Here is a 72089-nt window from a genome sequence, read left to right as displayed (position 1 = left end):
TAAAAGTTTCCCAGACAAACAAAAATTACAGGAATTCCTGCCCACTAAACCGGCCCTGCATGAAATTTTAAGAGGGATTCTCTGAGGGGGGAAAAGACAATAGATAAATACTTACATACCTACATACACACATACATACATACATACATACATACATACATACACAGCAACAAAGACCATAACGGACCAGAGAACACCACCAGACCCCCCAACTCTAGAAGAAACATAATGACAATAAGTTCATATCTTTCAGTACTCACTTTACACATCAATGGACTAAATGCTCCAATCAAAAGACATAGGGTAACAGAATGGATAATAAAATAAGATCCATTTATATGATGTTTACAAGAGACCCACTTTAGACCTAAAGACACCTTCAGATTGAGAGTAAGGGGATGGAGAACCATCTATCATGTTAATTGTCGACAAAAGAAAGCTGGAGTAGCCATACTTACATCAAACAATCTAGACTTTAAAATAAAGACTGTAACAACACATGAAGAAGGGCATTATATCATAATTAAGGGGGCTATCCACCAAGAAGACCTAACAATTGTAAACATTTATGCTCCAAATGTGAAAGCACCCAAATATGTAAACCAATTAATCACAAACATAGAGAAACTCATTGATAATAATACAATAATAGTAGGGGACTTCAACATCCCACTTACAGCAAAGGACAGATCATCTAATAAGAAAATCAACAAGAAAACAATGGCTTTGAATGACACACTGGACCAGATGGAATTAACAGATATATTCAGAACCTTTCATCCTAAAGCAGCAAAATATACATTCTTCTCTAGTGCACATGGAATGTTCTCCAGAATACGTCACATACTAGGACATAAATCAGCCCTCAACAAGTACTAAAAGATCGAGATCACACCATGCATATTTTCAGACCACATGCTATGAAACTTGAAATCAACCACAAGAAAAAATTTGGAAAGGTAACAAATACTTGGAGACTAAAGAACACCCTACTAAAGAATGAATGGGCTAAACAAGAAGTTAAAGAGGAAATTAAAAAGTACATGGAAGCCAATGAAAATGATAACACCACAGCCCAAAACCTCTGGGACGCAGCAAAGGAGGTCATAAGGGGAAAGTATATAGCAATCCAGTTCTTCCAAAAGAAGGAAGAAAGGTCTCAGATACACAACCTAACCTTACACTTTAAAGAGCTGGAAACAGAACAGCAAATAAAACTGCAAACCAGCAGAAGGTAGGAGATGATAAAGATTAGAGCAGAAATCAATACTATCAAAACCAAACCAAACCAAACAAAACAAAACAACAACAAGGGGCTCCTGGGTGGCGCAGTCGGTTAAGCGTCCGACTTCAGCCAGGTCACGATCTCGCGGTCCGTGAGTTCGAGCCCCGCGTCAGGCTCTGGGCTGATGGCTCGGAGCCTGGAGCCTGTTTCCGATTCTGTGTCTCCCTCTCTCTCTGCCCCTCCCCCGTTCATGCTCTGTCTCTCTCTGTCCCAAAAATAAATAAAAAACGTTGAAAAAAAATTAAAAAAAAAAACCAACAACAAAAAACACCAAAAGCAAAAACAAAACAAAACAACAACAAAAAAACAGTAGAACAGATCAATGAAACCAGAAGTTGGTTCTTTGAAAGAATTAAGAAAATTGATAAACCACTAGCCAGTTCGATCAAAAAGAAAAAGGAAAGGACCCAAATAAATAAAATCAAGAATGAAAGAGGAGAGATCACAACCAACACAGCAGAAATAAAAACAATAATAAGAGAATATTATGAGCAATTATATGCCAATAAAATGGGCAATCTGGAAGATATGGACAAATTCCTAGAAACACACAAACTACCAAAACTGAAACAGGAAGAAATAGAACATTTGAACAGACCCATAACCAGTAAAGAAATAGAATTAGTAATCAAAAATCTCCCAAAAAACAAGAGTCCAGGGCCAGATGGCTTTCCAGGGGAATTCTTCCAAACATTTAAGGAACAGTTGAAGTTGTTCCAAAAAATAGAAATGGAAGGAAAACTTCCAAACTCTTTCTATGAAGCCAGAATTACCTTGATTCGAAAACCAGAGACCCCACTAAAAAGGAGAACTATAGACCAATTTCTCTGATGAACATGGATGCAAAAATCCTCAACAAGATATTAGCCAACGAGACCCAACAATATGTTAAAAAAAATTATTCACCACAACCAAGTGGGATTTATACCTGGGATGAAGGGCTGGTTCAATATCTGTGAAACAATCAATGTGATTCATCACATCGCTAAAAGAAAGGACAAGAACCACATGATCCTCTCAATAGATGCAGAGAAAGCATTTGACAAAATACAGCATCCTTTCTTGATAAAAACCCTCAAGAAAGTAGGGATAGTAGGATCATACCTCGAGATCATAAAAGCCATATATGTAAGACCGAAAGCTAATATCATCCTCAATGGGGAAAACTGAGAGCTTTCCCCCTAAGGTCAGAAACAAGACAGGGATGTCCACTCTCACCATTGTTATTCAACATAGTATTGCAAGTCTTAGCCTCAGCAATCAGACAACACAAAGAAATAAAAGGCATCCAAATTGGCCAGGAGGAGGTCAAACTTTCACTCTTCGCAGATGACATGATACTCTGTATGGAAAACCCAAAAGAACTGGATTCTAGAACTGATCCATGAATTCAGCAAAGTAGCAGGATATAAAATCAATGCACAGAAATCGGTTGCATTCCTATATACCAACAATGAAGCAAGAGAAAGAGAAATCAAGGACTTGATCCCATTTATAATTGCATCAAAAACCGTGAAATACCTGGGAATAAATCTAACCAAAGAGGTGAAAAATCTATACATTGAAAACTATAGAAAGCTTATGAAAGAAATTGAAGAAGACACCAAAAAATGGAAAAATATTCCATGCTCCTGGATGGGAAGAATATTGTTAAAATGTCAATACTACCCAAAGCAATTTACATATTCAATGCAATACCTATAAAAATAACACCAGCATTCTTCACAGAGCTAGAACAAACAATCTTAAAATTTGTATGGAACCAGAAAAGACCCTAAATAGCCAAAGCAATCTTGAAAAAGAAAACCAAAGCAGGAGGCATCACAATCCTGGACTTCAAGCTGTATTACAAAGCTGTAATCATCTAGACAGTATGGTACTGGCACAAAACCGACACTCAGATCAATGGAACAGAATAGAACCCAGAAATGGACCCACAAACATATGGCCAACTAATCTTTGACAAAGCAGGAAAGAATATCCAATGAAATAAAGACAGTCTTTTTAGCAAGTGGTGCTGGGAAACCTGGACAGCAACATGCAGGAAAATAAACCTGGACCACTTTCTTACACCATACATAAAAATAAACTCAAAATGGATGAAAGACCTAAATATAAGACTGGAAACCATTAAAATCCTTGAGAAGAGAGCAGGCAAAAACGTCTTTGACCTTGGCCACAGCAATGTCTTACTCAACACGTCTCCAGAGGCAAGGGAAACAAAAGCAAAAATGAACTATTGGGACCTCATCAAAATAAAAAGCTTCTGCACAGAGAAGGAAACAATCAGCAAAACTAAAAGGCAACTGACGGAATGGGAGAAGATATTTGCAAATGACATATCAGATAAAGGGTTAGTATCCAAAATCTATAAAAAACTTATCAAACTCAACACCCAAAAAATAATCCAGTGAAGAAATGGGCAAAAGGCATGAATAGACACTTCTCCAAAGAAGACATCCAGATGGCCAGATGACACTTGAAAAATGCTCAACATCACTTATCAGCAGGGAAATACAAATCAAAACCACAATGAGATACCACCTCACACCTGTCAGAATGGCTAACATTAAGAACTCAGGCAACAACAGATATTGGCGCGGATGCGAAGAAAGAGGATCTCTTTGGCACTGCTGGTGGGAATGCAAACTGGTGCAGCCACACTGGAAAACAGTATGGAGCTTCCTTGAAAAATTAAAAATAGAATTATCCTACAACCCAGCAATTGCACTACTAGGTATTTATCCAAGGGATACAGGTAAGCTGTTTCGAAGGGGCACATGCACCCCAGTGTTTATAGCAGCATTATAAACAATAGCCAAAGTGTGGAAGGAGCCCAAATGTCCATGTATGGATGAATGGATAAAGAAGATGTGGTACATATATATATATACAATGGAGTATAACTTGGCAATCAAAAAGAATGAAATCTTGCCATTTGCACCTATGGATGGAACTACAGGGTATTATGCTAAGCAAAATTAGTCAGACAAAGACAAATATCATATGACTTCACTCATATGAGGACTTTAAGTCACAGAACAGATGAACACAAGGAAAGGGAAGCAAAAATAATATGAAAACAGGGAGGGGGACAAAACAGAAGAGACTCTTAAATATGGAGAACAAACAGAGGGTTACTGGAGGGTTTTTGGGAGGGGGGTGTGCTAAATGGGTAAGCGGTACTAAGGAATCTATTCCTGAAATCATTGCTGCACTGTATGTTAACTAACTTGGATGTAAATTAAAAAAATAAAAATTTTAAAAAAGATAAAAACACTGGATTGAAATTCAATGAATAAAATAAGAATCCATAAGTTCATGCTGATATAAATAAATATATAAATAAGCAAATGAAGGAAAAGAAGTAGCTCTTCCTCACAGTACAGTACCAACTATTATAAGTGCAAGTTTGATGAACAGCATATTGGTGTAATACTGGACTATCTCTCCACAAAATACTAATCGAATACAACGAATAGTGGTGATTTTGCAGTGGAGAACTTGACAGACATAAATTTGGCCAGATGATCAAGGTTAACATCACCAGTGTGGGACAGGCTATAGTGTAGCCTCCTAATATATGCATTGAGAAGAGCATAGCATCTCTTCTCCAATTTTTCTGCCAAGAATGCATGGCTTGACTATAAGGAAACATCTGACTGATCGAAGTTGAGGGTCATCCTAGTGAATGAGAAGTCTGTCTCTTTAAGACTATTCTCGAGGACACAGAATCCGTTCCAGAATGAAGGAGAACAATAAGCCAATGGGTGTTCTTGGAGAGGAATGTGAAAAAAAGAGACATTCAGACAGTTGGAGAAGTTTGAATGCGGTCAGTGGATTGGGAGTTGGTGTTGTGTTAATGTTGATTTTCAGATTGGGACAGTGGTCTGATGGTTCCAAACAAAGTGTTCTTGTTTTGTGGAAGTAGACATGGAGTCTTTAGGAGTCATGAGTCATAATATTGGAAAAAAGACAGACTTATTCTCCCCCTCTGTGTACACACACACACACACACATCTATATAAACTGATAAGCAAATAAAAAGGATGCATCTCTTATTAATAAATTTATAAATATACCTTACATATATATGTGTATGTGTGTGTGTGTTAGAGTTACTAAAATTAGCAGAAATACATAGAGCCCTAGGAGAATAATGGAGAAAAAAAATGGTAACCTCTAATATTTTCCCTACCTTTACTTGTCATCATTTGGATCAAATGCACACAAGACATCATGGGCCCATCTGACCTCCTCAGAGTTCATGAAATACCCCTTTGTAGTCATCATGTTAGAATAAAAGTCTATGACACTACACTAGTCATTAATTTATGCCAATTTAAAAAAAAACTTTTTAAGTTTAGGGGCACCTGGGTGGCTCAGTAGGTTAAGCATCCAACTTCAGCTCAAGTCATGATCTTGCGGTTTGTGACTTCGAGCTCCACATCAGGCTGTGCTGACAGCTCAGAGCCTGGAGCCTGCTTCAGATTTTGTGTCTCCCTCTCTCTCTGCCCCTCCCCTGCTCATGCTCTATCTCCCTCTCTCTCAAAAATAAACATTAAAAAATTTAAAAATATTTCTAAGTTTATTTTGAGAGACAGAGACAGCATGAGTGAGTGGGGGAGGGGCAGCAAGAGAGGGAGAGAGGGAATCCCAAGCAGGCTCTGTGCTGCTAGCACAGAGCCCAATGTGGGGTTTGAACACATGAAGCTGTGAGATCATGACCTGAGCCAAAACCAAGAGTCAGATCCTTAATCAACTGAGTCACCCAAGCACCCCTATGCCAATATTTTACTAATCCTTCAAAGCCACAAGTAGCCTTCATTCACACAGCAAGTATTTAATGAGCACTTACTATGCCCCAGGCCCTGTTCAGGTGCTTGGACTCATCGTGAACAAGAAGGAAGAACCCCCTGCCTTTGTGGCGCTTCTACATTACATGGTGATTCGTGTGTGTCGTCCATAACCCAAGGACAGGGGTCATCTGGTGGGTACCATCTCACCAAGTTGTGACCACATCATAGCAGTATTAGGACATGCTGTTTATTCTGACTGAAAATGGAAACCGTTCAGACTGCCTACTGGCAAAACCTTTCCATAATACCGGGAAACTGAGAAAAGCTCTTTTAGGACATAACCAGGTTTCCTTGGTGATCTGTGTGCACCGTACCTCTTCTCCCCCGGGCGGCGGGGCACACATGTGATCTTCAATACAGTCAAATGCTTCTCAGCACCAGCTCTCTCATGTGTCTGAGGAAAATATATGTTTTCTGGAAATCAGAGAGCTACGTCTTCATTACTTTAAATTCCAAATGTGTGGGCACGGAAGAGGTGAATACAAACCTTCTGTCTTAACCCGAGCGCAGCTCTGACAGGCTCTGCTGACTGGGGTTAATGTGTTACCAACTTAGGAGAAGCAGATATCTATGCCTCGGACCCCAGAGGAAGACTGGCAATGCCAAAATGCTTTCTCTTCTCTGGGTCAGCTTTGGTGGAAGCCCCAGCCTTGGCCTTGAGCCTGGCTTCCCCCTGGCTGCCCTGGCAATGACCCCAGCCTGACCTGGCTGAGCTAGCCTCCCTCTGCTAAGAAAAGCATGTCAGGGAGGCTGGGGCAGGGCAGAGGGGCGTTAGGAGAGAGACTCTGCTAAAGGTTTCTTTTACCACAGTGTAGACATTGTGGTTTTGTCAAAATCACATTTAGGTTTATGTGCATTTGGTTTTATGAAATGCCCAGGGCCATTTGCCCAGGAGTGAAATGAGTTGACCCAGCTCAGCCACAAATGACATTTTGGCTGGAGATAAGCTCCCATAGGGAAGGGGGAAACCTTCCTTCTCTAATGTTAAAGGTTCTCCAGGGGACAGTGTGGTGAGGGAGAAAGAATAGGGGGATGTGGGTTCTGCTGCTGCTCTCCAGCAATCAGCTGTGCGACTGAAGGCAGGCCATTTCTCCTCTCTGTGCCTCAGTTTCCTCATCTTTAAAATGCATGGAGGTGGAACTCATGACCTCTCAAATCCCTTCCAGCCCAAACATTCTATGATTCTGTTCAGGGCTGCCTACATCATTGCAGGGTCCAGAACAAAAGCGAAAATGCAGGGCCCCTTGTTAAAAAAAAAAGTATTAAGAATTTCACGGCAGCAACAGCAGACCATGAAGGGAAGCACGGGGCCGTCCGAGGGCGGGGCCCTGTGCACCTCGCTGAACACTGTGCCCATGAAGCTTTGATTCTCCGCATGTCCCCGTCACTACCCTTTACTGATTACATCTGATGGAGCATGTGCTTAACACAGTGGAAAGAATAGGAGCTTTGTGGTCAGAAGGACTTGGTCTTCCATGTTGGTCCTGTGTGCTAGCGCCTGATCTTGGGTTACTACCTAACCGCTCCTTGCGAGAGAAACAGACGGAGCGCCCCGCCTAGCAGGAACATTGTCAGGGATCAAGACAGACACGCTGAGCACGCGGTAAGGGTTCAGGAAGCAGCGGCGCCAGTGCACCACGTATTCACTTGAATGGAATCCCAGCTGAAAGATGGTTTCAGGGAGCGACTGCTTTTTAAAGCAAGGTGATGTGCTGCTAGAAAGATAGATTCAAAACAGACTTTATTTTTGACCAAAAAAAAAAAAAAAAAAAGAGTCACGAGTGGTTTTTTACAGTAAGTGCGTCCGCGCTGCCCTGCTTTCGGGACCACACACTCTATTATTTAGGAAGTCATACCATTCCCGATTGTAAATTCTCTCCTGGGCCTGTTACTTTTTCCACTCAATTTGCCATCCTCCCACTCTTTCCCCTGCTCTTCAGGACTGCATATGGCTTTTGAGAAAACCATTTGAGTTTCACATTTATTTCATGGCTATTATTCTTGTTTGCTTTACTTCATGTGCGTCCACATGTGCCCTTTTCCACTGTTCTTGTGTAGCCAGAGACAACTAGCCTCTCCCCAGGTCTTTCTCTGCTCTGCTTAGTACACCGAGCACAGGTCAGCTTCCATCAGGGAGGGAATTTCATTCATTCATTCATATGTTCCTTCCTTCCTTCCGTCCTTTCCTCCTTCCTTCCGTCCTTCCTTCCTTCCTTCCTTCCTTCCTTCCTTCCTTCCCTCCTCCTTTCCTTCTTTTCTTCCCTCCTCATTTTTTGAGCACTTAATATGTGCTGGCCATGGTGCCAGGTACTGGGAATATAGAGATGAATTATGACCTTTAAGAAGCTCCAGAACTAACTGGAGAGACAAATGAGTAAACATAAAACCTGAGCTACAACAAGGCAAATACCTTCATAAGGGTTGTGGGTAGGGTTGGGGAGGGAATGACTCCATGAGTTCAGTTTCCACCTGGCTGAGTCAGAGAAGGGGCCATTTTGAGTTGGGTCTTGAGGTAGAGGTAGGAGTTTTCCAGGAAAAGATGTATCCGTCTGAAAGGAACCCTGAAACCTCACTACTGCTTTGCCATCCTTTAAATCATCTCTTGTCATTTCCCTGAAACATCTGTCTGAGGATTATCCTTGTGGAACCGCAGGTCTGCACACTGGGCAGGCCTTGGCACACGCTCTACCATCTTGCCCTAGCAGAGGAGAATGTCTGGAGGTGAGGTCCCTCCACTCTCCTCTTTACCTCAGTGGTGTAAGTGCTTCACTCCTCCCCGTTTCTTTCCTTCTCTCTCAGAGGAAGAGGTCCTTTCTCCTCCCAGAGACAGCTGTTCCTAAAGGACTCCAAGCCAATTTTGACAGAGAGAAATGAGAATAGAACTTTCCAGGTGAGGGAAAACGATCTCAACAACTGTGTAAAGATGGGAAAGTACCATGCATGTTTGGAAAATAGCGAATAATCCAGATTTGCTAAAGCTATCTAGTCTAATTTAATCTACTTGGTGAGTATGAAAATCTACATATTCCTTTAGGAAGTAGAGAGTGAACGGCATAACTTAGGACTTTGGCTGATGCTTCAACAAAAACATTTGTTTGAGTCCTTTATATTTTTGTTAGTGCACGCATGTGTGTACACACACAAACACACACATATAAGACCATGCTGGGTAGTGTAGATACGCAGACCTTGCTCTTGAGGAACTCATAGTCTCTTAGGGAGGAGGGAATAACAACTTCATATGGTAAATACTATAAGTACTAGCAAAGATGTGTGCAGTGTCTCTGGCAGCCAGAGGAGGGAAAGGAAATTAAGTTGGCATGGATTGTGAGGAAAACAATATACATATTTACATTTTGATTTAGGCCTTCAAGAGTAAGTTTGTCAATGAAAAAGGGAAAAGTAGGGTGTTTCAGGCGAAAGGAATAGGAAGAAAGGTATGTGTGAGTGTATATATGGTGGGGGACAGTGTGTGAAAACATGTTCATAAAAGGGCATGTTGTCTCATGGGCTAGAGCTGTGGGTTCTCAATGGAGGCGAGGTGGTGATCCCTGGTGGTTCTCAATGGTAGTGATTTTATGCCCCAGGAAACATTTGGCAATGTCTTTGGATATTTTTTGATCATCATGACCTTGGGGTGGAGTGCTACTGGCATCTAGTAGGTAAAAGCCAGGATTGATGCTAAATGTTCTATAATGCACAAGACAGCCCTTTATAACCAAGAATTATCCCATTCAAAATGTCAACAGTGCTGTCTCAGAAACCTTGGGGTAGAGTATGGCAGTCACAGAAAGAAGTGGCAAGAGATGAGGTTGGGAAGATAGAATAGTGTTAATTTGTGAAAGTTCTTAAACGCCATATAATATAATATAATATAATGGAGGTTTCTAGAAAAGCAAGAGTTTTATTTTTATTCATTTGGTTGGTTTCATTTTACTCAATTTATAGTAGAGTTCAATTAAAGGTGGTAATGTTTACAACTGATAAAAGAGCATTTTCTGGATAAAATTCTAAAAGCTTTGAGATCATTTGAACAAAGATTTTCTTATGGAAAAGTGTTCATTTGTGTCCCCTCCCTCACTACTAGCTAGATTCCTTTGCCCCATGCCACTTCCTGCCACTATCTCCCCACCCCCACCTAAGGTGTCCAGGGTTATCTTCTGAACCTTCCTGTTAAGCTGACCCATTAAGTACAAGGGCTGAGCTCAGGGTAAAGGTGGACCTGGTCCCTTTGAGACTGTGAGTGAACTACTCACTTGTTTAGAATTACAGTTAGGTATGGGTTTTCAAGAATGATGGGCTCTGAACCAAGACTAATACTGGATGTTTGCGAACAGAAATCTGAGGGTCACTTTTTCTAAGCCTTATTTATATCAGAAAAGCTGAGTTCATATTATCCTCACTTAATTCAGTACTTTCCCCCACATTCTTGCATTATGAATCCCTGCCCCACCCCCAGAATTGGGTGTTAGATCCACTCCATTATTAGGAAGTTGACAATTAGCTGGAAATTCCTTAGGAAACAGAACTTCCTAGGCCTAGTTTCAACCTTCTAAAATAAGGTATCTACCCAGAAAGTATTTCCCAAAGTATGGGAGATCAAGAAGGTTACAGGGTAGACCCTTCATTCAGATCAAAGAAGACTGATTAAGGCTGTGTACAAGTGGTTCTCCAAACTCTGAGGCCAGAGGAAATTTTTAAGCACTGCAATTTTCGATGACACACTTAAGGGGATTAAATGGAATCTACTGTTAGCACCATACGATGATAGCATTCATACATTGAAGTTAAAACGATGCAATCTATGTGCCCAGAAAGGAAGAAAGATCACAAATTTTAAAAGTCAGACAATTCCCTCACCCTTCTGCTCCAGAAGTATATGCTCCAGAGTAGGAGTGCCAGGTAAAATATAGGATGCCCAGTTAATTTTGAATTTCAGATAAATAATGAGTATTATTATAGTATAAATATGTCTCATGATAAATTCATTTATCTGAAATTCAAATTTAGCTGAGCACTCTGTGTTTTTATTTGCTAAATCTGGCAATCCTACCCCAGAGAGAGAATGAGATGGGGATCTTCTATTTACTCAGTCCACATGTGTGCCCACATGCTTCTCTGGGGTGAGCAGCTTGCCTCTCTGAATATTAATAAGAGACACCACATGGGCCCTTGACCCAAGACAACTACTTCTACCTAGTGTTCAACTGAAGAAATCATAGTCTGCTTTAATGCTCGAGGTGGAGAAAAGGCTGTCTGGAGAGGGCTTACTCAGAGATATTGGTCTCTGATGTGGTACATTTCTTAAGTATTTTCTTCATTTGACAAATATTAATTGAGCATACTTAAGAAAGTATGTTCTTGTGATACCTATCTGCTTATGGGGGAAGAGTTTTAATACTAATCTTAATATCCTTAATTTATATCCTACAGTTGACCTGAATTAGACATGACTCCATGTACTGGCTTTATCACACTTTGGTTCCTTGTCACTATTTGAGTACATCTGTTTATGGCCCTGTTCATGTTTTCTTATATACTTCTGGGACAAAATTCCTGCTAAGTGACATCTGTCACAGTAGATTTTATGAGAATAAACAGTGATATATACTGATGTGAAAAAGAAAGCTTTTAGGGAATGACTATCCTGAGAACTTCTTGTTTCTTGAAGATGTATATGTGTGTATGTGTGTTTGTGAGTATATCTGGGTGAACAGATTGGGGGGAGGTCTCTTGAAAATGCTGGGTGTACAAAGACTATCTCCTTTCTGAGTGAACCTTAGTTTTTAAAAAACATTTTCTTGACTAGTTTAGTTGCAAAAGCAAACACTTGGAAGATTCCAGTAACAACTTCTTGGGCAGGAAAGATGGCTTCTGCTCAGAGCTTGGTTGAGTAGCAGACACTGAAATGTGGCTTGGCTCTGTCCCCTGGCATAGTAGGAGGGTGTTATGTTCCACTAGAGGCCCTGCTACCTCCTCAGAAACCTGCCAAATCAGGCACAGACTTGCTAGCCGCCACAACGGAGGGATCCTACTAATCCATGCCCAGCTCTCAGGAGGTAACTGGCAAGAGAGAAGAAAGCAAAACAAGCAATCAAATCCCTACACACCTTATAAATTTGCCTTGGAAATTTTGCCCCAAGGCTGTCAAAAAGTAGAAATAATGATTCCCAGGCCAGATCTTGGGCATTTAGTCTTTAATGTAGAAAAAAACCCCAAAATATCCAATTATCTGATTATCAACTTGTTTTTTAAGTCTAGCCATTCCCAGGATCAGATGACTCTGGTTCTTGGAAATAAACCTAGGTTATGCTACCCCTGGCCAAAGCAAGGGGCTAAGCCTTGAAATCACGTGCATCTACTTTGCCTGTGAGATGTTTCCTTGATTATCTGAATCTCTCTGCCAGGGAGGGATAAGATGATTTGTCTCCATTCTGTCTGAGGTTGCAGAGCTAGGATTCCCTTGGAGGAATGGAATGTAGATTAAATTCCCCTGCTTGGCTTTTGACCAAAGCCAGAATGAGCAATTTAGAGACAGCAATCTGGGTACAGCCTTTTGCTGCCCTCTGATGGAAAACATGGGTATTGAACTAGCCATAAGCCTCAATGCCTGAGCAAACGCTATTAAGGTTGTCCATGCCAAGGTCCAAAGGGAGGGATTATACCTAAAGCTATTAAGTAACACTAGAATGTGAATCTACATGTCACAATAGAAAGATATATTAAACAAATGGAGTTTGAAAGGCTTCTCTATAAGAGTCTGATTTCTCAATAATGGGAGCTTTAATACCATCCCCTTTTCCTGTTTGCTAGGAACTTGTTTCTCATTTTTCTCTCTAAATTCTTTTTTTTCTTCAACAATTATTTCATGTATCTTGAGATAGTTATAATAAGTTATAAGTTCTATATATGTATAATATAATTTATTATAATATATTATATATATTTATATATATATTATAAGTTATAATAAGTCCTTACTCTTGTAAGGAGTTACCTTTAAACATTTTTAGAAAGTGAAAACCAGCATTTGATTGAGAAAAATTGTAATTCTTACACACTCCAAATCTTAAACTGGGGTTTATACCTGTATATTCAGATCAAAATCCAAATGAAAATTCACCTTGAGAATTCAAGTGAATCATGTTAGTCTTATACCGAGAATCCCTCAATGCAAGTGTCAGACTATCTCTTTAAAGACTTTTGCAAGCAAATTACATTTTGAAGGAAAACATACTTTCTTTTTGAGCCCTAAAAATGCCAAAATTCTCAAAAACTATAGACAGGTAGAAGTATGCAATTTAAATTGAAATCTATGACAGAATACATTTTTTTTTAACGTTTATTTATTTTTGAGACAGAGAGAGACAGAGCATGAACAGGGGAGGGGCAGAGAGAGAGGGAGACACAGAATCGGAAGCAGGCTCCAGGCTCTGAGCCATCAGCCCAGAGCCCGACGCGGGGCTCGAACTCACAGACTCACAGACCGTGAGATCGTGACCCGAGGTGAAGTCGGACGCTTAACCGACTGAGCCACCCAGGCGCCCCCAGAATACATTTTGAATCAGGAAAATTTTTGGAGACTAGTGTATGGGATATTAACACATTATGCATAATAGTGAGTGTATGGCTGACCCTTCAAATATGTTCTAGTGACTTCTAGAGCTATTATGTTTTTTGTTTTTTGTTTTTTGAATTAAGAAATGCTTCATGGAGTGCCTGGGTGGCTCAGTCAGTTAGCATCGGACCCTTGATGTCGGCTCAAATCATGATCTCATGGTTGGTTGTGAGATTGAGCCCCATGTTGAGCTCTGTGCTGAGTGTGGTGCTTGCTTGGGATTCTTGCTCTCCCTCTCTCTGCTCCCCCCCACACACATACACTCGGACACATGCAGTCTCCCTCCCTCTCTCTCTCTCTCTCTCAAATAAACTTAAAAAAAAATACTCAACACCCCCAAAAAACAAATAATCCAGTGAAGAAATGGACAAAGATATGAACAGACAATTTTCCAAAGAAGACATCCAGATGGCTAACAGACACATGAAAAGATGCTAACAGGGGTGCCTGGGTGGCTCAGTCAGCTGGGCATCTGACTTCAGCTCAGGTCATGATCTCATTGCTTGTGAGTTCAAGCCTTGCATTGGACTCTCTGCTGTCAGTGCAGAGCCTGCTTAGGTTCCTATCTCCCTCTCTCTCTACCCCTCCACAGCTCATGCTTTCTCTCTGTCTTAAAAATAAATAAAAACATCAACAAAATAAAAAAGAAAAGAAAAGAAAAATGCTAACATCACCCATCATCAGGGAAATACAAATCAAAGCCACAATGAGATACTACCTCATACCTGCTGGAATGACTAACATTAACAACTCAGGAAACAACAGATGTTAGTGAGGATGTGGAAAAAGGGGAACCCTTTTGCACTACTGGGGGAATGCAAACTGGTGCAGCCACTCTGGAAAACAGTATGGAGGTTCCTCAAAAAATTAAAAGTAGAGGTACCCTACAACCCAGCAATTGCACTACTAGGTATTTATCCAAAGGATACAAAAAATGCTTATTTGAAGTGGCACATGAACCCCAATGTTTATAGCAGCATTATCAACAATAGCCAAATTATGGAAAGAGCTCAAATGTCCATCGACTGATGAATGGATAAAGAAGATGCGGTATATAAATACAATGGAATATTACTTGGCAATCAAAAAGAATGAAATCTTGCCATTTGCAACAACGTGGTTGGAACTACAGTGTATTATGCTACGCGAAATGTCAGCCAGAGAAAGACAAATATCATATGATTTCACTCATATGTGGAATTTAAGAAACAAAACTGATGAATATAGGGGAAGGGAAGGAAAACTAAGATAAAAACAGAGAGGGAGGCAAACCATAAGAGACTCTTAACTATAGAGAACAAACTGAGGGTTGCTGGAGGGAAGATGGGTGGGAGATGGGCTAAATTGGTGATGGGCTTTAAGGAGGGCACTTGTTGGGATGAGCCTGGGTGTCATATGTCTAGTGATGAATCACGAATATTAGCACTAAATTCTACTCCTGAAACTATTATTACACTATATGTTAACTACCTTGGACTTAAATAAAACTAAACAGTAAGTAAATAAATAAATACATACATACATACATACATACATAAATAAATAAATAAATAAATAAATAAATAAATAAAATGCTTCATGCCAGGCTAGCACTTGGTTCTTATGGGAAGGCTTATTTATGTATGAATTAATTCAGTGTTGGTTCAGCAAGCATTTACTGAGCATCTACATGCCAGGAGGTTGGAGGATAGACACCCTCTACCTGGAGGTGCTTACAGAACTGAGCACAAGTGTCTCAAGAACAAGGCCAACTGTGGTCAGTACCATAAGAGAGGTAGGGATGAAGTGAGATGGAAGACCAAGTCAGAAGAGATGAGTGCCAGCCTGTGGGGTAGGTGAAACAAGGTTCATCTGGACTAGGAATTAAGGAATGAACAGGATTTGGAATAAAATTATTCTACATGGCAGAAATTTGGAAATTTCTTCTAAAGGAATAATTTTCCTTAGGAAAATAAATTATTGGCAATGAGTTTCATAGCAATAAACTTTCACCCATTCAGGTGACTTTTGAAATGTCAGAATTAATAAGAAGTCATATACTGTCAGTTCTTGATAGACTTCCATCCCCTACATATGAGATTTCTGCTTTCCTCCTCAAAATACTCCTCTTTCTCCTGACTAAAAGCAGTAAAACAAGAGAGGAGGAATCACCGTTTTATTCCTTCTCTCTGTACCTATCTTTTCCTTAAGTCACCCATGCTACTCATTTGATATTTGGTGTGCACTTACATGTCAGATATTCTGCTAACTACTGGAAGGCAAAAATTAACAAGCATACATGATCCTTTTTCTGAAAAAGCTTTTGCTGGATGGAGACAGCCAAATAAGCCATAGAATAAGAACTCTTAATGTACAATAAGAAAAGCAGTACATACCAGAATTCAATAACCTGCCTTCTGGTATAAGGCAGTCTGGATTCCAACGTGGGCTCGATTGAAATACTCAATCATGTGACCTTGGGCTATTTACTCAACTTTTTTTTTTTCACTTCAATTTTTAATAGAAATATATCCCTAGCACCTAAAAAGTCCAAGCAGGTGTTCCTGGTGTACAATGACTTTCCACCAGGCTACGATTCCACTTTGTGACTCTGCCATCCTCTAGGGCTTCGCTGTAACTAGTGAACAGCAAAGAGAGAGTGTGGAAGAGGCATAGTTACTTCTTAAAAGCACTGGTCTCGGATGGCATCCAATGGCTAGAACTCTGTGACATGGTCACCCTGAATTCAAGAGATGCTTGGAAGAGTAGCCCAACTGTGCATCCAGGAATAAGAAGAGAACATTGATCTTGTCGAACAGCTAGCAATCTTTGACACACACTTTGTATGTCATGTTAACACATTCAGGCTTTATCATGGACTTAATATGCCATTGATAACAAAGGAGTAACATGATCATATTTTTAATTTTATAAAAGTCATTCTATCACCAGCAAAGAGAATGGCATGGCTGATTGACCCAATGACCCAATGGAGAGAAATGTTATTCAGTGAAACACAAGAAGAGGTGCAGGTTTTCAGGGAAGGTGTGTTCAGTTTGGGATGTATTGAATATGAAGTGCTTTGGCATCATCAGGGAGAAAATACAAATACATGCTCTAGTGACCTGCTTGAAGTCTAAAAGTCAAGAAAGAAATCTGAGCTGCAGATGGGGATTTGTGTTTTCAACTTGTGAATGTAGCAATGGGACCGTGTGGAGAACACCATATATAAGGAATGGACAGAGGGAGAGGGACTAGCAAAGGATACTTGAGTGGCAGCATCCCAAGCAAGAAGGGAAAATGGCAGAATATGATGTCAGGGATGCCACAGGAAGAGATTATTTCAAGTAGGCAGTAGTTTACAGTGTCTAAGCAAGACACTGGATATTTTGAAAAAGAGGCTGTGTGAATGTGTGGGCTATTCTGTTTACCCATCCTTCTCTCCCCTTCTCTGTGCTTCAGAGGCTGAGCCTGTAGACTTTATCACTTGAACTCCTTTGCCCTCTGGCTTCCAGTTGAGTTTGTCCAATGGCAGGTCAGAAAGCAGAAGAGGACAAGATATTTCCCCCCATTCCCTCCCTGTTTTGGTGTCTGGTCTCAGAAAGTAGGTACACCCCATGTTAACTTCAGTTCCCACCAGGTTTCCTGTTCTCCCTGGTTCTAGTTCTCACTATTACAGTTCCTTTCCCCATTTCTTCAGCCCCAGGAATGATAATGGCTTACCACTGTCCCTACTCCCCAAGTGCATCACCATCACATTTGCTGCCTACATCTCTGTAAGTAACCCCTTCCTGCTGGCACACTGACTGATAAAGTAATTTTAGTAGGAAGTCAGAAACCAAATTGCCATGGGTTGAAGGTTGAGTAGGTGGTAAAAAAGGAGTTAGACTTTCAAGGAGTTTGACCATAGAATTAATTTCTCTCTCCTTTCATTGTGAAAGGGAAGGAGAGAGAGAGGATAACCAGTATTAACACCCTGAAATGGAGGGAGGAGTTTGTTCTTTCCAAGATGAAAGAGGCTCATTTATGTTTAAATGCTGATGGGAAAGAGCCAATAGAGAAGGGTATATTGTTGATATTCAAGAGTAGGGGGTTCATCTATTGCCTAAAGTGTCTGAGAAGGCAGAAATATTTGGGACATGAAACACAGATGGGGGACTTGCCTTAAGTGAGGGGAGGATTGCTTTATCCATTGTAACTGGAGGGATGGAAGACAGGATGGGTAGGAAGGACAAGTAGGTTTGTATGAAGTTGACAGAATTCTTGTCTGAGGACTTGTTATTTTTCTGCAATCACAGAAACTTCAGAGAGTAGACTTAATGTAGGGTTAGGCATTTGCCAGGCGGATATCATAGAAGTATAATGAGGTGAGGGAATTGAGAACATTGATGAGTGATGGGCTGGAAGAATCTAAGCTGTGTACAAATCAGAGTGCAGGTGAAAGGGTACCTGTGGGGAAGGAGAGAGTTAAGGACTGGCACTTCAATTAGGTCTAAGATCAGATTCATAAGGAGTGACCTGAGTAAGAAAGTTGAAAAGATACGAAGCTGATATGAGAAAGGAAAATGTCCGAATTTATGACTTCAGAGATGGAACAATTATGGATGACAAGATTTAGGAAATGACCCATAGGAATACCCATAAGATATTCAAAATCACTACTTCAATGAAGATAAAGTGAATGGAAAAGCATCTCTTCCCCATTCTCTGAGTCCCTAGAATTTTCCTCATCATCCCAATCTGTCTCTCCCTCAGAATCCTGGGTCTCATATGATGATGCCACATGGTAACCCCTGCCCCAGGCCTAGGACCCAGCTTTCCCCTCCACCTCCTGTCTCCCACCACATCAGGGGCTCACTGCTGAGAGTTCTGGCTCCTACTCTCCATATGGTGGATAAACTGGTTCTGGGGATACCACAGGGTACAAGCTCCAACTCTGGCTGCTGGAACTTGGAGGGGGTGAGAGGTGACACAAGTTGAGTAAAGATGTGCTCCTGCTATTTTAATCTCTATCATGGAAAGAGCTTTTCTGTAACAATTCTGGGATCCATAGTTGGCCTCTATAGAAACAATGGCAGGGATATCATGTATGTTGAAGTAAAGTACCTTTGTAGAGCTGGTTCTGGATGATAATCATTATTTTTTTTTTAAGTTTATTTATTTATGTTGAGAGAGCAAGAATGGGGGCGGGGCAGAGAGAATCCCAAGCAGGCTCTGCGCTGTCAGCACAGAGCCCAATGTAGGGCTCGATCTCATGAACTGTAAGATCATGACTTGAGCCAAAACCAAGAGTCAGGACACTTAACCCACTGAGCCACCCAGGGACCCCACTCACTCATCATTATTCTTTTGTTTTTATTATTTACATCCAAATTAGTTGGCATATAGTGCAACAATGATTTCAGGAGTAGATTCCTTAATGCCCTTTACCCATTTAGCCCATCCCTCCTCCCACAACCCCTCCAGTAACCCTCTGTTGGTTCTCTATATTTAAGAGTCTCTTCTGTTTTGTCCCCCTCCCTGTTTTCATATTATTTTTGCTTCCCTTTCCTTGTGTTCATCTGTTCTGTGCCTTAAAGTCCTCATATGAGTGAAGTCATATGATATTTGTCTTTGTCTGACTAATTTTGCTTAGCATAATACCCTCTAGTTTCATCCACATAGTTGCAAATGGCAAGATTTCATTCTTTTTGATTGCCAAGTTATACTTTATCCATTTTTTCCATTCATCCATCGATGGACATTTGGGCTCTTTCCATACTTCGGGTATTGTTGATAGTCCTGCTATAAACATTGGGGTGCCTGTGCCCCTTTGAAACAGCATACCTGTATCCCTTGGATAAATACGTAGTAGTGCAATTGCTGGGTCATAGAATAATTCTATTTTTAATTTTTTGAGGAACCTCCATATTGTTTTCCAGAGTGGCTGCACCAGCTTGCATTCCCACCAGCAATGCAAAAGAGATCCTCTTTCTCTGCATCCTTGCCAACATCTGTTGTTGCCTGAATTGTTAATGTTAGCCATTCTGATGGGTGTAGGTGATATCTCATTGTGGTTTTGATTTGTATTTCCCTGATGAGTGATGTTGAGCATTTTTTCATGTGTCAGCTGACCATCTGGATGTCTTCTTTGGAGAAGTGTCTATTCATGCCTTTGCCCATTTCTTCACTGGGTTCTTTGTGTTTTGGGTGTTGAGTTTGATAAGTTTTTTATAGATTTTGGATACTATGTCATTTGCAAATATCTTGCATTTGCAAATATGTCATTTGCAAATATCTTCTCCCATTCCATTGGTTGCCTTTTAGTTTTGCTGATTGTTTCCTTTGCTGTGCAGAAGCTTTTTATTTTGATGAGATCCCAATAGTTCATTTTTGCTTTTGTTTCCCTTGCCTCAGGAGACGTGTTGAGTAAGAAGTTGCTGTGGCCAAGGTCAAAGAGGTTTTTGCCTGCTTTCTCCTTGAGGATTTTGATGGCTTCCAGTCTTACATTTAAGTCTTTCATCCATTTTGAGTTTACTTTTGTGTATGGTGTAAGAAAGTGGTCCAGGTTTATTTTTCTGCATGTTGCTGTCCAGTTTTCCCAGCACCACTTGCTGAAGAGACCATCAGTTTTTTTTTTTTTTTTCTGTATTGATTGGTCTGATTCAGCTTTTTGTTCATTTATTCATTTGTTTTTTTAGATTCCACACGTGAATGAAATCGTACAGTATTTGTCTTTCTCAGTCTGCCTTATTTCACTTAGCATAATTCCCTCTAGATCCATCCATATTGTTGCAAATGTCACAGTCTCATCCTTTTTAAAGGCTGTGTAATATTCCATTGTGTATGTGTATTCTTAAAAGTTTATTTATTTATTTATTTATTTGTTTGTTTGTTTATTTATTTAGAGAGGGGGATGTGGGGGTGGGGCAGAGAGACAGAGAGAATCCCAAGCAGTTTCCATGCCATCAGTGCAAAGCCCAACGTAGAGCTGGAACTCATGAACTGTGAGATCATGGCCTGAGCCAAAATTAAGAGTCAGACACATTGAATGAGCCACCCACGTGACCCTATGTATATTTTTTACCACATCTTCATTATCCTATCCTTTCACCTATCAAAAGACACTTGGGTTGCTTCCATAAATTGGCTATTGTAAATAATCCTGCAATAAACATAGGGGTGCATATCTTTTGAATTATGTTTATTCAAAAGATGTTTATGAAAAAATTCAAAAAATGTTTATGAAAATTTATTTTCTTTGGGTAAATACCCAATAGTGGAATTTTTGGATCATATGATATTTCTATTTTTAATTTTTTGAGGAACCTCTATACTGTTTCCCATAATGGCTACACCATTTTACATTCCCATCAACAGTGTACATCCTTTCTTCACATCCTCACCAATGTTTTGGTTATGTTATGTTTTGTCTTTTTTAATTTAAGTCATTCTGACAAGTGTATGGTAATATCTCATTGTGGTTTTTCATTTGCATTTCCCTGATGATAAGTGATGTTGAGCATCTTTTCATGTGTCTGTTGGCCATCTGTATGTCTTCTTTTGAAAACGTCTATTCAGGTCCTCCACCAATTTTTTAGTTCAACTGTTTTTTGTGTTTTTTTGTTTGTTTGTTTGTTTGGTGTTGAGTTGTGTAAGTTCTTTATATTTTTTGGAATATTAACCCCTTATCAGATACATCATTTGCAAATATCTTCTCCCATTCAGTAGGTTGCCTTTTTGTTTTGTTGATCATTCCTTTTGCTGTGCAAAAGCATTTTATTTTGATGCAGTCCCAATAGTTTATTTTTGCTTTTGTTTCTCTTACCTTAGGAGACATATCTAGAAAAATGTTGCTATGGCTGCTGTCAGAGAAATTACGGCCTGTGCTCTCTACTAGCATTTTTATGGTTTCAGGTCTCAAATTCAGATCTTTAATCTACTTTGTTTTTGTATATGGTGCTAGAAAGTGGTCCAGATTTCATTCTTTGACGTGTAGATGTCCAAATTTCCCAGCACCATTTACTGAAGAGACTGCCTTTTCCCCACTGTGTATTCTTGCCTTCTCTGTCATAGATTAATTGGCCATATAACCATGGGTCTTTCTGCGCTCCCTATTCTGTTCTATTGATCTATGTGTCTATTTTTGTGTCAGTACCATACTGTTTTGATTACCACAACTTTACAATACATCTTGAAATCTGGAATTGTGATACCTACATCTTTGTTTTCCTTTCTCAAGATTGTTTAGGCTCTTTGGGGCCTTTTGTGATTCCATACAAATATTAGTATTATTTGTCCTAGTTCTGTGAAAAATGCTGTTAGTATTTTGAATCTTTGAAATGCTTTGGGTGGTATGGGCATTTTAACAATATTAGTTCTTCCAATCCATGAGCATGGAATATCTTTCCATTTGTTTGTGTTGTCTTCAAGTACTTCCATCAATGATTTATAGTCTTCAGAGTACAGTTCTTTTACTTCCTTGGTTAAGTTTATTCCTAGGTATTTTATTCCTGTTGGTGTGATTGTGAATGGGATTTCTTTCTTAATTTCTCTTTCTGGTACTTTGTTACTAGTGCTTAAAAATACTACCAATTTCTGGGTATTAATTTTTGTACCCTGCAAATTTATTGAATTCATTTATTACTTACAGTAGTTTTGTGGTGGAGTCCTTAGGTTTTCTTTGTATAGTATCAAGTCATCTGCAAATAGTGGCAGTTTAACTTTTTCTTTACCAATATGGATGCTTCATTTCCTTATCTAATTGCTGTCGCTAGGACTTCTAGAACTATGTTGAACAAAAGTGGTAGGAGTGGACATCCTTATATTGTTCCTGATCTTAGAGGAAAACCTCTCAGTTTTACACCATTGAGTCAGATGTTAACCATTCATTTTTTATATACAGACTTTATTATGTTGAGATATGTTCCTCTAAACCCACTTTGCTGAGAGTTTTTTAAAATCATGAATGAGTATTGAATTTTGTCAAAAGTTTTTTCTGCATCTATTGAAATGATTGTATGACTTTTATCCTTTGTTCTGTTGATGTGTAACATGTTGATTGTGAATGTTGAACCACTATGCATCCCTGGATTAAATCCCACTCGATCATGGTGAATGATCTTTTAAATGTATTGTTGAATGCAGTTTGTTAATATTTTGTTGAGGATCTTTGTATCTATGTTCATCAGGGACGCTGGCCTGTAGGTTTCTTTGTGTGTGTGTGTGTGTGTGTGTGTGTGTGTGTGTGTGTGTGTGATGTCTTTACCTGGTTTTAGAATCAGGGTAATGTGGACCTTGCAGAAAGTATTTGAAAGTTTTCCTTTCTCTTCTACTTTTTTTTTTTTTTTTGGAATAATTTGAGAATAGGTAGACTAGGTATTAACTCTTCTGTAAATGTTTGTTGTCAATCACCTGTGAATACATATGGTTCTGGACTTCTGTTTTTGATAGTTTTTTTTGTTTGTTTGTTTGTTTGTTTGTTTGTTTTTTAACCTATTCAGTTTTGTTACTAGTAGTTGGTCTGTTTAGATTTTCTGTTTCTTCCTGGTGCAGTTTTAGAAGATTGTGTTTCTAGGAATTCATCCATTTGTTCTAGGTTGACCAATTTCTTGGTATGTTTGTTTTTGTACTATTCTTTTATAATACTTTGTATTTCTGTGGTGTCAGTTGTTACTTGTCTTTCATTTCTGATTTTATTATTTTTTTCCTTTTCTCTTTTTATCTTGATGAGTCTGAGCAGAAGTTTGTCAATTTTGTCGATCTTTTCAAAGAACCATCTCTTGGTCTTATTGGTTTTTTGTTGTTGTTGTTGTTGTTGTTGTTGTTTTGTTTGTTTTTAGTCTCTATGTCATTTATTTCTGTTCTGATCTTTATTATTTTCTTCCCACTCATCCTGGACTTTGTTTTTCTTTTTCCATTTCCTTTAGGTGTAAGTTTAAATTGTTTATTTGTGGACTGTCTGGGTGGCTCAGTTGGTTGACTCTTGATTTCGGCTCAGGTCATGATCCCAGAGTCATAGGATTGAGCCTTGCATTGAGCTCTGCACTGAGCATGGAGCCTGCTTGAGTTCCTCTTTCTCTGCCCCTCTCCTTTGCTTGTGTTTTTTTTTCTCTCTCTCTCTCTAAAATGAAATAAATAAGCAAAAATAAGTTGCTTATTTGAACTTTTTATTTTTTGATGTAGCCTTGTAATGCTATATATTTCCCTCTTACAACTGCTTTCACTGTGTCCCAAAGATTTTGGATTGTTGTATTTTAATTATCATTTATCTCCAGATATTTTTAAATTTCTTCTTTGATTACTTTGTTGACTCATAGGTTGTTTAGTCTCGACATGTTTCTGTTCTTTCTAGTTTTTTTCTTCTTGTGATTGATTTCTAGTTTCCTGCCATCGTAGTTGGAAAATATGCATGGTATGATTTCAATCTTAAATTTATTGAGGTTTGTTTTGTGGTTTAACATGTGATCTGTTCTGGAGAATGTTCCATATGCACTTGAACACAACGTGTCGTCTGTTGTTTTGGGTGGAGTGTTTTGTATATCTGTTATACACATCTGGTCTAATGCATTAAGCAAAAATACTGTTTCCTTGTTAATTTTCTGCCTGGATGAACTATCCATTGATATTTGTGGGGTGTTAAAGTCTCCTACTATTATTGTATTACCATCAGTTTATCTCTTTATGTCTGTTAATATGTGCTTCATGTATTTAGGTGCTTCAGTGTTGGGTTTGTTGATATTTACAACTGTTATATCCTCTTGGTAGATCGATCCCTTTATCATTATGTAATGCCCTTCTTTGTTTCTTGTTACAGTCCTTATTTTAAAGTTTGTTTTGTCTGATAAAAATTTGCTACTCCAGCTTTGTTTGTTTTTTGTTTTTTTTTTTGTTTGCTTCCATCAGATGGTAAATATTTTTCCATCCCTTCACGTGTAGTCTGTGTGTGTCTTTAGGTCTGAGGTGAGTCTCTTGTAGGCAGCATTTGGATGGTCTTCTTTTTCTATCCATTCCATCACCCTGTGTCTTTCTATTGGAACATCTAGGCTATTTCAGTTTAAAGTAATTATTGAGTGGCACCTGGGTGGCTCAGTCTGTTAAGCGTCTAACTTTGGCACAGGTCATGATTTCATGGTTCATGGGTTCGAGCCCTATGTCAGGTTCTGTGCTGACAGCTCAGAGCCTGGAGCCTGCTTAGGATTCTGTGTCTCCCTCTCTCTCTGCCCTTCCCCCACTCGCGCACTCTCTCTCTCTCTCTCTCTCAAAAATCAATATTCAAAAAAATAAAGTAATTATTGATAGAAATATACTTTTTGCCATTTTGTTGTTCGTTTTCTAATTGTTTTTGTAGTTTTTCTGTTCCTTTCTTCTTCTCTTGCTCTCATTTGTGATTAATGAGTTTCTATAGTGTTATGTGTGGCTTTCTTTCACTTTATTTTTTGTGTATCAATGATAGGTTTTGAGTTTGCAGTTACCATGATGTTCATATATAGTATCCTAATATACAGCAGTCTATATTGAGTTGATGACCATTTAAGTTCAAACACATTTTTAAAAATTCTTTTTTTACTCCCTCTTCCATGTTTTATGCATATGCTGTCATATTTTATATCGTTTTATTCATAATTTTATTTCATCTAATTATGGCCATTTCTTTTTCACTTAAAGAAATCTCTTTAACATTTCTTATAAGGCTTATTTAGTGGTGATGAACTCCTTTAACTTTTGTTTGTCCAGGTAACCCTATCTCTCCTTCAAATATGATGATAATCTTGACTGGTAGAGTATTCTTGGCTATAGGTTTTTCCCTTTCAGCACTTTGAATATATCATGCCACTCCCTTCTGGCCTGTAAAGTTTCTGCTAAAAAATCAGCTTATAGGGGCACCTGGGTGGCTCAGTTGGTTGGGAGTCCGATTTCAGCTCAGGTCATGATCTCACAGCTCGTGAGTTCGAGCCCCGTGTCAGGCTCTGTGCTGACAGCTCAGAGCCTGGAGCCTGCTTCAGTTTCTCCCTCTCTCTCTGCCCCTCCCCTGCTCATGCTCTGTCTCTCTCTGTCTCAAAATAAATAAAAACATTAAAGTTTTTAAAAAATCAGCTTATAAACAAAAAAATCAGCTTATAAAAACAAAAAAGTTTTTAAAAAATCAGCTTATAGAGTTTCTCTTATGGGAAATTTTTTGCTTCTCTTTTGCTGCTTTAAATTTTTTCTCTTGGGGAGCCTGGCTGGCTCAGTTGGTTGAGCATCTGACTCTCAATTTCAGCTCAGGTCATGAATCCAGGGTCATAGGATCTAGCCCCATACTGGGCCCCGTACATGAGCTACCCCTACACTGGGCTCTGTGCATGAGCTAGCCCCACACTGGGCTCCGTGCTGAGCATGGGGTCTGCTTAAGATTCTTCCTCTCTCTCTCTCTCTCTCTCTCTCTCTCTCTCTCTCTGCCCCTCTCCCCCTCTCTTGTGCACACACTCTCTCTAAAATAAAATAAAGATTAAAAAATTAAAAAATTAAAAAATAAAAATTCTCTCTTCAATATTTGATATCTTAGTTATTATGTGTCATGGCATGGCCTCCTTGGATTCATCTTGTTTGGAACTCTCTGTGCTTGTTGAACCAATGTCTATTTGCTTCCCTAGGCTAAAGATGTTTTCAGTTCTTATTTCTTCAAATTTCTTCTGTCCTATTCTCTCTCTCTTCTTCTTGGACCCCCTATAATGTGAATGTTTATTCACTTGATATTGTCCAAGAGATCCCTTAATTAAAAAAATTATTTTTGGGGGCGCCTGGGTGGCTCAGTTGGTTAAGCGACCGACTTTGGCTCAGTTCATGATCTTGCAGTTTGTGAGTTCGAGCCCTGCATCGGGCTCTGTGCTGCCAGCTCAAAGCCTGGAGCCTACTTCAGATTCTGTGTCTCCCCCTCTCTCTACCCCTTCCCTGCTCATGCTCTGTGTCTCTCTGCCTCTCAATAATAAATAAACGTTAAAAAAAATATTTTTTTATTTTTGTTGTTCAGTTTGGGTGAGTTCCATTACCCTCTCTTCTAGATTGCTGATAAGTTCTGCGTATTTTTTTTTTTATTTCAGTGATTATATTCTTTAACTCTGATTACTTCTTTTTTATATTTTCTATTTCTTTATAGATGGCCTCACTTAGTTCTTCCACTCTTCTCTCCAGCCTGCTGAGCACCTTCAGGATTATTACTTTAAATTCTTTATCAGGCATTTTGCTTATCTGTTTCATTTAGTTCTTTTTCTGAGGTTTTGTCTTATTCTTTCCTTTGGTACATATTCCTCTATCTCCCCATTTTGCTTGAATTTCTGTGTTTGTTTCTATGAATTAGGTGGAAGAGCAACTTCTAAGTTTGAAGGAATGGACTTGTGTTCAGTCATATCCTATGTAGATTATGGGCTCTTTGTGACACCTGCTGACTGGCTGGAGCTGTGGCTGGTGTGGACTGGGAGCCTCATCGCTCTCCATGAAGAGGGTGCCCTGTCAAGGCAGCTAAAGCCGAAGTGGGTGCAGATTGGTGTGGTCTCTGAGGTCTCCACCAAGCAGGTGCCTGGACAAGGCAGCTAAGGCTAAAGTGGGTGTAAACTGGGGTGTCCTGAGGCCCCTAGCATGCAGAAGACACCTTCGCAGGATAGCCAAACCTGAAATGGGTGCAAGCCAGGGTGCCCTGGCAGGGCAACTGGAGCTGAGGTGGTATGTGGACCAGAAGGTCCCTAGGCTCTCTGTGCAGACGATGCCCTGGCAGGAGAGCTGAAACTAAAGTGGGTGCAAGCTAGGGGGATCTGGGGCTCTAAGCACAGAAGACACCTTGGCAGGATAGTTGAAGTTAAAGTGGGTATTAGCCTGAGTGTTCCAGCACTCTCCACACAGTGCTCCTTGCAGAGACAACTGGAGCCTAGCAGAGTACAGGTCAGGGTGTCTTGAGGGCATCCCATGCAGGGAGAGGGGGGCTCTGGCAGGACAGCTAAAGCTAGAGTGGGCATAGGCCAGTGTGATCTCTGGGGCTCTCCATGAAAAATGTGTCCCAGCAGGACAGCTGAAGTTGAAGTAGCTGCAAGCTGGGTTGTCCCAAGCTCTCCACACTGAGGTCGACCTGCCAGAGCAGCTGAAGCTGAACTCCATGCAAGCTGGGATGTCTCAGGGTGCTTAGTGCAGGAAGTGCCCTGGCTAGGTGACTGGAGCTGAGGCTGGTGTGGGTGGGGGTGTTTTGGGGTGCTCCAAGCCGAAGATGCCCTGTTGGAGTGGCCGAAACCGAAGCAAACACGGACCTGGTGTTGCTGGGGTGCTCTGCGCAGGGGACACCCCTGGCAGGGCAACTGGATTGGAAACAGATGACAGCCAGGAGGTTCCAAAGTGCTGTGTGCCCGATGTGCCCTAGCAAAGTGTCTGAAGCTGAAGTGGTGTGGGCCTGGAGTGTTCCAGGGTGCTTTGTGGCTGTATCACCTTGGTGTGAAAACTGGAGCTGTAGTGAACGCTAATCAGGCGTGTCCTGGTGTGCATCACTCTGTGGCTGCTTTGGTGGGATTGCTGGGGCTGCTGTGGGCTGGAGACTTGGGGTAAGCTGGTTACGGCACCCAGACTACGCACTGGTCTGTGCTTTCATGGTGGAGGTGGAGTGTAGACCCCATCCACCAGGTCCTCCTACCTGGAGAGAGTTCAGCAACTCCCTTGACTTTTGGTGGAATTCTAGGGCTGGTTCTTTTATATGTTAACTGTTCTATTAAACCTCAACTTCTCTTTCTGTGACTTAGGGTGCCTAGAACTGGTATAGGGTAGGGACCTATGCTCACTGAGGTGGCAGACCTGCAAGGGCTCCCAGGCTCTGCTCCCATTTACATTATTAAGATGGAGAGGAGTGCAGACTGTGCCCACCAGTCCCTCCCATCCAAAAAGTGTTCCAATAGCTCCCCTCCCACTGCCACCACCATTAGGTAGAGTTCTGAGCTTAGGTCTTTTTTATGCTAGTTGCTCTTTTAAACCACAAGTTCTTTCCATGCCCAGCATGACTGGGGCTGGTGTGCATTAAAGGACCTGGGGTTCGCTGAAGCTGAAAGTTGGCATAGTGACTCGACCCTGCTCCAGTCTGTGCTTTCAAGGTGGAGGGACATAAACCTTGTCATTCTCCAGTCTCTGACTCAATTCCTGCAGCTTCCTCCACCATTTGGTGGAACTCTAGGGCTCACTTTTATATGCTAGTAGCTCTTTTAAACCAAGATTTTATTTATTTATTGATCTGTGCCCAAGGCCAGAGGAATCTGTTCCTAGTACCTCAGTACTTTCCCTCTCCACTGTGGTTTGCAGTATTTGGGGTGGGGGTTCCCTTTGTTACCGATGTCTGTCTCATCTTGCTGTTCTGTTTTGCTATTATCTCTATCTTTTGTTGTGCAAAAGCTGTTCTTCTTCAGGAGGAATTGCTCTATAGATAGGTGTAATTTGGTAATTCTGGAGAGAAGGGGAGTTCAGGGTCTCCCTACATTGCCATCTTGGAGGAGAACTTTACCACAATTTTCAAAATGTTGTCTAATAAACAGAAATGTTTATTAGACTGTAGTACGTTGTTAAAAATGGCCCCCATAGGATGAATCACTTCTCCCTGTGTCCATGCCTCTTTGCAATGTGTCTTTATTGCTTCTTCCAGTAAGAGCTGGAGTGTGTTTTCCCATTCCTTGAATCTGGCTGCCCTTACGACTTGTTTTGGCCAATAGAATGTGATAAAAGTGGCATTCAGGGACTTCTGGGCCCAGAAAAAACAAAGCCTTGTGGCATTTGCTTTTGCTCATGGTGGATCCAGCTGCCATATAAAGAAGTCCAGGTTATCTTACTGGAGAGAGTCTATTTGGAGAGATAGGTTCTAGAGGATGAAATGTCACATGGAGAGAAAAGCCATATGGAAGAGAACCAAGGTCCCAGACAATATGTGTGAGCCCAGCTACTACCATGAAAGCAGAGAGACCCAGCCATCCCAATTCACCTTCAGCTATTTGAGCTATCCTAGGGAGAGTGCGAAAATTGTGAGTGAGACCATCTTGGGTCTTCTAGATCCAGTCCAACAACTTAAGCCACTAAGTTGTTGATTGTTAACCAGTAATAGGTAACTGACACATGGATATTTAAATGTTTTCCAAAATTTTGTGACTGTAAGTAACAGCAATGAGCATCTTTTTACTGGCTTCCTTGTCTACCAAGGGAATCTGTTGTTGAATTTGCCTGAGTCTATAAACTGAGTAAGAAGTCATGTCTCTCCATTTTGGTGTTCAAATTAGTCTTTCCTTACAGACTGTAAATTTTCTAAGCACGACACTAAAACCTTACTTCCTAATATACAGAACCCAGGCCTCTTCCACACCCTCCAGTTCAAGGAAGTTCTGATTTCAAATATCCACTGCTTACCTGCAACTCCATTTCCCTGCTGCCCTCTATTCTTGGTAATGATCGGAAATCTACAGACAACATGGATGCTCTTGTTCTGGGGTCCCTCATGTTCCTAGTACCCCATCCTAAACATCTTCATATCTAAAGCTATTTTTATTTTTCTTCCAGGCTCAGAAAATAAAGGCTTTTTTGATATTTAAGGCAAATTCTCTACCTGAATACTTGATCCCATCCTTGTTTGTCTCCTCTGGGACTTAGTATGGTGCCTGGCAAAGAAGTGATGCTCAAAACTTTTATTGAATGAATAATGGGTCTTGTTCTGTTCATTCTCTCCCCTCTTTATCCATAGTATGGCCAGCTTCTCTAACTCTTTTGGCCTCTTTCCTTTAGCATGTATGTGAGCAAGTCATTTCCTGTCCACGATGGTCAGTTTTGTGTATCAATTGGGCTAGGCTCTAGTATCCAGTTACTCAGTCAAACACTAGTCTAGGTCTTTCTATCAAGGTATTCTGTAGATGAGATTGTCAGCTACAAATCAGCTGACTTTATGTAAAGGATTGTCCTGGGTAATCTGGGTAAAGGATTGTCCTGGGTAATCTGGGTAAACCCAATCCACTCAGTTTAAGAGGCCTTGAAAATTTAGCAGGCTTCCCTGAAAATAGGCAGGAGGAAAAAATCCCCTCTGTAGGCTGCAGCTTCAGCTCTGCTTGAGTTTCCAGACTGTTCTTTTTTATTTTTTTTTTAACATTTATTAATTTTTGAGAGACAGAGAGAGCATGAGTGGGGAAGGAGCAGAAAGAGAGGGAGACATAGAATCTGAAGCAGGTTCCAGGCTCTGAGCTATCACCAGAGCCTACAGAGCCTGACACAGGGCTCAAACTTATGAACTGTGAGACCATGACCTGAGCCAAAGCCGGGCGCTTAACTGACTGAGTCACCCAAGCACCCCCAGCCTGTTCTTATTGGCTGGCCTTATGGACTTCAAACTTGATTATCCAACCCCACAATTGTGCAGGCCAATTTCTTTCAATAAATCCCTTAAAAATATATATGTAATACATATATATGTGTGATATATATACATCCTATTGATTCTATGTGAATGGTGGAACCCTGACTGACACACTACCTTAAAATAAGAAACAAAACAATACTCTGATGGATCCTGCATATCTATTATAAATTAAACTGTCCCCCTTTCTCTAAGCTTCTAAAAATATTATCCTAGATTCACCAATTCTACTTCCTTCCTTTGCAGTCACCCTTTGAGCTATAGTCTCATTTATTCCATTGGTGAATTGGTCATATTCTTGTGGCCGTGGGTGACCTCAAACTCAGTGTATCAAAAGTTATCTCATTATCCTTGCCACCCACCTAACTCTATTCTACCTTTTAATGCTATTTGCAAACTCAAAACAACAATCTGGAAGTCATGCTAGACATCTAAATATCTAAATACCAGACATTTAAATAAGTTCTACTATCCATATTCAGTGTTAAAGTTTGAATTCCGGCCACTATCATGTCTTGCCTCAGTGTTTGCAATAGATTCCTTTACCTCCTCATGACCAGCCTCGTCTCCTTTAAATCTGCTTTTAGGGTGCTCTTTGATGCAAAGTAACCAAAATTGTCCTGCCTAAGACTCAGAGACTCCTTATCACCTACAGTAAGGGCTCCCCAATCCTAACTACCATCACAAGGAACTTTTAAAAAACAAAAATTAGAGTCCTACTCAGACCTAATAAGAATTTCCAAAGTGGGACCAGATAATTTCTATTTTTTAAAAGCTGCTCAGGTAATTATGATCATCCAGGGTGGGGAACCACCAGCCTTCAGTGTAAAATCCAAGTTCTGCCCAGAATCTGACACCACCACTCCAAGCTTCATCCCTCAGCACACACCAACTCCAGCAATACTGACCCAAGACCACTGATTCTTCCAACCCATGTTGTTTAACACCTTTCTGTTAGGGATGTCTTTCTTCCCTTAATCTGCTTGAGAAATTCCTAATCATCTTTTCAAAACTCTATTCAAGCATTTTCTAGTCTCTTATTCAACGGGCAAATATTGAAAAACTGTGAAATTGTATACGTTACATATATGTGGTTCTTTGGATAGCAATTATACTTCAATAAAAATATTAAAATTTATTGAGATCCTACTATATGCCATGCACTGAGCTAAGAATTAAGATATAAAGAAAGATCAGTGAACTTTACTGGTAGTGCTGCCTTCAGTAAGCTCATAGACCACTGAAGACATACGAATACACTAATAGACACTGGGAAGTAAATTCATGAGAGTCTGTGATAGCTGTAATAGCTCCCCAAAGATGTCCACATGTTAATCCTCAGAATCTGTGACTATGTTACCTTACACTGCAAAACAAATTTTGTAGATGTGATTAAGTTAGAGATTCTGAAATGGGAAGATTATATGGGGCTATTTTGGCAGGCCCAAAGTAATCACCAGGGTCTTTCTAAGAAGGCAGGAAGATGAGAGAGAGTAGGAGAGAGTGGTGGGAGATTGGAAGATGCTATGTTACTGACTTGGAAAATGGAGGATGGAGACATGAGCTGAGGAATGCAAGTGGCCTTTAGAAACTGAAAGAAGTAAATGAATTCTTCACTTAGAACCTCCAGAAGGATCCAGCCCTGCCAACTTTAGTCCAGTGGGATCCATTTTGCCCTTCTGACCTTCAGAAATATAATGTCTTCTAAGCAACAAAGTTTGTAGTAATTTAATACAGTAGCAAAAGAAAGCTAATACAGAGGCCAATTCAAGGCACTATGGTAGTCTATGTCAAGTTATGGAGTGGGGATGGGATGTTCAGGAAGAACTACCCAGAGGTGATGACACCAGAGCTGAGGAAGGGAGACTGTGTTTCAGGGGATGACCCAAGTGGAGCAATTAGTATTTGCCAAGGCACACAGGAAGAGCATGGCAAGTGTTTCAATAGGGCAAGGTTACTTGCATTAAACAGTAGAAATAATAACAATATTAATTGTGATAGGAGTAAGTACCTGTATGCCAGACACTGTTCTAAAGCACCTTACAACACTGAGGTAGAGACTATTATTTTCATTTTACCCATAAGGACACTAAGGTTTGGAGAAGTTACGTAACTCTCCTGAGAACTAGAGCTAGAATTAGAACCTTGGTGGTCTGTCTCCAAAATCTACGAATTGCCTCTGTAGAATTGCCTCTTCACTACAGTGAAGGGCTTATTCAAGTAAGGTGACGTCATTGTGGCTGAAGATAAATAATCTATTAGAAAGTTATTAATAAGGAGAGGATCAGCAGAGCTTGCGATACCATCTTGTCTTAAACAATGATAGAGGACGGGGTTAATAGAGTCAGAGGGGCTCTAAGTTTCTTTGATGTGATGGCAGTTTTCCTGTTGGTGAAGACAGAAGGACCTTCCAGACAAGGTAAATCCCGTCTTCTGTGTTTCAAACGTCACACTTTGCATTTCTTTTATTTCATTTCCTCCTCCCCCCAATGTCTGATGTGCAGATGGGGGTCTATGGGTGGCCTCAGTTACTACAACTGTAAAACGCCTTGAAGTAATTCCAAACTTGGTTGTGCCGCAGAATCCCGTGGGACGCCCAAACACAATGCAGATTCCTCTCCTCATTCGGAGATTCTTATTTAGTAATACTGGGATGGGGCTTCCACCCACCCCCAAACTCTTCCAAGTGAGAGACTCTGAAACACCGCCAGGTTTTGGTGATTAGGGACTCTCCCAGTCCCCGGTATTTGGTGCACAATTCGTGAAGGCCCCGCCCCCACCTCTGGGCCCCGCCCCAGCACCACCCCTTGCCCTCTTCCTCCCCCAGATCTCCTCTCACCTCCCCTCCCTCGGTGGCTCCGTTAGGCCTCGCCCAGCTCCGCCTTTCCCAGTACCTCCCCCGCGTCCCAAGATGGCTACGGTGCCGCCGGGCCCGGAGCCGTGGAACCGCGTAAAGATCCCGAAGGCGGGGAGCCACAGCACAGTGACGGTAGAGGACCCCGATGCGGCGCTGGGTGAGTGAGGGGACCCGGCGAGCCACAGACGTTTCCGGAGGCGGTGTCTGACCGGGCCCAGCGCACGTGCGCAGGGGGCGGGACTTCCTGAACCCGCGGGACACTGGGAAGGGGCGCGGGGCAGGATCTGACTTGGGGTGCGTGGGCTACCGAGTTACCCGGAGAAGCCTGTGGTGCTTCTGACTTTGGCGTCCCCCATTTAATTCACTGTACCTACCTCACGGCCTGGCTGGAGCGATGAAGGTCCGAGGCCCAGCCCTGCGGCCAGTGGGCGGAGAGAGGTGGACGTGGCTAGCGTTAGGGAGAAGTATTGTCTGGAAACCCTGGGCTCCCCACAGGCCACCACCGGCCCCGTTCACCCTGAAGTCTGTTGCCTGATCTTCTAAGAGGGCGCTGGGGCACCCTGGATTTAGACTGCAGTCCTTCTGCGCCTTTAGTTCCTTATCTGTAAAACGGGGTTAGTCCTCCCTACCTTCCACCGGCTTTGGGAGCATCTAATATAATTAGGGGAGAGTGCTCTTAAACGAAGGTGTTTTACCAATAGTACTGCCGTTTTTAGGCAGTAGGGCCCAATAGTTAGGAGCCAGATTGGGTTTGAAAATCCAGGCACTTCGCTTTGCTGGAGCTGGGCAGGTTGGGAAGTGTCGTTATTTAATCTTTCTGTGCCTCCGCTCATTTTTAAGTGTGGATAAAGAATAGCACCTGCCTCAAAGGGCTGTTTTGAAGAAGCGTTACTGTTATAAAGCATTTGGAACAGTGCCTAATGCGGTAAATAAACACTCAAATGATAGTTAATATTAAATACAACCTATCTAATCGTGACATCCTCTTCCCCATCCATCCCCAGGCAGTTTACAGATCAATCTTCCCTCTTATTCTATTCAAAAGTTCCTTAATTTTTTCAATGTTTATTTATTTTTGAGAGAGAGAGAGAGCGCGCGAGCATGCGTGGGATAGGGGCAGAGAGGGAGAGACACAGAATCTGAAGCAGGCCGCAGGCTCTGAGCTGTCAGCACAGAGGCAGATGCGGGCTGGAACCCACTAACGGTGAGATCAGAGACCATGACCTGAGCTGAAGTCTGACACTTAACGCACTGAGCCATCCAGGCACCCCTATTCAAAAATTCCTTAACAGGATTCCTATCAGGCATGGAAATTCAGTAACTCATTCCCCATCCTCATGGTAGTCCATTCTGGCTTCATATAGTTCGGACAAAACAAAATTAGGTTCTCCCTGTTGTGTAGGAATCTGCCTTTGTGTTATTTCCATCTAGGATGATAGTGCTACCCTTAGAGCCACAGAGAAACACATGAACTCCATCTTCTACTTCACAGCTTTTCGGACTAGGAAGCTGTTATTTTGTTCTGCTGAGCATCCTGTGTCCAGTCGGGCATGCATCAAATAATGTAACTTCCAGTTGCCATAGTGGTTTCTCTTTTCTGAATATATTCTTACCTTAAAGTACCACTGCTTTTAGGAGTATGAGTTTATTCATTCTGCCTTGCTTATGTACATAACTGGGGATTTAGAGAAGTGTATAACAGGTACCCGCCATCAAGGTAAGTAGGTGTACACCACATGATGGCAAAGTCTTCATATGAAAGATTATTAAAAATCATAAAAAAATGTGTTACAAAAATATACTTTCTTGTTTAGCAGTTGTTCTCTTAATGATTTTGGACTTTGTATCTGTCACCATTTCCATCTTCTCACATACTTAGAATCCTTAAATATGTTCTTATAGCTAAAGCTGGTTATATTAATTTGTTCTTAATCCCCTTAATAAGGAAAGATGTTCCTTCACAGTGTTTTTATATAATATACTTAATGTAGAAATACATATTGAGTTTTTTTTCAAAATTTTTTAACTTTTATTTACTTCTTGAGAGACAGAGCATGAGCGGGAGAGGGGCAGAGAGAGAGGGAGACACAGAAGCTCCAGGCTCTGAGCTGCCAGCACAGAGCCTGATACGGGGCTCGAATTCACCAACTGTGAGATCATGTCCTGAGCCGAGGTTGATGGTTAACTGACTGAGTCACCCAGGCACCCCCAAATTAAGTTTTATTAAATGTCTCTGGTTTAGACCTTTGTGTTGCAGCTGTAATTAGAGAATGTGGTCTTGTTACACTGTCACTGAAGAGCCAAACCCTGGATGCAGAAACAGATGTGCTATGTGCAGTCCTTTACAGCAATCACTACAGGATGGGCCACCACAAGCCCCATTTAGCCCTCAAACAGGTAAGGAGGAAGCCCTGTGTTTATGACTCAACGTGTTTACTTGGTGAAAATGAGATCATACTGCCACTTAATATTTTGTTATGTATGGAAACTTAGTAAATTACTTGTGACTTAATAGATCTTCAGTCCAAAGCTGCATGTGGGCTTTCATCCCACATGCCCCCCACCCCGAAAGCATTTCAAAACGCAACTTCTTTAGAAAGGAACTATGTTTAATTCTTCCCCAGTCTTGTTTCTAGTGGGTAATTTTTATGAAAAGTTTTCTTCATTATATGTAATCTATATTGAGAATGCTTTTGCCTAGTTCACAGATACAGTGATTTAAGCAAGACAAAGTGCCGGATTAAAGAACAACTTCCTGAGCATAATCAAAATCCTAATATCATAAAAAGAACAAAGTCACGGTTTATATATTGTGGGACATATAATCTAATCAGTAATATATTAGAGTAAATGGCTATATAACAAGTTATGGAAAGTGGTTTCCTATAATTTTTAGATTGGGCCCTCTACACTACAGGGCTGAGTCTCCTAAGCTGGGTTCTTTATAATCTCATTCATTCATTCACTTTATTAATTCTGCAGGTATTTTGTGTAGCCCCCCCCCCCTTTTTTTAGAGAGGGTGAGGAGGGCCAGAGAGAGAGAGGGAGAGAGAGATCTTAAACAGGCTCCATACTTAGCACAGAGCCTGACACAGGGCTCCATCTCACCACCCTGACATCATGACCTGAGCTGAAATCAAGAGTCTGACACTTAACTGACTGAGCCACCCAGGCGCCCTTTTTTGAAACTTTCTATGTGCCAGGTACTGTGCTTGGTGCTCAGTATACAGGGTGAAGAACACAGACGTGTTCTCTAACCTTACAGATTCGTGCTTTCTGGTTAATTTTCTGCTCCCATTACTTAAGGCAAAAAAAGATGGGAGATTTCTTCTTCAAAGAAAGATTTGGGAGCATGGTCTTTTCCTAAGTTTTCTTCTCTGGGGCAGCTTTTTATCTCATGAGTCTTTTACTCCAAAACCAAACTTGAATATATTTCAACTTGAAAGTGTCAGATTGAACCTGCTTTTCCTTCTGGCTTTCCAAGCTGTGAATAATTATCCAGTCAGAAAAATCTGGTGTTCCATTTTCTCTGCTTCTTCCTCTTATGTAGCTCTCCCATTAAGTCAATTGGTTAGTCAAAAATTTTCTATGCTTCTACACCCTTATTTTAGTTCTGGCTGCATCTTCTTTTTTTAGACCATGTCAACTTTTAATTGTCTTGCTATCCTAATTGATCTTTCCTCAACTCCAGTCTTTCCTACACTCTGACATATTCTATATGCCAAAGCCGAGTTAATCATCGTAAAGCACAGCTTTGATTTTTATTAATGGTTCTCTATTGGCTCCTGAGTAAAGATGAAACCTCTTAGCTTAGCTTGTAGGATCCTCCGTGATCTGGCCTTTTCAGTTTTCTGTAGCTCAGGCTTCTCTCTCACCTTCATATATTTTATATTCCAGACAACCTGAACTCTTCACAAGTCTCGTGCTCATCACATTTGTTCTCTCACCTGAACATTTGCTTATCTGCTTCTGTATATTTAGCATGCCCAGACCCTCCATCTCTGCCTGGTAAAAGCCTTGCCATCCTGTAAGTCCCATTTCAAGCTGTCCAGCAGTGATAAACTTCTTCCCAAAGAGTAACATGAGGGCATATTGTAGTAATCTCATTTTAAGTTGCATTTTTTGATTATTAGTGTGGTTGACCTCTTCTTTTTATGACTGTGGGCTATTTGGGCTTCCCCTTTGTGGTTCTCTTATGGTATTGAGTTCAGTCTGCATGTGGCAGTTATTTGTGTATGGTTTATTTTTCCTGCCGTCCCTTAGAGTAGGGAACATGTTTCATGCTCCTGCAACTACCATCTCCATTACTACTGCTGCCTTAGACCTGCTTAACATTTCCTTATTTACTCAGTACTGTCATCTACGTTATTTTTTCTCCCTTCGGAGAAAGCAGAGTAGTAGAATTACCCTATCTCTAATATTCCCATAAATGAAGCACAAGAAATAGTCAGTTCCTCTTTCTGTGTGACAAGAGAGTATATGAAGACTGTTATGTTCCTCCTTGTTCTGCCTTGCTTAAATTCTCAAAATGATTTTCCCTTGTTTTTTATTTTTGAACCGTAGTTCACTTACTATATTTCCCAAGTGCTCTCCCATCTTGGTTTGTCAGTACTTCTCTCAAAGTATAGGATCCAGAATTAAAAACTGAAAAGATAGGAGCTAACCCCAGAGAATTTGAGGATCGTTGCCTTCACTATTCTGAAAGCTATGCTGTTATAACAGAATCAATACTTAAATTTTTAGCATATATATAGCGTTAGCAAGATATTATCTTTGCCAGTGTCAGTGCCCATCCAGATTTTTATACTCTTCAAAGTCTGGATGCCATCCCATGTATGCCTTTTGTGTGGTATTTCCTGGAGATCATAGAATTCTTAACACATTTTGTAAAATGGATAGCTTTTTGTTGTTTTTGTTATTAAGTAAAAATGCTACTGAGTGCCTTCTTAACACTGTGCTAAGTACTGAGTTATAGTGGTGGATAAGATAGATGAAATATACTGCCCTCATGGAGTTTACACTGTAGTTGAGAGGAGAAAGGCCATCAGTCAATGCGTCCATCGAAAGTGTCATGGAGAAAAATAAAGCAGGAAAGGGTAGAGTGCTGAGGGGACTGCAATTTTAAATAAGGCACATCTTTTATTTCAGCATTTAAATATTTTGTATGACTTCTTATTTTTACTACTAGGTTTTTAGCAGCTAGAGATGGGGAGTGTCATATACTATTTTTTTTCCCAGCATGCCTTGCATAAAGTATCCTGTATATACTTGTAAAGTGAGTAAATCACTTTGCTCATCTCTGAGGCCATTTACAAGTTGTTGAAATCAAGTAGTTAATTAATCTACTATCTTGTTTTAATGATCTCACTGTGAGAAATCATGTTGGTTCAGAAAAATGATAATCTTGAGAATAATCTCATACTTACTTGAGTGCCCTTTATAGCATCAGTCACATCCTGGCATATAGTAAATTCTTAGTTATAACTGGGTTTGAGAAATGTGTTCAGGTGGGTTAATTTCCAATTTTTGAGCAGGAGCAATTGCTTTGGGCTACAGATTATTTTACCTAAAATGAAGGTATTCTGTGGTGTTCAGTGTATTTCCATACTTTGAATTTTTTAAAAAATTTTTTACATTTATTCATTTTTGAGAGACAGAGAGAGAGCACAAGTGGGGGAGGGGTAGAGAGAGAGGGAGACACAGAATCCGAAGCAGGCTCCAGGCTCCGAACTGTCAGCACAGAGCCCAACGCAGGGCTCAAACTCACAAGCTGTGAGGTCATGACCTGAGCTAGAGTCCGCCACTTAACTGACTGAGTCACCCAGGCGCCCCTTCCCTAATTTGAACTTTTGCGTATCTTTGTTTTCCTCATCACATCAGTGGCCATGTCCGTATTCTATGAATTTGAGCTACTCTTCCCCTTCTAGGTTGAACAATGTTTAAAACGTTTGAAAAACATGGATTTGGAGGGTTCAATTCAACATCTGTCTGAGTTGTTTTCTTCCAAGTAAGTGGTCCAGCTGCTTTGTGATGGGCTTTGTGGTGGGCTGGGAACTCTGTCTTTAGTGTGGTCTCTCTTTGGACTTTGCTTGGTGCTGGGATATAATCAATTGTACTTCAGTTGTGCAGATTTTGTCTTAGTAACAGGCACCTGGTATTTGTGAGAATCTCTCCTCTGTTGGCTTGTGGAGGGATGGCAGGATACTGACATCTGGGTCACAATAGATTACATTGAAATATCAGTGTCCATCAACTTGAGTAAGTCACTGTTGAGCAGAACTACTTCAAATTGAGCTTCAAGCTCACCTGCACTTGAAAACTGCTATGTAAGAGCTTTATAATTAATGAACTTTAAGAATAAAAAGAACATACTTTTCCATTTTTTGTGAAGTGAAAATCATCGTGTAACTACCGAAGCGTATGTCATCCCTAGCCAACCAGTGGTTGAATTGGTGCTCATGAAGATTTTGGGAGCCTGCAAGTTGTTACTTCGCCTCTTGGACTGTTGCTGCAAGACATTTCTGTATCCTTGAATCAACTGAAATGCCTTCCCCTGAATTGGAATTGTTTGGATATATTTAATAGTATTTGTTTGAAAGCTAGGAGGTTTGTAGAAGTTATAACCTATTCTTAAAATTTTGCTTCTTGGCCTCCTTTTTCTAGTAGTTGCTTGATACAGCCATTGCCAGAGACTGCCAGTCTCTTTCTAACATGTCTTATCATAAGGGCACTGATAGAAATTCTTAATCTTAGAAGTAAAATAATGAGTGTTCTTGCAGAGTACATGTTACTTTAAGTTTCCATGCCTGAAACAGAACATGTTTGTTTTTTAATTTGTTTTTAATGTTCATTTATTTTTTGAGAGAGAGAGAGAGACAGGGTGTGAGTGGGGGAGGGGCAGAGAGAGGGAGGGAGACACAGAATCTGAAGTAGACTCCAGGCTCTGAGCTGACAGCACAGAGCTCGCCCGACATAGGACTTGAACCTGCAAATCCTGAGATCCTGATCTGAGCCAAAGTCGGAGGCTTCACTGACTGAGCCACGTAGGCGCCCCCAGAACATGTTTTAAAGCTTTAATTTCTTCAAGAAAATTCTATTTCCAATCTGTTTCTTTCATAAATGTAACTTACAAAACCCAGTTACTTTGGTTTTGTTTTCAAACTTTAACTTGATTCTTCAGCTTGACTGTGAAACATCTAGGTTTACAAGAATTCATTATTTTAAACCTTGTGATGGTTGGGCTGGTGAGCAGGTTATGGTATGTATGCACCTACCTCTGAAATCCTTCATTTGTTTTTCATCTAACTCCACCTAGGTTTCTCATTAGTGGTTTTCATATTTGTTTTCCTGTGGGATGCTGATGGTGCAGGGGTTCCATTTCTTCACTTGGTCAGAGTTTATTTGGGATGGATTAGGAACTAGAGTGTTGATGGTTATGTCCTCGATGTCTTAACCTGGGTAGCTCAAGTACTATTTCATCTTGTTTATTCTGCTTATTCTTAGGGGTAACAACATTAGAACTACTAATAACTAACATTATTTTAAAATGTCAAACCTTCCATTCTTTTCTATAATGAAAATAGCTTTAATTTTTGCTGATTATAATAATAATACATGCTTATTTTAAGACATTCCAAAAAAAAAAAAAGAGTGAAGAACCTGAAATTTACCTAAAATCTCACCACACTTAACATTTTGTTGCGTATCCTTTGAGACATCGTTCCATGTAGTACTTAAAGTAAATTTTGTACTTGGATTTTTCTGTTTGGGCTGGACTAATCTGGCTCTATGCAAATATGTCCCAGAGCGTTTTTTATCTGTAGTGGCAGATTGATCGACATTTATTTTCAGCTTTGAATCTGTTGTGGTTATTAAATAATCTGCAAATTATAATTACTGGCTAATTCATGACCTCCTCTTCCTCTAGGGTTCTCTATAAAGGTGTTTTAAAAAGGCTGACTTCTTTATATGAGCCATTGTTTGGATTGCTTCATGAAGTCTCTAGGATTCAACCACTGCCTTACTTCAAAGATTTTACCTTTCCTTCTGATATTGCCGAATTTTTAGGACAGCCCTATTTTGAGGTCTTTAAGAAAAAAATGCCCACAGCTTTTGCAGCTAAAGGAGTAACTAAATTGTTAAATAAACTGTTTTTAACAAAAAATCAATCACCAAGGTCTAGCAAAGAAACTGTACACAGAATTTCCAAAAAAGCTAAGCAAATGAAGATCAATATACAGAATAATGTGGATCTTGGACAGCCAGTAAAGAGTAAGAAAATCTTCAAAGGTAATTTTTTCTGAGCACATACTCATCTAATTCCCTTTATTTCTTTTGTAGTAATTTGGCAAGAAATATTATATACTTGAGAATTCATTGATTTGAAAATTGTTTGCTTAAGTTTTTGTATCTGTGGTCTCTCCACCTCTACAGAGAAGTCATCAGAATTTGATTTGAGAGCTTTCTGCAAACAGCTGAAGCACAAGGCTATTCAGGTTTGTCTGGCTTCTATTACTATGGCTTATGATTCTGCTACTTTATAAAGTAGATACCACTTACCAAGGGCAGAGATTGAATCCTCTGTTTTTGTCACCAGCTCTCGGCTTAGGGCCATCTTAGTTCTCAGCCTGTTTCTGAATGAATACAGGCACTCCCAAGGGACTGAGTGTATCCAGGAAATTCAGTTTATAGAATGCCTCCAGAAACATTTTACTAAGCATTTCACTAGAATTTTAAATTGCCCTTAGGATCCACTGCAGGTGTGGATTATATTAAGAGTATGCACTTTGTAGTCAGACAGAAATGGTTTGAGTCCTGGCTTCAGTTGGTACTAGCTGTATGACCTTATATAAGTTTCTTGACCTGTCCAAACCTCTGTTTTCTAATAACAGTATGCACCTCATGGGATTATGCAGTTTTAATTCATGTAAAGTATGCAAAGCACTTAACTGTTGTTAGATGTCATTAGCTACTTTTTTCATTGTTACTGTCATCCTTGTCTTTTGTCATGAGGCTTCTCTTTCTTTCCCTGTCAGGGTTCAAGTTTTAACATGATTCCTCTTAGTACCTGTAAATTCTGTTCTGGACCTAGCAACAGATAAGGACGTCAGTGTCACCCTCTTTCATGTGGTAACTACTTGACTTCTGTTACCATCTGTTCTTCTCAAATTGTTTTCTCCTGGTTTCTCGCATGGATTATTTCTTTGTTCTATTTAAGAATTCTTAATCATTTCTAGTAAGTCAGAGTACTTTCTTGAATGTTTATAAGGATTCTAGCTTGGATCTATATTCTGTCCAATTTATGAGTTCCAGAGGGAGGAATCATCATCTTCATCAGTGTCATCATCATCATCGTAATAACAGCTAACACATATACTGCACTTACTCTATGCCAGGCAGTGTTCAAAATGCTTTACATGTATTAACTCCTATAAACCTTGCAAAAGCCCTGTGAGGCTGGTGATATTATTACTGTTTCCATATTTCAGCTGAGAAAATTGAAGTATAGAAGGGATAAGAAATTGCTCAGGCCACACAGCAAATACGGGGCAGAGCTGGGATTTGAACACAGGCACTTTGGTTTCACAGTCTTTGTTCTTTACCATTACATCAGTCCCCCAAATAGTTTTGTCAGCTGTCTCAGGAACTGTAGCTCTCTGCAGTCCATCCTGCTGTTCCTAGGTGAGCTGGTTTTGAAGCTGGCTGGTTGGTCAGCTTAGTCATGACTCATTTCTAGCAATTAGCACTAACATGCTCAGCTTGTTTTCAAGGTCAAATTTCTTTTATCGATCACCAACACAAAGTATTGCTATGTCTCTACTTTTACATTTTCTATTACTTTTTTAATGTTTTTCTTGAGTGAGAAATTTGGAAGAAGGTAAGTTTTGAATGAAGGATGAAAGCAAATCTAGTGAGTGGCATATTTTCATAAACAATAAAAGTTGGTACAATTCAAACTCCACTTGATATAGAAAGATGGGGTTGAAGAGACAAAGGTGCCACATCAAAACATGGTTGAATTGGAAATGATGCTCGGTTTAAGCATTTTTAACATATTTTCAGCAGCCATCCGTATCTCCATGCATTTCCAGTGACGTCTGTGACCCAGTGTTGAGGGTAACTTAGGGTATAGAAATAAGTGGAAAACAAATCTGTGGTAATCCAGTAGTATCTAGGAAAAGGTCTCTTCAGTGATTTTTTTTTCCTAGATAGACTTTGACCAATATTTATTCATTTTTATGTATAGGTTAAGTAGGTTATCTGTCAGAATATTTATAGTATACTTCCCATCTATGTTTCCCACCTGAATTCAGTTACAGATGAGATCTATTGTTGCACAGAGGGGAAAAACATCTTGTGTTAGGAGCAGTTGATAAAAAATTAAGTTTTTTGAGACAAAGAAAAGCACAGTGAGCTTAAAAAAAGTTTTCCTTCTTAAGACGTTTTCTAATTCTCATGGTGAGTTAACTTTTCTTTGTTGTTATATATTTGTAAGTCAGTAACAAATCCAATATATTTTTTTCACCTTTCCATATTTCAGGAGACCAGCGTTAAATGTTCTCAGTCCAAACTAAAGGCAACCAAACATTCTTCTCAGAGAGCATCAGGAACTCCCTGTGCCAAAAGTTTTGTGCAAAGATTTCGAGGGGCTAAGACTTTCACTCAACTTTCTGAAGAAATCCAAATGGCAATTTTGTGGTGCAGGAGCAAAAAACTCAAGGCTCAGGCCTCCTTTCTGGGTAACAAACTTCTTAAAAGTAACCGGCTTAAACATGTGGAAGCTCAAGGCCATAGGTAGGTATATAATAAAAATTATATCCTTAACTTTTGCTGTTGTCATTTAGGCAAACCTATATATATTCAAGTCAGCTTTTTTAAAAAAATGGTACGTCCAGTAGCTCTAGGGGGGCTAAAAGAGGGATCTATTCCAAATGCAGTTCTGTTTGCTTTTGTTGGGCACAGCTTTATTATTGAGAGGAAGAAAGTTAACTTGGTTAATTGGATTTATTCACTTATACTCTTCCCCATTCCATCTGTTAATTCAGAGAGGCTTAGGAGTGTCTGTGGTATGTTAAGCCTGGGGATGCTCCTGTGTAAGACAGACTTAATTCTCATGGAGCACTAGCTCTAGCCCTTGCTCTCGTAGGAGAGACAGCCAGTCTGCCCGCAGCTTCAGCATAGCAGGATGAGGATGTGAGAGCAGAAGCAGTCTGCCTCTTACAAGGGCACACACCAGACTCTGGGGTTAGGGTCAGGTCATGTTCGTTCATGGGTGCCAGATTCTCTGGGTATTGATTTCCTCTTCTTGTGGTCCTTAGGGTCACAGAACCACTTAAGGATGATTATCTTTTATTGTGACCAGTATTACTTGAAGCACTACAATGAAGTTAGACACTTTAGGATTTTATATATATTTTGTATATAGTTTATATATTATGTATATATATATACATATTTTATACATTTTATATATATTATGTGTGTGTGTGTGTGTGTATATATAAACTATATATATATAGTTTATTTAGAGAAAAACAGAGTGCAAGCAGGGGAGGGGCAGAGAGAGAGGGAGACACGGAATCCGAAGCAGGCTCCAGGCTCCATGCTGTCAGCACAGAGCCCAATGTGGAGCTTGAACTCACGAACAGCGAGATCATGACCTGAGCCGAAGTCAGATGCTCAACTGACTGAGCCACCCAGGCACCCCTAGGGTTTTATATTTTTATTGAAAAATAATAGATGCCCACGGTAACAATTTCAGAACACTGGCTGCAAAGATCAACAAAAACAAGTTTTGATTAAGAGCTATGAGAGAAGTTGTTAAGTATTCCTAAGGGATGAAATTGTTGGAAAGATATCTACATTAGCGTCCCTTAAAGACCTGTAGCCATCTAAAAAGGATCTATTCTAGAGTGGAAAACTCAGCCTGAGACAGAGATGATAATAAATAAAAGTTAATGAGAATGGTAACAAACTAGTGTTTATTTGGTTCAACCATTATTCCATACCCCACAAAGATAGCGCTCTTTCAAACTGCCATGTTTTGCTGTTTCAATAATATATTTATAGTCCAATTTATAATTTATTTAATGTACACGATAACTCTCTGAGACAGGCAGTATTACTCTCATTTTGTAGATGAGGAAATAGGGGATTTTGATTAGGTTGTTACAGATGGGAGATCTAGAACTCCATTCAGATCCTCTGATTCTTCTTTTTTCATTTTTTCTATTCCCATTTTAATTAGGAGGTACACTTAAAAATTACCACTTACAGTAAGACAAGTAAAAGGGTTTGGAAACTGACCATGATTCACTACATTATAATGGGCTTTCTCAAAGTTATGTACTTATTTAAAAAGCAAAAGAGGGGGCACCTAGGTGGCTCAGTTGGTTAAGCGTCTGACTTCGGCTCAGGTCAGGTCATGATCTCACAGTTTGTGGGTTCAAACCCCGTGTCGGGCTTCATGCTGCCAGTGCGGAGCCTGCTTGGGATTCTTGCTCTCTCCTCTTCCTGCCCCTCCCCTACTCACGCTTTCTCTCTCTCAAAATAAATAAATAAATAAAATTAAAAAAAAGAAAAAAGAAAAGGGAAGGGTGATGGGGTAGAAATTACAGACCCATGCTAATCTTTTGAAATCTATCACAAGTGGTGAGGGAGTTAGCAAGGTACTGATACACCTTGTGGCAGTATACCTTATTCAGAAGCAAAACACCTAAAATTATCAGCTATTTGAGTTCTGAATTCCCAAGCTTGAAGATGGTACATGAATCACAATTAGGGTAGCCCAATTGGTCTATGCCAGAAGCTCTATCTTTTCATTCTTAAACTCTCTCTTCACATTTACTCCTTTTCCCTTATTTCCTTCTACAACATGAAGTTGTTTATCCAGATATGAAAAATCCAAATTTTCCTAATTGTGATATATCCTTTCCTCAGCTCCACCCCTATTACATTATGAACAGTAGTTATCAGGGAAAAGCTCTGACACTAAAGTGTGGAGGTATCTCACCATTCAGCTACCTTGCTAGGCAGTTGTAGGAGCTACTTTACTTTGGGAACATAATGGGCACATATTCGTCTACAACCTGAGTCAGAGGAAACCTTTGCTCTGAAAACACAGATTTGGGTTCAAGCTTCTATTTATTTTTTCCGATGATTCTGGGGTTGTACACGGGCACAAGACTTAGAGATAAATTGTGTACTTTTCTGTTAGGTGTTGGTAAAAGGAAGACAAAAGTCTTTGAAAATGTTTTCTGTGTCTTAATCCCAGATTTTTCCTTTCTCTTATCCTTTAAAGTTTACCAAAGAAACTAAAGTGCATAAAAGCATCTATTTGCAACTGCCTTCTTCGTGGCTCAGGAATCAAGACTTCAAAGCATCATTTGAGACAAAGAAGATCTCAGAGTAGATTTTTACTGGGACAGAAGAGACTGCAGAGAAAGTTGCAGTTGACTCTTTCAAAGGAAATTCAACAGTCCCCTCAAGGGATGCAGAATGCTACAGATAGCAGAAAATGGAAACGTTCACACTATTCAGTTCATAGAACTGATCTCTACCCCAACAATAAGCAACTCTTGAGGAGCAGAGTTTCAAATCCTGTCATACAAACTAAAGAGAAACAAATTCATGAAAACCTTACAGGAAACAATGAAAATGAAACTAACTCATGGACAGTGATGCAAATGAACAAACATAATACATCAGGAACCATTAAGGAGACAGATGACATTGATGATATTTTTGCCTTAATGGGTGTTTAAATGCTCATATATGAGACATTTAAGCGCTTAACAAACTGGTCCAGTGTTCTGTTTTACGTGGAACTTGCTGAGTTCTGGAAAGATTTGGAAATACTACTTGGACTCAGAGAGGAGCTTATTTAGTGTAACGCTGTACAGCAGTAATGTCAGTTCAATAAATATTTATAGTAGCTCTGTGTCATTTAATTGACAAGTACTTGACTACTAAATAGTCAAATTTTCACTTTGTACCAGGGGTTAAGATGAAAAAATTTACCATATCCTGTCCTTGAGAAGCAGATGTAATTCCTTAATTAAAGCTGGTGGGTCCCTGGGGCACCTGGGTGGCTTAGTCGGTTAAGTTAAGCATCCCAGCATCAGCTCAGGTCATAATCTTACAGGTTCATGAGTTTGAAGCCCACGTCACGCTCTGTGCTGACAGCTCAGAGCCTGGAGCCTGCTTTGGATTCTGTGTCTCCCTTTCTGTCTGCCCCTACCCCACTCGTGCTCTGTCTCTCAAAAATAAACATTAAAAAAGAAAAAAAAAAAAAGCTGGTGGGTCCCTTAAAAACTGAATAATTTTATGATTTACCAGGGAATTAGGAACTGAGTAATTAGGTTGATAAAAACCTACTCTGTGCCTTAGATATATGGGGATGGGCTGGGATGGAAAGCAAAGTATCAAGGAGTACTTAAAAGGTCACTTTGGTCTTATGGCTCCATTTTAGGTAAGTCCCCCTCTGAACACCAAGGTTTGTAGCTTCTAATGGTTGTGCATATAATTCTTGATTATATACTAGAATTAATCATCAAAAAGGACTAAAAAAATTTGCCACTAAGTGTATTATCAGGGACTGGTCACAACCATTATTTCACTTCATCTTTTCACCATACCTCACAGGAAGGCATATTAAAATGATTTTGAAGATCTCTAAAAGTTTCTGGGGTTTTTTTTTTTTTTTTTGGTTTATTTATTTGGGTGCCAGTGATTAATTCCAAATAGACTTTTCTCCAAAAAGGACGTACGGTGGCATATAGTTATACATGAAGTACAAGATAACAAAATAGAAGTAGATGAGGAAGTCAAATGAAAAATAAAGCTTATTGGGTGCCTGGGTGGCTCAGTCGGTTAAGCACCGAATTCTTGATTTTGGCTCAGGTCATGATCTCACAGTTTGTGGGTTTGAGCTCTTTGTGGGTCTCCATGCTGATGGTGCAAAGCCTGCTTGGGATTCTGTCTCCCTCTCTCTCTGCCCTCCCCTGTTCTCTCTCTCTCTCTCTCTCTCAAAATAAATAAGTTAAAAAAAAAAAAAAAAAGAAGAAGAAGAAGAAAAAGAAAGCTTAGTTTCCACAAAATAGACCCAGTGGTGAGGCCACACATAAATTTATAATTTGGTGCTGATGCTGTCATCTGATAGTTGTATACTGTTTGTACCATTGCTCAGAGAGGATAAATCTTACGTGTTTTCAATGATACAAGGTTTGATGTATTTTTCAAGTGTTCTAGTTTACTAAAATTAGGTCAGTACTATTCTATTTGTTAAGTAGGTTGTAGCCTTAAGTTTTATGTTATATATGGATGTAGAGAAAAATAAAACAGTGCCCTCATATATACCGCATCCTTCTTTTCCTCGGCCATCTTCATTTTATTTCCTTTCCACTCCTTATCTAGCCCTATTGTTTTTTTGCACATTTTCCCACTTGTCTACACTAGTGGTTCTCCTACTTGAGGCTGTTTTGAGAATCACTTGGTGGGTGGTTTAAAAATGTGGATTCCCTTCTGAAAGACTGATAAACACAGCCAGGGGCTGGGGACAGAAGCCTGCATTTTTAGCAAGGAGCTCAGGTGATTTTGATGCACACAGCCTGCAAAGCAGTTAAACACTGCTTTAGCTTCTTTCCTGGAGCCTTGCTAAATATCCTGATTTAATTCAAAGTTCTTAATAAATTTCTAGTCCTTTTTCATTGTATATATTTTTCTTGGATTCCTACAGAGTGGTAGTAGCTACTTAGTACCTTAAAACATGGATAATACTCATTCAGGACAAGTCTAAAAATAGCCATCAGCTTCTATGATTCTAAGATTTAAGGGCCAGTCTTGCTTCTGCTTTTATTCGTTTATGACTCCAATGAGTTAGTTTCCCTGGGCTTGAATTGCTTCATCTGAAGTGGCATTATTGTTCAAGAAGCATAAACTTTTACAGTTGAAAGAGACTTTGGAGATTATCCCTTATTGGAAAAACCAGTGTTCAGTGAGTTAAGGAGATAACACTATAAAGCCTGGATTGGACTACAGGCCTAACACTTTTCTGTACTTCATTAATGTTTCTTTGGAGTAAGATTCTTCATCTCCTCCCTTTCCCCCTCTCTTGATCCTTAGAATTCTGGGGGAAATAGTAAAAAAGCCTCACATGTGTCTACAATGTGATAATTTATACATATTTGTAAGAAATGCAGTATTCTAGATGTTAATCTTTCCAAACAATTTAAAATTCTAATGAAAATGAAATCTAATATATATAATAATATAATTAAATCTAAAATATACAAACTACAACTTTCTAGTAAACTAGGTTAGAAACTACTGTTAGTGTCATCAGAGTGAATATCAATTTTACTGTTCTGTTAGCATTTATAATAGGTCGTTCCTGATAGCACTGTGCTGAGATCTCCCATGCCAAATCCTCTTGGCCTTCTTCCTTTGGCCACTGCTGTGGCAACAGTTTACAGTAGGAGTGGATAACCACACTTCACCTCCTCTCTGCTCCTTCTGACAAGCTGAAGGAACTTCTTGGCACTGGGCACCCACAAGTTGGAAGAGGCATGGAGCCACCTTCTCCCACTTCAAAGACAACTCAGAGGCACATTTCATAAGGCTCCAAAGAAGGTCCATCAAGATCAAGCACTAGTACTTATGTGATGTCCAACTCCTGCATCCTTGATTGATTTTCCTTTCTTCTGTTTGCTCTCTCTATTGCTCCCGTTCCCTGGGATCACTTCCCAAATAAATGACTGCATGCAAACTTTTGTCTTGGGCTCTCCTTTTAGGAGAACAAAGGCTAAGACAAGCAGTACAGTGACACTGGCAAGCAAAATGTCGACTTCTAAGATCATTCTATTGTCACCATATGTTTTACTTTGTGAATGCTTGCATACAATTATTTTTGTTTTTGTTTTTAGCTTAAAACACCGCTTTTAGAATAAACCAGTGCTATCAACTGTAAAACTGAAAATACTAAATTTCCTAAAAAAGTCACAAAGTTGTTTACAGCCTTAAGTTTTTATCCAGTGCTATTGCTGTAGTCTTTTAATACTCAGCCTCACTTTGAAAAGCTAAGCCATTTACATGAATAGGTCCATAGCATCTTCATAAAAACCTTTTCTGTTCACGCTTTATCTTTCCATTCTGAATCTTACTGTACCAATTCTAAACTGTCTCATTAACTTTTTTCTCTTGCCTTTTGTAAATATCAGTTTTCTCACTTAAAACTGGTTTTGTTTTTTGCCTTTTACTAGAGAAAATGTTATCTCCTCAATGACAACAGGTTTTCTGTGATAAATCTGAATTTTGCTGTATTCTTGGGTTGGTTTACTTTACAAATACACAAAACATAAAGATATCCTTTACACATATAATACCATTGTAATCTTTATAGCTTTGTGAATTATAAATTAAGTGCAGAGAAAGCAAGTAACATGCCTATAGCCCAATGTAATAAATATTAGAACTGAAACTTGAATTCTGGTCTTCTGATTCTGAATACTGTGCTCACCTGAAGGTGAATGATCCCAGCCTGAAATGACTGGTGTTTGAGCATGGACTGAGATTTTATCAAGAATATATACAAAGTCTAAGAAAAAAGATAACTTATAAGCATAGAGAGAGGAATGGTCTTCCATCTACCAATAGTGCTTAATAGAAAAGTAGCCCCTTTTAACCTAGTCCATTTTATTATTTAAATGTAGGTAATAGACATTGTCTTTAAAAGACAAAAGCCCAATAAAAACACGGCAAACCATTCTCTACACAGTAGTAAATAGGTTTCCATATTATGGACTTCTATGTGCTCTTGTTTGTCAGTCTGTTAAAACAGGAGCCCTGTTAAAATAGGAACTGTTAAAATAGAACACTATTTGTTCTAATGAACAGCATAATTAAATTATTTATAAACATTTTCCCCCAAGCACAAATTCATACTTGCTTTGGGAAGATGCAAGTTTTATAGCTGAAATGATCCTTCTGCAAATTACAGACACACAACATTTAAAATAATGTTGAAGGGCACGTGGGTGGCTCAGTTGTTTAAGCTTCCAACTTCAGCTCAGGTCATGATCATGAGGTTCAAGAGTTTGAGCCCCACATCAGGCTCTGTGCTGACAGCTCAGAGCCTGGAGCCTGCTTCAAATTCTGTGTCTCCCTCTCTCTCTGCCCTTTCCCTGCTCACACTCTGTCTCTCTGTCTCTCTCCCAAAAACAAAACATTAAAAAAAAATGTTGAAAAATTAAAAATAGATCTACCCTATGACCCAACAATAGCACTGCTAGGAATTTACCTGAGGGATACAGGAGTGCTGATGCACAGGGGCACTTGTACCCCAATGTTTATAGCAGCACTTTAAACAATAGCCAAATTATGGAAAGAGCCTAAATGTCCATCAACGGACAAATGGATAAAGAAGATGTGGTTTATATATACAATGGAATACTACTTGGCAATGAGAAAGAATGAAATCTGGCCAGCAACGTGGATGGAATTGGAGAGTATTATGCTAAGTGAAATAAGTCAGGCAGAGAAAGACAGATATATGTTTTCACTCATATGTGGATCCTGAGAAACTTAACAGAAGACCATGGGGGAAGGGAAGGGGGGAAAAAAAGTTACAGAGAGGGAAGGAGGCAAACCATAAGAGACTCTTAAATACTGAGAACAAAACTGAGGGCTGATGGGGGGTGGGGGAGGGGGGAAAGTGGGTGATGGGCACTGAGGAGGGCACCTGTTGGCATGAGCACTGGGTGTTATATGGAAACCAATTTGACAATAAATTATATTTAATATAAAAAAATGTTGAAATTATTGATGTTCAAAACTCCAGTTGGCATAGAGAATTTTGAATCTTCAGCTAAACTACAGGCCATCAGTCTTAAGATTTCCTGTTATATTTGCTATAAAGCATCTCAACAGATGGATTCCAGAATAGGTCACAGAACTGTGAAAAAAAAAGAAAAATCATTTTCTTCTTTACTTCAGATATAGTAACAGATTTGACTTCATCCAACTTAAGAACTGTTTAAAACCTCTTGAGTTCCATGTATGAAACAGAATGTCTTAATTTGTCCTGCATTTCCTCTCTCCCACCAGCCTGTTGTATTCTGATGATTCACAGTATCAGATCTATTTCCTTCAGGATTCTAAAAATTTCAATGTATTACTACTTTGCCTTTTACTTCACAAAGTGCTTTTTTTTTAAATTGAGGTATAACTGACATGTAACATTGGCTTCAGGTGTATAACATAATGATTAAATACTTGTATATATCGTGAAGTAATCACAGTAAGTCTAGTTAACATCTGTCACCACCTGTCACATCATTATAATTTTTCTTGCGATGAGGACTTTTAAGATCTGCTGTCTTATCAACTTGCAAATATGCAATTCAGTATTAATAACTATGGTCACCATGCTGCACATTACATCTTGATGACTTATTTTATAACTGGAAATTTGAACCTTTTGATCCCCTTCACCCATATCTCCCATCCCCCATCCTTTACTCTAACAACCACTAATCTCTGTATCTATGATCTTGTTTTGTTATTTCTCAAATTCTACATATTAGTGAGATCTTATGGTAACTTGTCTTTCTCTGCCTGATGTATTTCATATAGCATAATGCCCCAAATATCCACCCATGTTGTCACAAATGGCAAGATTTCATTCTTTTTATGGTTGAATTGTATCCATTGTGTGTGTGTGTGTGTGTGTGTGTGTGTGTGTGTGTTTTCCCATTCTTTGTCCACTCATCTATAGGTGGACAGTTAGGTTTTTTCCATTTTTTAACTATTGTAAATAATGTTGCAGTGAACATGGGGGTGCAGATATCTTTTCAAATTAGTGTTTTTGTATCCTTCAAGTAAATACCTGTAAGTGGTATTGTTGGATTATATGGCAGTTCTATTTTTAATTTTTTGAGGAACCTCATACTGTTTTCCATAGTGACTGTACCAATTTCATCAACAGTGCAAAGGGTTCCCTTTTCTCCACATTCTCACCAAAGGCTGTTATTTCTTGCCTTTTTTGGGGGGCAGGGGGGCTTTTTGATAATAGCCATTCTAACAGGTATGAGGTGGTATCTCATTGTGGTTTTGATTTGCATTTCCCTGATGACTACTGATCCTAAACATCTTTTCATGTTTTCACCTTTTTCTTTTGGCCATGTGTGTGTCTTTTTTGGAAAAAATGTCTATTAAGATCCTCTGCCCAATTTTATCAGATTTTTTTTGTCTCTGCTATTGAGTTGTAGGAGTTTTGTATTTTAGATGTTAACCCCTTATCAGATATATGATTTGCAAATACTTTCTTTCATTCAGTAGGTTGCCTTTTCATTTTGAAGATGGTTTCCTTCGCTGTGCAAAAGCTTTTTATAGTTCAGTGTAGTCCCACTTGTGTATTTTTGCTTTTGTTGCCTTTGCCTTTGGTGTCACATCCAAAATATCATTGCCAAGTCTGATGTTAAGGGCCTATGTTTTCTTCTAGGAGTTTTATCGTTTCACACCTTACATTCAAGTCTTTAATCCATGTTGAATTAATTTTTGTGTATGATGTAAGATTTCATTCTTTTTTATGGCTGAATTGTATTCATTACTGCATTCATTATTTTGCATATGTCTGTCTTGTTTTGCCAACACCATTTATTGAAGACAATGCCCAGTTATCACTGTATAGTCTTGGCTCCTTTGTCATAGTGGCCATATGTGTGTGGGTTTATTTCTGGGCTCCCTATTCTGTTCCACTGATCTATGTGCCTTTTTTTATGCCGGTACCATACTGTTTTGATTACTATAGATTTATTGCATCGTTTGAAATCAGGGACTATGATACCTTCAGCTTTGTTCTTCTTTTGTAAGACTGATTTGGCTATTTGAGATGCCATACAAATTTTAAGATTGTTTGTTCTATTTCTGTGAAAAATGCCACTGGAACATCTTCTATTTTGGTTTTTATTTCCCAGATTAAAAGTTTTGATCTCTTTAGTTTGTTCTTTTTGTGACAAAGATTCAATAACCTTGATAACTTGGACCTTTTTTTCATTATTTTTAAAAATCATCATCACCATTACTATGTCTGTTATTATCTACCTGTCTTGCTATATCCATCCATATGCATCCATCCATTTGCCAGCATAGAAGTGAGCACATGGTTTCTCAGGATACATGGACTTTATGGATACACTATGACTTTTATGGGTACAGGATTGGTATACACCTATATATAAAACAGGGAGAATATTTTCTACTGCACTGCTAATTCTGTTCTTGATAAAGTACAGCATTTTAGAGTTTTTAACCAAAACTGCCTGCTTGAAAACAGCCCATAATGATTCCTGGGTCATAAATGAAGCTATATGGTTTAAAGGAGAGATACAAGCTGGGTAGTCCACACACTAAATATGGCATCTTGAACTCATCTGCAACATTTCTGTCAACTACTGTAATTCTGTTCTTGGAGTACATTCTCTTTGCTTGGAATCCCACTACATAGAGAGCAATTGCACTCTACTTACTTACATATTTCTTCCATGCCAGTTATTAAAACGGACTGATCCCAGCATTAATCTTTAGGGGCCTTTCACCATTTATACATTTCTACTCAACTGGGGCAGAGTTCTGTCATGAAGTTTAGCATTTAGCTTTTGCCTACAGCCTTAAAGGCCAAAGCCTGCTGGACTATACTCCCACCTTTCTTTTATAAGGATGATATAAGAAAAGAAGGAAACAAAACCGGACTTTCTCATAATAATTATTTTGTGAACAGGCCAAACTTCTTTCTAGAGGGATGGACTAGGACTTGGTCATGCACATAAGACCAACAAATGTATACAACTCTACTTTCTGAATTGGGTTTTGAGAGGTACAGAATACAGTCTGACAAATTCCTGTATGTGGTCACTATGGTATAGTGAATGGTGAAGTTCTTGAAAGTCACCAGATCCCGCATCTCAAGTCTTAGCCTTTGAGTGTTGTATGGCTTCTGCAGAGCCTTGGTCACTTATGGTGAGTACTGTGGCAGCAGTGATTCCAAGGTCATGCAGCAGAGAATGCTGACATGTCTCAAGAAGAGAATGTTTCTAAAAAGTACTGGGAATCTGATAACCTGGGTTGTTAGCCTAACCCTGCCACTTATTGACTGACTTTTGGCAAGAAAAGAAACTAACACTTATTATGTGGCTGTGTGTATATCTGTCACAATACATTGTATTTAATCCTTCTAATAATCATATTTTCACTAGTGAGAAAACAGGCTCAGAAAATGAAATAAGTTACTTTAAAATCTATGGTCAAGAAATAAGAAGAATCATGCAAAATAAAGGCTCTCTGACCCCAAAGCCCATGTTCTATTTAAACAGATAACTCTCTGCAATTCACTTCACTTCTTTGACTTGCAATCTTAACTAGAAATAGAGATGTTTATTGTGAGGATCAGGTAAGTCTTATGAGTGATGTAGTGATGTAACCTTCCCCAAGACCATCTGTTTTCAGATAGTTCTAGTTGCTCTTAATGTCAAGTCACAACCTAACCTGACTCATCTGATGGCATATAGCTCACAGCAGTGTGGGACTACTGCTTGATCATTCCCTTGTTTGGGACACTATAATTCTATTAATATAGGTCAAGAAAACATTGTCAGTTTTTCCCCAGCCCCATTATACTGTTAATTCAAATTCAGCTTACAGTCAACTAAAACTTAATTTTTTTCCCAATAAATGCTGCTATTAAGCCATAATCTGCCCATCTTATGTTTTTGCTGCTTTTTTAGCTGAGGTCTCACTTCCTTCTTATTAAACAGAATAAACAGCTGTCCTGCTATGACAATGCTCAAGGCTGTAAGAAGTAGGATTTCATTCCTGCCCCTAGGAGTCTCTATTATATAGATAGGATATAGACAAATAAACGGGTTAAACCCTTGAGTGAAAGTCAAGAGAGAAGACCATTTTGTAGGAATGAATGAATGAAGGATTTTGACAGGAATGTTCACAACTACAAACAATTTAAATGTGATCTGGATTGGCAGGACTTTGAATGAATGATTACGGGACAGTTTTATATACAACCAAGTATTAGTTGGTCTTATTATTTCTCATAGGAAATACCATAGTGCCTTCCACAAAGAAGTTAAGAGAGAGAAAATCATACGGGAATGGCACTTTGTCTGTGCTCTAGTACAAGTTACCTACTACATCCCAGGTATATGCTCAAAGTATAGACTCATGTTTCATCACTAAACGACATCAACTAGCTCAAAATTGCCAGCTAAAGAAATCATCATTTTGTCTGCTACCAGTGCTTAATTCTAACTTATATGAAGCATTTCTTCTTTACATATGGTCCTTTTAAAGAAAAATGTTTATCCCTCACAGCCCGAATGAGCTTTGTACCATAAAGATAATTTGTTTTTCTCTGAAACCGAGAAAAGCATGGTAGTATATTGTGATTGCTATTTAGCTGATTTTAAGAAGTAAAAAGTTTTCACTTCTGTAGTCTAGGGTTGAGCTAGGCTGAGGCAGAAAGAAAATGAAGATACCTAGGGAAAATCTAGCAAGAGCCTGTAGAAGAAGACAAACTAGAGGGAAGGAAAAAACAAAAGTGCTGATGGGTTGTGCCAATAAATCATGGCTAAATGCATAGCTTTCCAAACTCCTCTTATGTTAAGTAATACCTCAATCTAAGAAACACTGTTTAATACTAAAGGTTGTGAGTACATAAAGGTAAGAGAAACAATTCAACTCTTACCTTACAGGAAACAACTGAGGAAAACATCCTTGTGTCTCTCTGTCAACAAATTTCTGGATCTGAAGCACTTGTTTTAAAAGATGTCCCTTGGAAGATTTGTCAATTTTTGTTAATACCATCTGTAAGAAAACAAATATTTAAGCATTAGAAATAAAGTATCTTTTAATACACAGTTTTGCACATTTTTCACTACAAATTTTTAGTAACTAGTAGATCCTTATCAGTTTCTTAATCTCTCTTGTTTCTTCATCTATAAAATAAAAGCAACACCCCCTAAAGGAGTTACCATGAATATTAAATAAGAATATATGCAATATACTGGGGTGCCTGGGTGGCTCAGTCAGTTAAGTGTCAAACTCTTGATTTCAGCTCCGGTCATGATCTCACGGTTTGTCAGATTGAGTCCTGCATCAGGCTCTGTGTTAATAGCACGGAGCCTGCTTGGGATTCTCTCTCAAAATAAGTAAATGAACATTAAAAAAAAAAAAAAAAAAAAAAAAAAAAAAAAAGGCATGTATACAATGGATAAAGCATATACTATGTATTTCTATTTAATAGTGCTTTAACTACACAGGGCCATAATATCATGGATTCAAGACCAGTGAAAAGGACCCTTGAGTCATATTTGCAATTGATGTATGACAAATGTTGCATATGATCACCATATATCTCATGTTAACTAAGATACACAGTGAGCATTATCAGGCTGATCTATATAAAAATGCCAACATCATCATTTTTGACCTAAAAAATGGTTCTGTCTTACATGTAATAATGTTAAGAAAAACCCCTAGAAATCAGGCTATTTGGGGCGCCTGGGTGGCTCAGTTGGTTAAGTGTCCAACTTCGCTCAGGTCATCATCTCACAGTTTGTGAGTTCGAGCCCCGCTTTGGGCTCTGTGCTGACAGCCTGGAGCCTGGAGCCTGCTTCAGATTCTGTGTCTCCCTTTCTCTCTGCCACTCCCCCACTCACACTCTGTCTCTCTCTCTCAAACATAAATAAACATTAAAAAAAAAAAAAAGAAATCAGGCTCTTTGTATCTTGTATCTGATACAGTTGTAGGAATGATTATAAAATGAATTAAAACGACTTTGATCTATCATATTTTCCTGGGGAATTTCTATAAAATTATATTTCCTGACTCATCATTTATGCTTTTCAGTTATTAAAAATGTTAATGGTAAAAGAAGTGAGAAGCAGAAAGTGTGTGGTTTCTAACTACTTGTGAATCCCTCCAAATGGCAATCTTTCCTCATAAAAGCAAAAAAGCTGATATTTATTTATATATTTTGTTATTATTATCTTTAAATATGCTGATATTTAAAAGGAAACATAATTCCTCTATCACAAGCTCTTTTCCAAAGAAGAAAATAGTTATTTCCTTAAAGTTGAACTGAGAAAAATATACAATTTCACTAACTGGTACCTATGATACCAAATCAGGAATACTGTATCACTTAATAAAACCAGTTTGGCACTATTTGGGTATTTTCTACTATGTGGACTATATCAGACCTTTGACTTCTCATAACTAACTAGTTATCACTAATGCTTCACAGAGCTTTTGCAAACCCCAATTCCATAACCCCAAGAATACAAAAATGCTGCCGATTAGTAACATGGTTTGATTTGCATTCAACTCCACTGTTACATTTTAGTGGTTTCCTAACTTTTTTTGAAACCAAATTATAGTCAATGGACTCTTCACTCTTCCTTAGAAAGAAACTTGAGAGTGCTATCTTATCTGCAAAACTCACAAAGCAAAATAATGTGGATACCAACCTACTAACCTGTATTCTATTCTAGGACAAACAACAGAAAAAGCCTTGGTAAGATATTCCTGAAAGAAATTTTGTTTTCTTTAAGAATGTAAAAATCCTACTTGTGTGTGCTGGAGCCTATTTTCTTGCAATGGTTCTTAAATTGCAAATCACTTTAGCGAATTTTCAGTTGCAATTTCATTTACATTTTTGGTAAGTACTACTTGCCAAACTGCTGTTAAAGAACTACTAACATGTTTTAGACAAATATTTATATTGCCACAAAAAAATGAAAGGGAAGAGCACAACTTGAAAATACTTTACTTTGACTATAATTTCGAAACCTTAAAGCTGAGGGAGAGAAAAGAGAATAAAAGTACCACAGAACTTGTCTTAATGGCTGATAATCAAAAAGATTAGTCAAAAGGGACTCTTGCGGAGACAAGACCTGCTCTTTCACCAAACACACACACACACACATTTGCACATGCACACAAACTGGTATTTCTAACTGCAACTATGATTTGAAAGAAACACTTACCACATAAGGTAATGCAAATTCTTCACACATTTCTATGGCAATACTGTCGGTTTTTTGAATTCCAACAACACTATCCACTAACAAAAATGTTCTCATCAAACTGTAAGAATGCAGAAATAAAAATTAATGACAATATAAAATACACTCATTCATTTCTCCCCTGGCCTTTACTATCCTAAGAAATTTTCCTTTGAATAATTTTGCATTCCAAAATTTAAAAATTTCTTTAGGCAAAAGGAATTCTCAGTTCACTAGGAAGTCCATTCTATAATCCAATAACTCTCAATGCTGTTACTTTCATTAACTAAATTTACTAAATATTAATTTATTTTAATACCATGTATTGAACCTAAGATCCTCTGCCTAAGACTAGATACAAAGATGAATGAGTCCTTTCCCTTAAAAGCTTGAACTCTAGTGGGAGAGACATGAAGCCAATTAACGATGTTGTCACAAAAACGTCTAAATTTTCAAATATTATTTTAAGACTAACAAATAACGGAAACCAGACACATTATGTTTTGTATTTTTTTGTGTGTAAATATTTCATCTTAGTTTCTTTGTAAAGCTACAAGCAAGATACTTATACTTTTTTATAATTCAAAAGTTTAACATTAATTTCTCTATATGTTGTACAATGCTTGAAACATAAAACTGCCATTTGACTACCTATGGAGACCAAAGAAAGTTACATTTACTGAGGATGTGGTGTCAGAAGTATTTTTAAAATGCACTGAAGTTTATCTAAATGTGGTAAATACCACAATAACCAATAATCTTTATTTTCAAAATTAGTCAGCTAAGAGTTTGATATAAAAACATTAGTGCACTCTGCTGAAAAACTAGTTATAGTCTCAATTTAGGAAAACACTTAAATTTAAAATTAAGCTAATCTACAAGAAAAAATTAAGCAAGCAGTATACACCTTGGCCCTACATGCTGTACTGTAGAATATTATGAGAATAAAATGGACCGTCTAAAAGAAGTCACTTGATAATGCAGAGTCATACGGTGCAGAATATTCCATTAATGAAAACGTGCTTTTGGATTAAACTTACAAGAAAATTTTTTCCTTACTTCCTTCGTTCTTTTAGATAGGTCTCTACCATGTCAACAAAATCTTCAGGAGCTCTATAGCCATAACCTGGCATGTCCACCAATGTAAAATATTTTCCAACTTTGAAAAAATTCATCTTCTTTGTGTGCCCCTGATAAAATAAATGGAAAAATAAAATCTTTGTTAAAATATGTCCTTAACCACCAGAGAGTCTTAACAAGAGAGAACTGACAGTTGATGGAGGGAGGTGGGTGGGAGATGGGCTAGATGGTTAAGGAGTATTAATGAGGGCACTTGTAGTGATGAGCACTGGGTGTTATATATAAGTGAAGAACCACTGAATTCTACTCCTGAAACCAATACTGCACTATATTTTAACTAAAATATACAAATATATACAGGTATATGTGTCCTTTATATATTTAATGACTCAAAATATTTTTATTCAATTTATTAAAAGCCTAAGTATTATGAATATAATCCTAGCTGGGTTGATGATGATACAGACAAAGAAGATAAAAGAGAAGTGGCTGGAGATAAGCTTCGATGATACTACTTCTTCCCTCCAATTCATTTTTAAGAGAATCTATATGATTTAAGAACTCTGGATTAAGAATATGTAGCCAAATTATGTTGGAGTCTTTTCATTAGCTCTGTCTCAATAAAAAGTTACCCTGTAATGGTGTGACTGTATTAGTTAATATTCTCTGATGAATAACAGATCTCCACTTTAAAGAGAAATAAATTGGGGCACCTGGCTGGCTCAGTCAGTTAGATGTCTGACTTGGGCTCAGGTCATGATCTCATGGTTCATGAGTTCAAGTTCTACATTGGGCTCTCTGCTGTCAGTGGCACAGCCTGCTTGGGATTCTCTGTCTTATGGCATAGACTGGCTAAACTAAAAATACTTACTGTCAGTCATACAGTTTTTCATAAAACCTAGATGCAAAGCCTGATAGTTTATTACGCCGAGACTACTCCTTCCCTAGGATCAGATCTTTCGCACGTTTCATTAGATGGTTTTTGTGCTTTCATTAAACCATTTTTTAAAAGCATATACAACACTATAAAATATGTGTTAAACTAAAATGATGTAAAGATGATAAAAAGTCATGGTCTTGTGTCCAATGACACTATTAATCAGAAAACAAACAGTTAAGATATAAAATTTAAAAAGTCAATTGTTTGGAACTTGGAACAAATACTTCCAGAGGAAAGATTTTAAAAAACAGTGCTTAGGTTCCCATCAGCTGATGTGTCTATCCATAGGAAAATGACAAATCAGGAATGTCAAGAATACATTTCTTCCAGGGGCACCTGGGTGGCTCAGTCAGTTGAGCGTCCGACTTCGGCTCAGGTCGAAATCTCGCGGTCTGTGAGTTCAGGCCCCACATTGGGCTCTGTGCTGACAGCTCAGAGCCTGGAGCCTGCTTCTGATTCTGTGTCTGCCTCTCTCTCTGCCCCTCCCCCGCTCATGCTCTGTCTCTCTCTCTCTGTCAAAAATAAATAAACATTAACAAAAATTTTAAAAAAGGAATACATTTCTTCCATTGTTCTCTAATAGAGAGTAGGGAACCACGCTAGAAATGAGAATTTAGCTGGGTTATCTGGTAAGACAGAGTAGGCGTAAGCATAGGAGGTTTCATGAATGACAACAATCATCGGCATCAGCGATGGAGCCAGGGAATCAACTATATGAAGAAATGGGGAGCAAGAGAAGACTAGTGAAGCTTCATGGAAGGGTTCCAATGCAAGGAAAGGGAGGCAGTGAGCACAAGGTTGGTGGGAATATATAACAAGGTGAAGGGAACTGGGGGTGAGTTTTAAGGAGAGGGTATCTGGGGCGCCTGGGTAGTTCAGTCGATTAAGCGTCCGACTTCGGCTCAGGTCATGATCTCACGGTCTGTGAGTTCGAGCCCCGCGTCAGGCCCCGTGTCGGGCTCGTGCTGACCGCTCAGAGCCTGGAGACTGTTTCAGATTCTGTGTCTCCGTCTCTCTCTGACCCTCCCCCGTTCATGCTCTGTCTCTCTCTGTCTCAAAAATAAATAAACGTTAAAAAAAAAATTAAAAAAAAAATAAGGAGAGGGTATCTTAGATATTGGTACAGTCTGCATCACTGAGAAAGAAGTAGAGAAAATTAAAAACTGACAGAAAGTTACTACAGCAGACTAGCTGACATAATCACATAATTCGGTCCTGGGTAAACCTGGGTCTGTCTAATTGTATATGTGTATGTATGTATATATATTTATATCTATGTATAAAGAGAGAGGGAATAGGGGAAGAAAGGGAAAAAGGAGTTTGCAAGATATAAAAGCTTATAGGAGGAAAAAAATAATTCAAAACAGTTTCCTCTAAAATCAGCATAAAACTAAACAATCACTCTTAAAGAAGTAAATATAGAATGGCAAAAGAACACTTTATATGGCAACTCTTTGGAAAAGATCTGGACAAAAGGATTTCCTCAAGAAACTTGCAAGACTACTAAAATAAATACAGACATACTTTCTTTTTCTTCAGGGAAATATACAGGCATTAATGAAATGTCTTACTTTACTACTTATTTGAAAGAAATCACCTTTCTAGGGGCACCCTGGTGGCTCAGTTAGTTAAGCGTCTGACTCTTGATTTCAGCTCAGGTCATGATCTCATAGTTCGTGAGTGTGAGCTCTGCGCTGGGCTCTGTGCTGACAGTGTGGAGCCTGCTTGGGATTCTCTCTCTCCCTTGATCTCTGCCCCTCCCCAGCTTGTGCTCTCTCAAAATAAATAAATGAGCATTAAAAAAAAAAAAAAGAAGGGCGCCTGGGTGGCTCAGTTGGTTAAGCGTCCGACTTCGGCTCAGGTCACGATCTCGCGGTCCGTGAGTTCCAGCCCCGCGTCAGGCTCTGGGCTGATGGCTCGGAGCCTGGAGCCTGTTTCCGATTCTGTGTCTCCCTCTCTCTCTGCCCTTCCCCGTTCATGCTCTGTCTCTCTCTGTCTCAAAAATAAATAAACGTTAAAATAAATAAATAAATAAATAAATAAAATAAAATAAAATAAAATAAAAAAATAAAAAAAAAAAAGAAGAAGACCTGTTCTAGGAACTTAGCAAGTATGGTTTCTTGTACCTCTCAACATTTATTAGTTATTTTAGTCAATTTCAGAGATAGTTCAGACAATTTTACATTTCAATATACTGTTTCTTTTAAATTCCACCTCCCCATCCCTTTCCTTCAACATACCGGTTTTTTGGAGACTCTGACTTCAACCTCTGGCGCCAGTGAAAAAAGGGCTTTTATTAGAGAGGATTTTCCAACATTGCTTCTGCCTATAAAACACACCTTATACAAGGAAAAAAAGAAGCTAACTGAATACTAGGTTTATATATACATTTTTATTATATGTTGTATTAGCTGCAAAAATCTGTCAAACTACTGTCTTGCCTAGCCATGTAAAAAGGTGGCCTATGGGGCACCTGTGTGGCTCAGTTGCTTGAGCGTCTGACTTTGACTCAGGTCATGATCTTGCAGTTCGTGAGTTTGAGCCCCGCATTGGGCTCACTGCTGTCACTTCAGATCCACCGTCCCTGTCTCTCTCTGCCCCTCCTCTGCTTGTGCTCTCTCTCTCAAAAATAAATACACATTCAAAACAAAACAAAATGAAACGAGGTGGCTTACATTTAGTCAAACCTCAAATTCTAACATACAGCTACCACGTATTGAATGATTTCCAATGCCAGGTACTGTTCAAAGCACATAACGTGAATTTTCTGATTTACTTTTTACAACATCCCTATAAGGGAGGTAAGAGTATTATCCCCATTTTACAAATGATTAAAACTTGAGGCAGAGAGAAGCTAAATAATTGGCTCAAAATTATACAGCTAGAAAGTGAAGAAGCTGGAACTGAACTCAGGACATCTATCTCCAGAACCTGTGCCTTTAATGACAGTATACTACTCAAGAATGTCTGTGACAATCATTAAGCATTCCATATTTACAAATTTTTAAGTTAAAAACTAGATGCATTTCAACAAAACTTACTCTACAGTACAACTACATGCCTGAAACTGCATTTCCCCGCTGCAATTCCCAGAGTAGACTGCAATACCATTGTAATTACAAGGTTATTCCTTCCTCTTGACCTCTCTTGCTCCAAATAAGCTTTTCTCCTTTAGATCTCTATAGTGTAGAAAGAAACAAAATGTTCCTGATACTAACCATTAATATGCATGACTCTGCTTCTTAACATGGTATGAAGGGGGTACCATACCAATCAGGGTTCTAAGTGAAGGCAGTATGACTCACCACCCCCCCCCCCCGGGGGGGTGTTTTGGAAATCTGTAAGGGCATTTCTGCTTATCAATATGAGTGGGTGGTACTTAGTGCAGAGAGACAGGGGCACTATATATTTCACAAGACTGGGGTCAGTCCTTCAACATGAATTGATCTGAGTCCTGCATATATTTCAAAAGCTTTGCCAGATTAAATCCAATGATAATGTCTAAGTAAAACTGAATTTTAAAAAACAAATTACACAAAAAGTCCAGTAATTAAGAGCCTAAGTGGAAACACGATGCTGTCTTGTAATTATTAAATGATTTACCTACGTCCTTAGTTCTGACTACATAAATTACCATAACCGTTCTGATTAGAAGGAAAGTTTCCACTGAAGTGGTGCAGTTACTGCAAATAGATAATGAGGTCTGCAAGACACGCCTAAAATGCACACTCGTGCAACTTCACTAAAGTTGTTTTTAAAAAAATCTACATCATTGCCATGTATACATAATTCTTATTTTTGCACGGCCGGAACTTTGGCTTGAGTGAAAATTACATATTGGTAAGGACCACCACATTTATGAAACTATTATACTTTTCATATTCCTCACTTTGTCTCATTTTTCTCGGCATGCTTTCCCCACTTTAATTAAAAAGGAAAACGATAATAAAAGGCCAGTTAATTTTTTTTTTTTGTACGCTTGGTTTGGGTTTTTACAATATTTTAAAATCTTCTATATTCATTACCAAAATAACTATTAACTCTATGTGCTTTTTTGGCTAAAATAACTATATGTGTCCACACGAAGCTAGACATTTCTCTCCCGTTCGGTGACAAGAACAGGTGAGGGCAATATGCCTGTCCAAGTCTTCACGACCAGAGGGCGGCGGTGGCTCTCACCTCAGGGCTGGGGAGGTCTGGGGCGTGGTCGAGACGCACGGCGGAGCTGAGGTAGCTGATGCGGTTCCGGGACGTGGCCGTGAAGACGGCCTCCGCCTTGGAGATGTCCTCCAGGCTCGGGTCGAAGATCTTCACGTGAAGGTCCAACCTCGAGTCTGGTGTGAGCTGCCGCTCGAGTTCCCGCAGTGGGAACACGAGCTTCGTCATTTGTCTCTTAGGCAGCCTGAGCACGTCGGTGAAGGCGTGGAACGTGCTGCAAGCTCGGCTCAAGGGCCGCAGCGCCGCTAGCACCTCAAATAGCGTCCTCACGGCGTGCCGCAGCCTCGGTATTGCCATTTTCTTCTCCAAGAAGCCCCGCGGCTGGGCAACAGGGCCAGGGTCTGGTCTGCGCGTGCGTGATCCCGCTCCCGCTACGCCTGATGGGAATTGTAGTCTCATCTGGACTCACCCGTTTCCTTCTGAGCTTTGATTCCAGGGAGACAGGGGCTGGGGTTTCCTGGCGCAGGGCAGGCAGGTGGGGGCGGGGGATTGGAGGCTGGTGGTTGACTTTCACACGCAGGCCCGCTGACTACTGTGCCTTTGACTTGTGCATCACTGTGGGGAGGCCGTTTAACGGTTTACAGAGGTGAAAAGATACCTGGGCTGTGTGGCCCTTGAGTGTCAAACGAAGGAGCAAACGTGTGAAGCTCTGGTGGATTCCGGGGCCATTTATTCCTCGCAGTAACTGGTAGTCTCACGGATCATTGGCGTTGATGTTGATGTACACATCACTAGGCAAAACAAATTCCCTTGTAGAGCTGCAATGGAAATTATATATAGAGTCCAAGAGGGAACTGTCAAAGTCCAGGAAAATCCGCCAAATCAGTACTAAAGGGGATTCAGTCCGGTGGATGGGATGTTGCAATAACACTTTCTGTGTTCTTGTAATATTCTGACTGACATCATGTTTCCAGGTGATCTGGGTGAAGTAGCATCCTCTCCAAAGGATCTAGCTTCCTGCCTAGGCAGGGTGTCAGGGTTTAGATTCAGAATAGGATTTAAATCCCAGTGGGGAAAAGGAATGTGGATTGGGGAACCAAGCAGCCACCTAGTCTTGCAGATTGCGCAAACAGAACATGGAAGTGAGACAGGACTTGTATTGATCCAAGGGCATCGCTCCTCCCAGAGAACTGTGGAAATCCCACCCTTGGTCTAGTTGCACAGCAAGGAGGTTAGGATGTATTTTGCTAAACTGTAGAAGCCAGGGGAGGCCGATAAATGAGGACCGTATTCATATACTGTACTATTATCTACCCTCCTGTATAATACTGTAGTGTATGTTATCCAATAGATGATAAGGCATCCCTGCTAGATTCCATCATTTGTTAATTCATCAAATATGTAATGAGCACCTATTATATGCCAGGCACTGCACTAGGTGCTGGAGATATTATCAGTGAGTAAATAAAAAGAGTTTCTGTCCTCATGTTATTGTCTTGATAATAATATGATAAATACTAATTAATTTACAATAAATAAAAGACTATATTAGATAACAAATACTTAGGAAATAGCTAAAGCTGAGTCACATGGGTGTGTGTGTGTGTGTGTGTGTGTGTAGAGCTGTCAGGGTGTTGCATTTTAGTGTGATCCTCACTGAACAGGTAATATTTGAGTGCAGACTGATGGAGATGAGAGAAGCATTCCAGATGTAAATGCAAAGGCTCAGAGGCAAGAGTGTGTATGGCTTATTTGAAGAACAGCAAGGAGGCCAATGCGGCCAGAATGGAGTAAACGAGGATGGATGTTGGCAGTGACTCTAGCTATTCCTATCAAATTAGTCTGTATATAAACATTTGAAGTGAATTATGTTGTTTTTCACTGTTCGGCATCCCTTGCACATAGAGGAACCATCTGCTCCCACTCTATGTAGTTCTGTTGGGACTATCGATAATAGAACTCCTCCTGATTACAGGAGATTGGGTTTGGCCATATATTGTATGTATTATGAGAATAATGACTATGTGAGTAATGTGCAAGTGACCCCAACCGAACCAGTCATTATGTTGAAGTTGGATGGGCAGCTGGCTCTGCCATTGAGTCAGAGCTGAAATGTGAGTCCAGCACTCATGATGGCCATTCTCCCTAGCTATGTGGAGGACACCCACAGTGCTTTAAGAGACAATGACACAAACATACAAAGAAAAACAATATTGAGAGGCAGCGTGACTCCTGATGAACTGTGTTGAATATCATGTTCTGTCCCTCAGCTCTTCAATCACACAAGTCAATATGTTCCTCTCCTTGCTTTTACTGGACCTGATTTGACATGGATTTGACTGCAACCAAGACTCCTGATGAATACAGTATTATAAAATGCTGTGTGGTTCTTCATGTAAATCCACAGCCATCAGACTACAATGTGGGATAGTTGGACGGTCCTATGTAAATTTCAACCCTATTAAAGAGGAGACATGGTAAAGCTTTAGGGCTGCTGGTTTGGCAGGCCAAAGTGTTATTTTCCTGGGGTTTCTGGGTGGCTCAGTTGGTTAAGCATCCGACTCTCGATCTCCTCTGGGGTCATGATCTCATGGTTCTTGGGATGGGGCCCTGAGTCAGGTGCTGTGCCAACAGTGCAGAGTCTGCTTGGGATTCTTTCTCTGCTCCCCCCCTCCTCTTTCTCAAAATAAACAAATAAACTTAAAAACAAATGTTACTCTCCCTAATGTAATGGCTGGACTTCAGGGAGTTCAAGTCTCCCTTCCACTTAGGATATTTCCTCATTCAGTGGGTATTTATGATCTTTGGTAAACATCAGTAATCAAGTACACTGTAAAAATTAACTGAGTTATCCTCCTGAGAAAAACTACCTTCTGTTTGACAGCTTAGGAGATAGTTACCGCAAAGTTAACAAGATTTTACTATTTAGTATGACTTGAAGAGGTATTACATACTTTGCATACATTCCTTAGCATCAGCTTTTATTGCTACAGTCTATCCGGCCTAAATGCCATACTGTTACTCTGCCATGTTCATCTAATGAGGATGAGAGGAACAGAAGTAGAACAGTGGCAAGATCTTATCATTAGGACAGGGTTATCTCAAGTGTTCCATCAGTGACATCTGTCTCTATAATGATTGGCCATTAGTCCCAGAGTGATCTCAATTTATGTTCAAATTCTATAGGTGCCAAGTTTAGGGAATTCATCTAAGATGCCAAGAAGGCAAACATTGTATGCCTAAATAGAATCAATGACATCAGGGAGTCAGCAAGTCATACACATAGATTAACCCTTATCTTGGACTAAAAATGATTTGCATGCTCTGACAGAAGCCAAGGCAGGGATTCTAGGAAAACTGACTTCTAGATGCAATATTCTAGGTAATAGATACAGTTAATCTAGGTAATAGATTAGGTCTCAGTGTCCAGTTTACACAATACATTTTCCTACCATACTCTCCCCTTGCTTTAACAACAGTAATTAACATGTATTAAGTGCCTGCTATGCATTTACCCAGAATACCCAGAATTGATCTAGGTGCCAGGAATAAAATATAAGAACATCATGGGCACAACCTAATTGGGACTCAAACTCTTGTATTAGGAGGAAAATACTGGGGGGAAGGAAGAAAGAAGAGGCATTAAATGAATGAGAGTAACATGAGAGAACTTATCACCTGTAACTTAAGTTGCTTAAATTGTAATAACTACCATCTGAATGAATGCTATAAATTAAAAAAAAATTTTTTTTAACATTTTTTTTATTTTTGAGGGACAAAGAGACAAAGCATGAGCAGGAAAGGGGCAGAGAAAGAGGAAGACACAGAGGAAAGAGGAAGACAAAGCAGGTTCCAGGCTTCGAGTTGTCAACACAGAGCCCAATGCAGGGCTCGAACCCATGAACCACAAGATCATGACCCGAGCTGAAGTTGAACACTCGACCAGCTGAGCCACCCAGGCACCCTGAATGCCATAAATTTAAAATGCATTTAATTATGCTTTTCTCAAGTTTTCTGTGCAACAGCTCATTTCATTTAAAAAAAAATGTACATTAGATATCCCTTAACATGTTGGCCCAAATTTATGGTGCACACATGCAACATGATGTATGACTTATTTCTCTAATTTTCTGATTGGATTATAAATTATTATTCTTGAAATTTATTATTTTGCCATTACTCAAAAAACAGCAGAGATGTATTTCCTGTGATCCTCTTCTTTGGGAACTCAACAAATAATTTAGTTTCACTTTATATTTCATTAATGTATCTTTAGAGAATATCTCTAACTTCAGGAAGGGTATTTCCTTCAGAGAAGCCTTTTGAGCTTTCTTTTAAGGTTGTGCCTGCTGTACCACCAGATTTCTTTAAAGCGATGTGGAGATTAAATAGCAGACAGTGCTCATGTGTAGGAGGTGAGTTCTTAGAATGATTTGGGTTTGGAGGAAGGGTAGTGTAGAGCTTCACTTCCTTCAGGGTTGTTTTTCTCAATAGAAAAAAATTGTTTTAGGTAGTCAATTTTTCTCATTGGTAATTGTGTGTTTGATCTTCCTGCCATATTACTGCTATTAAAATATTTTTGAACACTCTTCAACTTGTGTTTTTATATTATTCAGGGTTTTTTTGGTTTTTTTTTTTTTTTTTTGCCAGAAAAAAAAAACCATGGATTTTCCTGTTCTCACGGATAACTTCCTTAACATTTAAATTTTTATTGCCTAAGAGACAAGGTTATTTTAATGGGTAAATTTACCTTATAGTATATCTCTAATCTATATCTTCATTGCTTTATTGTGAATGAATGGTTTGTCCTCTGGCACCCTGGGTAGATGAGATGGCTTTCCAGAGGCAGAGATGTTGACATGCATTCAGACTGTTTAATCCACTTACGGATAGATTTTGTTAGGGGTCCTCAAGACTACTACTCCCCAGATTTGGTGATTCACTAGGAGGACTCTCAGGACTCAGCATGTGATTGTACTTGTGGCTATGACTCGTCATAGTGAAAGTATACAAAGCAAAACTGTTAAAGGGAAAGGTATTCAAGGTAAAGTCTGGAAGAAAAGAGCCACAAACTTCTATGAGTCCTCTCCCAGTGAGTTGCATAGGATCCACCTGGTTCTTCCAGTATTGTGTGAAATGTCTACCAGGAATGCTTGCTTGAGCCTAGACTCCAGCATTTGTATCACAGGCTGGTCATGTAGGCACACAGTGCCTGTGAAACTGACTGTACTCACTGAAATTCCAGATTCTCAGAAGGAAAGCTGGTGCATGGCATAAACCTTATTGTTTGTACAAACAGCAGAGGTACAGTGAGCCACTGTTATCACTTAGGGAAAGTTTTCTAATCATGTTCCCAGACACCAGCCAAGCACCAATCTGTAAACAAGCCTTTCTGGGGACTACAGTCACAAGCCTGCTATGTTAATTCTTTTCCGTACGTAGATTAAAAGGTAAACAATTTAAAAACGAGAAGTTTCTCATCTATACTTACGATGAGACTGTTTACTCGCAGGGTAAGTTATATTCTGGGTTCTGCTCTAAATACAAATGATTTCTCTGGAAATTTTTGAGAAAAGTGAGACAAACCTGCTCTAGTCTTTTTAGTGAAACATGGAAAAACTAGAGCTTTGTGGGAGGTAGTTGCATCAGCTCCCTGTAATGAAGTATGGGACCTCTAAACAGCAGTTTACACTAAACATCGGTGGTTGACTTGGTACGAACAGCAGATCCTAGGTTGACTAGGTATTTCCTGGTGTATTTAGCTGGAGTTGAGTGCACCTAGGTCCTTGAACATTCCCTCCAATCTGCTTACTCACCCCCTTCATGGGTTGGATAATACATTATAAAAGATTTTTTATGATTACTTTTAG

The 72089-nt window shown here is 39.4% G+C and overlaps 2 protein-coding genes across 3 annotated transcripts; one reads left to right on the top strand and one right to left on the bottom strand.

The window, feature by feature from the left end:
• Positions 1 to 33795: 33795 nt before the first annotated feature.
• NEPRO (nucleolus and neural progenitor protein) lies at positions 33796 to 49046 on the top strand. Its single transcript, XM_049628182.1, has 9 exons — positions 33796 to 34126; positions 36212 to 36366; positions 39897 to 39976; positions 40361 to 40492; positions 41150 to 41227; positions 41897 to 42258; positions 42403 to 42464; positions 44510 to 44763; positions 47270 to 49046. The coding sequence occupies exons 1-9, from the start codon at positions 34024 to 34026 to the stop codon at positions 47730 to 47732; spliced, it is 1689 nt and encodes a 562-aa protein (XP_049484139.1). The 5' UTR covers positions 33796 to 34023; the 3' UTR covers positions 47733 to 49046.
• Positions 49047 to 49077: 31 nt separating this feature from the next.
• On the bottom strand, positions 49078 to 66678 carry GTPBP8 (GTP binding protein 8 (putative)). Of its 2 annotated transcripts, XM_049628185.1 has the most exons (6): positions 66241 to 66678; positions 64302 to 64400; positions 61101 to 61231; positions 60024 to 60123; positions 57722 to 57840; positions 49078 to 52918 (listed from the first exon to the last, which is right to left on the bottom strand). In XM_049628185.1, exons 1-6 carry the CDS (start codon positions 66676 to 66678, stop codon positions 52837 to 52839), a joined length of 969 nt encoding a protein of 322 aa, XP_049484142.1. In that variant the 3' UTR covers positions 49078 to 52836. The 2 variants fall into 2 exon arrangements, with proteins under 2 accessions (XP_049484142.1, XP_049484143.1); XM_049628186.1 differs by lacking the exon at positions 64302 to 64400 and having other exon boundaries at positions 66241 to 66643.
• Between the last annotated feature and the right edge of the window lie 5411 nt (positions 66679 to 72089).

The sequence above is a fragment of the Panthera uncia genome, chromosome C2 (genome assembly GCF_023721935.1).
Source record: "Panthera uncia isolate 11264 chromosome C2, Puncia_PCG_1.0, whole genome shotgun sequence".
NCBI lineage: Eukaryota > Metazoa > Chordata > Mammalia > Carnivora > Felidae > Panthera > Panthera uncia.
This window is presented reverse-complemented; position numbering and strand designations above follow the sequence as displayed.

Bases quoted from the DNA above. Each gene is read 5' to 3' on its own strand.
- NEPRO (XM_049628182.1), top strand. From the start codon at position 34,024: ATGGCTACGGTGCCGCCGGGCCCGGAGCCGTGGAACCGCGTAAAGATC. The intron at 40,493-41,149 runs GTATCCTTGAAT...TTGATTCTTCAG, and splicing joins TGTTGCTGCAAGACATTTCT to CTTGACTGTGAAACATCTAG. The intron at 44,764-47,269 runs GTAGGTATATAA...TATCCTTTAAAG, and splicing joins GTGGAAGCTCAAGGCCATAG to TTTACCAAAGAAACTAAAGT.
- GTPBP8 (XM_049628185.1), bottom strand. From the start codon at position 66,678: ATGAGACTACAATTCCCATCAGGCGTAGCGGGAGCGGGATCACGCACG. The intron at 60,124-61,100 runs GTAAGGAAAAAA...GCATTCTTACAG, and splicing joins TATCTAAAAGAACGAAGGAA to TTTGATGAGAACATTTTTGT. The intron at 57,841-60,023 runs GTAAGTGTTTCT...GTTTTCTTACAG, and splicing joins AATTTGCATTACCTTATGTG to ATGGTATTAACAAAAATTGA.